This window comes from Phaethon aethereus (assembly GCF_964289735.1).
Source record: "Phaethon aethereus genome assembly, chromosome: 3".
Classification (NCBI taxonomy): domain Eukaryota; kingdom Metazoa; phylum Chordata; class Aves; order Phaethontiformes; family Phaethontidae; genus Phaethon; species Phaethon aethereus.
Genome location: NC_138576.1, coordinates 66,440,536 through 66,512,624, shown reverse-complemented (window position 1 = coordinate 66,512,624; position 72,089 = coordinate 66,440,536). Strand labels below are relative to the sequence as shown.

The window sequence follows — 72,089 nt, the reverse complement described above, 5'->3', positions numbered from 1 at the left end:
CTCAGTCTTTAATAGCCAGTCCAGGTATCCACAGGGTATTCAGCCCCCTGAGCTGGAAGATGGGGATGGAGGGCACAATAACCCGCCCATAATCCAGGAGGAAGCAGTTAAGGACCTGTTAAGCCACCTGGACACCCACAAGTCTATGGGGCCTGATGCGATCCACTCGAGAGTACTGAGAGAGCTGGTGGAGGAGCTTGCCAAGCCACTCTCCATCATTTATCAGCAGTGCTGGTTAACAGGGGAGGTCCCAGAAGACTGGAGGCTTGCCAATGTGACACCCATCTACAAGAAAGGCCGGAAGGAGGATCCTGGGAACTACAGGCCTGTCAGCCTGACCTCCGTACCGGGGAAGATCATGGAGCGGCTCGTCTTGAGAGTGCTCACAGGGCACGTGCAGGACAACCAAGGGATCAGGCCCAGCCAGCATGGGTTCATGAAAGGCAGGTCCTGCTTGACCAACCTGATCTCCTTCTATGACCAGGTGACCCGCCTAGTGAATGAGGGAAAGACTGTGGACGTTGTCTACCTGGACTTTAGTAAAGCCTTTGACAACTGTCTCCCTTTGACAGCATTCTCCTGGAGAAACTGGCGGCTCGTGGCTTAGACAGGTTTACTCTTCGCTGGGTGAGGAACTGGCTGGATGGCCGAGCCCAGAGAGTTGTGGTGAACGACGTTAAATCCGGCTGGCGGTCGGTCACAACCGGTGTTCCCCAGGGCTCAGTTCTGGGGCCGGTCTTATTCAATATCTTTATTGATGATCTGGATGAGGGGATTGAGTGCTCCCTCAGTAAGTTTGCAGATGACGCCAAGTTGGGTGGGAGTGTTGATCTGCTGGAGGGCAGGAGGGCTCTGCAGAGGGATCTGGACAGGCTGGATTAATGGGCAGAGGTCAACTGTATGAGGTTTAACAAGGCCAAGTGCTGGGTCTTGCAGTTAGGCCACAACAACCCCATGCAACGCTACAGGCTTGGGGAGGAGTGGCTGGAGAGCAGCCCAGCAGAAAGGGACCTGGACGTGCTGGTTGACGGCCAGCTGAATATGAGCCGGCAATGTGCCCAGGTGGCCAAGAAGGCCAACAGCGTCCTGGCCTGTATCAGAACTAGTGTGGCCAGCAGGAGTAGGGAAGTGATCGTGCCCCTGTACTCGGCACTGGTGAGGCCGCACCTTGAATCCTGTGTTCAGTTTTGGGCCCCTCACTACAAGAAGGATGCTGAGGTGCTGAAGCGTGTCCAAAGAAGGGCAACAAAGCTGGTGAGGGGTCTGGAGCACAAGTCTTATGAGGAGCGGCTGAGGGAACTGGGGTTGTTTAGTCTGAAGAAAAGGAGGCTGAGAGGAGACCTTATCGCTACAACTACCTGAAAGGGAGTTGTGGCAACAAGGGTGTTGGTCTCTTCTCCCAACTAACTAGCGATAGGACGAGAGGAAATGGCCTCAAGTTGCGCCATGAGAGGTTTACACTGGATATTAGGAAAAATTTCTTCACCAAGAGGGTGGTCAGGCATTGGAACAGGCTGTCCAGGGAGGTGGTGGAGTCGCCATCTCTGGAAGTGTTCAAAAATCATGTGGATGTGGCGCTTCAGGACATGGTTTAGGGATCATGGTGGTGCTGGATTAATGGTCGGACTTGATGATCTTGAAGGTCCTTTCCAACCTTAGTGATTCGGTGATTCTGTGAGATTTTGCATGCATGAACCGATCTGCAACATTTTACACACTAAGGTGGAGGGGAGCAATGTAATTCCTGCTTCATGGGTCATACAGCACAAAGCAATAGCCAGAAAAGATGTTCTAGCAGTGCCACAATGGTGTTGGCCTCCTCAGGACACATCCACCTTCTCCTGAATTCAAGACACGCTTGCTCCTCCAAGTCCCACAGTGGTGCTCCAGGCTGTGGGATCCACGTCAAGAGGCCATGTTGGACAGCTGCTGGCCCCTGCGCTTGCTCCAGGGTCAGGTCTCCTCTCCCGGTGGCAATGCTTAGCAGGCCAGAAGCCGTTGGGGAGGACAAGCAGGAGCCCATGGTATATCTCCATGAGCACCCACAGACCTGCCCTTTCTTGAGGCCTGCTGGTCTGTGTCCAGCTGGTCCACTCTCAAACAGCCGTGAAAAGTCCAAAGCAGGGTCCCTACACTTTTGGGACACTTCCCAATTCTTAATTAATTAATCCTCCTTCTGCTTCTAGCGCGGGGTCACCTGAAGTGCTCTTCTCCTTGCAGAGTGGAGGGAGCAGCCCCATGACCGCAGAGCAGCTCAGTGATAACCCTAGAGATGCCCTGGCGGAACATCCTAGGTGGGTGTTGCTATTTATTTAGCTTCAAAAACTCCTGAAAGTTTCTGCTAGGGAGTGTAACATAAGGAATTGGTTGCCCTTTATTAAATTATTAACACCTCAAATGTCCCCTAAAATCTAATAACAGTTTTCAGGTCAAATTAATGTCAGTGGTTTAACCCAGTAAGTATCACAGAGACAAGAGCAAAATAGAATTACCTGGGATTTGGAACAGTTTCATTGTCAGGTACTAGACTCCAGGCTTTGTGCTGAAGATGGCTTCATGGAGCAATAGGTATCGGCAGCATACAGTAAAATTTACTTGAGCTAGCTCTTTGCCCTTCCAGGCCAGAGAGCACCTCTGATGATGTTAAAGGGAAGTTTTTATGTATTTAGAGTAGTCACCAACTCATTAATTCCTTAAAGTTGTGTTTTATTGAACATCAAGTACTTTCTCTGAAGCAAATAAAAAAATTAGTGCAACAATTACCTTAAAAATGCTGTGATACAGTTCATTTGGATAATTTTAAGCTGTCACCACATGCTAAAGAGAGCCAAATGACCACGTTTATAGTATAAATAATCCTAAATTACAGTTAATATAGTTTCTGCAGCAGCACTTCTCAGAAAAGTGACTGAACATTTATGGAATTTTATTAAAGGGTTTATCTACACTTTAAAAATGCTCAAATTGAAAATGTCCGCATTTGCTTGGAACTGTATTTCTTGGGAATATTTCAGATTCTTCAACTGCTCTGCATTCAGGCTTTTTATGAAATCTGCAAAAGTCTAAAGCAAGTCACAAATACTATATACCACTTCCATATATGTAGTATATCAGAAGACGGTTTGCTGTAGAAATACACAGCATGTAAACTGGGGCTGGATTGAGCAGATAGAATCAAGGTAAATAAACCAAATTAAATCTGTCATTTGCCACAGTGGACACTCTAAGTGTACATTTGTTCATTTTTAATTATACAGATAGTGGAAATTATGCCATTCAGCAGAGACAAATTAAGCATCAGATGGAAAACAATTCAGCTATAAGTGGCTGAAGGAAAAAATTTATATAATTAAATATTGCCATTTGCCTTCTTAAGACTTAGGTCTATGGGAGCGGGATTGAGATCCTACCCAGGCAGGAGCAAAACATAGCATTTTTCCTGAATAGTTATGTGGGAAAGGTTCTCCAGTTCCTCCAGAAGCTGTGGAAGTCTCCATTTTTATGCTCTCCTAAACAGCACCGCAGGCTGTTTTACACTTGGAACACTGCAAAAAACTGATCTCCTAGTCTGTGCTAAGTAAGCACATTTATAGAAATATTCAAGATAGAATCCTCTGGTTTCTTTCAGCACATTCCACTGACAAGATCAGTGTTATGACAATCATTAAAACTTCAGTGTTGAAAACAATTTTAAACAAATTAATCACTCCTAAACATAAAATAATGTTTATCCAAAAAGTAAATATATGTGAGGATATAATTATGTGATTATTATTGTTAAAAAATATTTTGGTTTTTGGTGAGTAAAATGATTCTTTTATTACTTTTCATCATCAGTCTTACGCAGAAATACAATATATTGTAAATTCAGAATGAGCAGGGCTGATGTGTATTTTTTAAATTACTTTCAAAATATGCCCTGCTGTTAATAAGCTAACGGCAGTAGCTTCCTTCCTATTCAGCATGTTACACCACATCCACCCTTCTGACAAATACTATTAAATACCAATTGTCACAGCCTCTCTGGAGCTGCCCAGAGAATTGCAGCCTGAAGCCGCAGCCTGCTCAGCAACAGTTCTGCATTCTGTTTTGGTCCTTTGCTAAACAAACTCAACGTGCATTTGCCTGGTGGCTTAGGATATTGTTCGGCAGCAAATACATCACCCTTGGAAAAAGAATGCTTCAGACAAAAAGAGACAGGGCAACTAGAGCAACAGTGATACCGTAAACGTCTCATTTGATACTTCGGCACGGTCTAAATATCTGGATTGTAAATGATAACGTGGAGAAGGGACAGGGGATAGCAGAATATTTCATGACAGACATGACTATGCTGTTCCCACCCAGGCAAAACCATCCCTTCTCTGAAATACATACCAGATTTCTTTACAAAGCTGAAATGGATTCATGTCCATTTGAGTCACTATTAGCCACTGAAACTGTAAGGTAATAATTTAATAGAATTTTAATACTCTTACTTACAGCTAGAATGCTTTTTTACCTCTCCACCAACTGCACCATTGTAAATTACTTATTTTAATGTTGGCTTGTTAGCATGTCGTCTCGTTATATAGCAAAATAGCATGCTAAAAATACTTTGTATCAGTTGAAACCGGCATATAAAATGCTTTGTGTTTTAATCTCTCTTAACCATTGCAGCACCTCTGAGACTTTCTGTATAACAGCAGCGGGAAAAAAGATGGAAGTTTTAAAAAAAAATCCTTCAAATAAAATACACCATTTGCTGTTTATAGCTTACAACCCGAGGCCGAGACTTTTCTCAATGGCTGTGCTCTGTCAATCTCCGTCCATTTTTGCAATCTTCTGCAATCACTGAGAGAGTTGCTTTTATTCCCAGTTGCGTTCCCTTGTCTCTCACAGCTTCCAGCCCTGCAGAAGGACATGTCTGCAGATACGTGTGAGCGCAGGAGCAACCCCATCCCTTCAACAGGACCGCGCACCTCACGTAAGCACGTACCTAAGTCCACAAGCAGGTATGAATTTCCCCCCCCCCCAACAAAATAGCACTTTGCTTTTACACCACTTCGTAAAGATACTCCTCAAACATCTGGTAAAATATGCCCTGTTAATATTCCGCTTTCGTATTTAAACTCGGGCACATCACCTAAGGTACACGTAAAAAGGTCTGTTATTTAGTAGTCACTCGGACAAGGCAGTCCTGGGCTGTCAGTCCCACCGCGCACAAAAAGCGCCCGTGATGCAGGGGATGAAACCGGGGGTCGGGCAGCCACTGCCGGGCTGTGCCCGCCGCCCTCCGAGCCCCGGCCCCGGGACAAGGCCCCGGCCCAGGCCCAGGCCTCGGCCCCGGGGCTGGGCCGGGGCCTGGGCCTGGGCCGGGGCGACGCCAAGCGGATTTGTAGCGTTATTGCCGTGCTTGAGAAAGGAGGCTTTATTTTGGGGTGGGAGGTGTTTGATTTAACCTGAGGGAAACTTCTCCCTCCTTAGGCTCAGGCACAAGTCTACCCGGTCTCTATAAGACTGCTTTTATTGACCTTACTTAGAACAAAAGCAAGATGTTTATGCGCATGCCTGCGTCAAAATCTTTAGATACAGGGGAGACAGAGATAGAAATACAGGCATAAAAGGTCCAAAATCTTGTCTCCCAAACTTTTAAGCACCTTTCTCTGTTGCTGGGTTGCCCTACTGGCCAAGGGAGGAGGTAGGCACTGGTATGCCCAGCTGCGCGACGAGTGAAAGCCCCAAAATACTCTGTGGCCTCTGCAGCAACTAACTGCAAATTGTGTAAGAACTTGCCTCTGTAATTCATCTAGGTATTTTGTTCCTGAGATTTTCTGAAAGGAATGGCCCATGCATCATCCCTGTAGATGATACTGTGGTATATCAGCCGCTGTTCCCGGATAATTTTTAATCCAGGATTTTACACAAATGATGGCTTTATAGAAGATGCCCACATTTAAAAGCCGGAAGGAATACCTCTCACAGACGCCTTCAGGTACTTCTCCATATCACTCATTGAGTAAGTTTGTTGTTGTAAACAAGCAGTGAGCCACCTACAGAACTTCAAAAGATTTGCTGTGCTTAAAAAGGCTTCTTTGGGCACTGCCAATAAAGTATTTATAGACAGACTGAATTTTTGGAAGCACTTACTACCATTTATGCAGCATGTTGGGATTTGCATATGTTCCTAGCCCTGGGGAAAAGCGTGTTACTCACCTAGCAAGCACTGCCTCCATCAACATTCATTACTGAAACTGCACGTTTGCATTAGGCAGCTGCCTGCTGCCCTTTCGTAGCCCAGCACCCACCTCCAGAGCAGCAGAACAGAGTTTTCTAAGGGGATGGTACATCTGGCAGCAGGACATCTCACGGGGGCTGCAGGCAGCTCAGCCAGCGGTGAGCTGCTCCTGCCCAGCCTGGGGAGCTGAGGAAGCTCTGGAGGCAGAGGCAATGCTTCCCTGGGGGTCCCTGCCCACCTGCTGCTGCCATCAGGGCGGCAGTGCCAGCCACCAGAAGTCCCTCTGAGGTGCTGGGGTCATGGCTTAAGCAGAACTTGAGTGGTGCATCTGCTTGCTCTGTCTTTTGCCCTTGTGTGAAACAGGTGTGAATGATTTCAAATGCCTGGAAAATTCTGATGTGGTAGCACTTTACCTGCCCTCTGCACAGGTGCAAACTACACCCCATATAAGCACGCTGTCAGGCCCAGAATAGCAGCTGTGCTACGCAGTCTGGGTTTCTTCAGGTTTTTCCTTACAAACGTGTCCCAGGAAGAACTTCAGGCACAGCCAACATCTACCTCCAGATCTCCGGAGGTAAGAGCCAGGCTGTGTCTCCAGTAAATTGTCAGCACCTAATAAAAAGGCTAAATCATTCTGCGGAGCCCAGCTTGAGTCATTTAAAAAAGAAAACAACTCACAGAGCCACTACCACTCCACAGTGAGAAGCCATTATTAGATGAATCCTCAGGGGCAAACTCGGTTGCGGTTGGTCAGTCATTTAAATATTCCTATTCGGCTGCCTCCATGCTGTCCAGGACATGAAGCAAATGAAGCCTGGCTGTTACCCAGATGATCCACGATGTTGTGACCAGATGGAACTTTGCTTACAACATGTGTAGGTGCCTGCTGGACAATAAACAGGCTTTCGCTGTCTTTTGCTCTGATGAACTCAGGGGGGTTACTGGCAGGTTAAAACAATCACAGCCCCCAAAAGATTTATTTATTTTTTAAATTCATGCCAGATGAGCAGAACAACAGCAACAACAAAGGTTAAATGGATGTTTGTTTTCTGTATTAGTGCTGATTTCTGATTTTGCCACTCAACTTGGGATCAGCAAAGAAAAATGGCTGTATTTTTGCCCATATGCTTGTGTTTATTTTTTCTCCTGAAATTGTTGTAATAACTGCAAACACAGTTTACAGATAAAACCAAAATTATTTATAGCCTTATTTCCATTCAGGGATGTGTGGGGTGAGTATGTATGTGCATACATGAGACGCCCCCCCATGTGTGCTTCTGCATGACCAGCCAACCTCCCTTCCAATAACTTTCAAATTAATTGGACAATTTCAATTAAATACCATCTGAATTCTTAGAAATATCACGAAAATAAAAAGCCAGAGGTAGAAGAAAGAGAGAGATTCTAGCTCCTGCTGAAAGGAAAGCTGCAGTGCAGGCTCCAACCTTGCTACCCATCAGAAATTGGAGCAAAGGGAGAGATGTGCATGAGCGCGCGCACACACACATATTTTGACTGATCCAGTTGCAGGAAAAGCCTTATTAGACACCAGAGAAGATGCAGATCCATGGCCAGCCAGGCTACAATGGCCCTACTATTCTGTTTCTCAAAACATGAACATGTGAAAGCTGGGTGTAGAATAGAAAAGGGCCAGGCAGAGGCCAAAGCTTATGCAGAAATCTCAGTTGTTCTCTGCACCCTCGGTTTTTGCATTTGTGTGCTGGTTTTGCCCGGGATAGAGTTAATTTTCTTCATAGTAGCTAGTATGGGCCTATATTTTGGATTTGTGCTGGAAACAGTGTATATAATACAGGCATGTTTTCATTATTGCTGTGCAGTGCTTAGACAGAGTCAAGATCTTCTCTGCTCCTCGACCCACCCCACCAGCAAGTAGGCTGGGGGTGCATGGGAAGCTGGGAGGAGACACAGCTGGGACAGCTGACCCCAACTGACCAAGGGGATATCCCATACCATATGACATCATGCTCAGCATATAAAGCTGACGGAAGAAGAAGGAAGGGGTGGGGGGACATTTGGAGTGATGGTGTCTGTCTTCCCAAGTAACCGTTACGTGTGATGGAGCCTTGCTTTCCTGGGGATGGCTGAACACCTGCCTGCCCATGGGGAGTGGTGAATGGATTCCTTGTTTTGCTTTGCTTGTGCACACAGCTTTTGCTTTACCTATTAAAATGCCTTTATCTCAGCCCACAAGTTTCCTCACTTTTATTCTTCTGATTCTCTCCCCTGTCCCACCATGGGGGAGTGAGCGAGCTGCTGCATGGTGTTCAGTTGCCAGCTGGCGCTAAACCACAACACTGTTTGTGCAGAGCTAGCACAGAACTGCTGCATGAGGACAAGGTCTCCCAAGCTACCTTCCCACAGTCCTGGGCAATGAGGCACAGCTCCCACAGCAGAAAAAGAGTACAAAAGGTACACTTACACAGCATGAAATCAGGTTGTATCATGGCAGTAAGCTAAACTACTCAAGGCTATTTGAGTAGCATCATCAGGCATCTGTCCATTGCCACAGAGTGCCTCCTTATCTCAAGAAGCAACTGCAATTTCTCTAAGAACAAATGGAAAAGAAAACACACACAACCCCAACAACAACAAGGAAGATTATCTCCAGCTCTTTAAATCCTAAGTTCAAAACAAAAAAACAAAACAAAACAAACAAGCTGTATGCATTATTGTAAATAAACATGATTTTGTCAGGAAAATAACTTGTTCTGTCATCAGTTTTCCTTCCTACTAGAAGCCACTGACATTCAAAGTTCATCAGATTGGGTCAAAAAGCAGCAGTACAACATGGTCAGCACTACCAGAGGCAAGAAATGTTTTTTATGAAATCTCTGAAGGTTCTTTTGTCTTTTGCATGTCCTGTAGCGTGTAATAACAGCTTATTTAGGAAGAGAGGTTCTCTTCTTTTTTTACAGTTCCGCAGATAACAGAAAAAGGATTTCAAAACTCTTTCAGGGAAGTGGTGGTTCAAACATCTGTATCATGTAGCACTCTTGCACAACATGAGCCTTTTGCATTCTCTTACAAATCACAGTTGGTAATTTTTGCAGTCTCTTATGTACTCTTGTACAATTCAATATGCAAAGAGACCATCATGATCACCTGGTCCACCTTTACGCACAAGTGTAAGCACTTACTGATTTCTGCATTACACTTCTTAGTTTCTACATTAATCCTAGAACTTCTGTTAAGCTATGGCATATTTTCTAGAAAGATGCTTTCTCTTGATTTAATATCAACTGCTAAAAATCCCATTAGTTCCCTGCATAGTTTGTTCTGATCATAGAATCATAGAATCATAGAATAGTTTGGGTTGGAAGGGACCTTTAAAGGTCATCTAGTCCAAACCCCCTGCAATAAGCAGGATCATCTTCAACTAGATCAGGTTGCTCAGAGCCCCGTCCAACCTGATCTGGAATGTCTCCAGGGATGGGGCATCTACCACCTCTCTGGGCAACCTGAGCCAGGTTTTCACCACCCTCATTGTGAAAAATTTCTTCCTTCTACCTAGTCTAAATCTGCCCTCTTTTAGTTTAAAACCATTACCCCTTGTCCTATTGCAACAGGCCCTGCTAAAAAGTTTGTCCCCATCTTTCTTATAAGACCCCATCTTTCTTATAAGACCCCTTTAAGTACTTGAAGGCTGCAAGAAGGTCTCCCTGGAGCCTTCTCTTCTCCAGGCTGAACAACCCCAGCTCTCGCAGCCTGTCCTCAGAGGAGAGGTGCTCCATCCCTCTGATCATTTTTGTGGCCCTCCTCTGGACCCACAGAGGTCCATGTCTTTCCTGTGCTGAGGGCTCCAGAGCTGGACACAGGACTCCAGGTGGGGTCTCAGCAAAGCGGAGTAGAGGGGCAGAATCACCTCCCTCAACCTGCTGGCCACGCTGCTTTGGATCCATCCCAGGATACGGTTGGCCTTCTGGGCTGTGAGTGCACATTGCCAGCTCATGTCCAGCTTTTCATCCACCAGTACCCCCAAGTCCTTCTTGGCAGGGCTGCTCTCAATCCCTTCATGCCCCAGCCTGTATTGATACCAGGGGTTGTCCTGACCCAGGTGCAGGACCTTGCACTTGGCCTTGTTGAACCTCATAAGGTTCACAAGGGTCCATTCCTCGAGCTTGTCCAGGTCCCTCTGGATGGCATCCTGTCTCTCAGGCAAGTCAACCACACTACTCAGCTTGGTGTCATCTGCAAACTTGCTGAGGGTGCACTCAATTCCACTGTCTATGTCATTGATAAAGATATTGAACAGTACTGGTCCTAATATGGACCCCTGAGGGACACCACTTGTCACCAATCTCCAGCTGGACATTGAGCCGTTGACCACTTACCCTCTGGATGTGACCATCCAACCAGTTCCTCATCCACTGAACAGTCCACCCATCAAATCCATTTCTTTCCAATTTAGAGAGAAGGATGTTGTGGGGGACAGTGTCAAAGGCCTTACAGAAGTCCAGATAGATGACATCGGTAGCTCTTCCCTTGTCCACTGATGCGGCCACTCCATCATAGAAGGCCACTAGGTTGGTCAGGCAGGACTGATGGGACATACTGCTAAAAAATATATAGATGGCTTTTTGCATTGCATCTGTTTACAGCTTTTTCCCTTCAGTGAAGATATATTTTCTATTAGAAATTGCTTCCACATCTACGGAGACCCCAATCTGCCTTCTGTCCGATAAACTGTACTAACTGACCTGGTTTGGTTTCTCTTTATCAGAACTTCCAGATCTTAAATTATTCTCTTCTGGATGATCTGCAATTTTTCAGCAATCCAGGCACCATAAAGAGTCACTACATTGAAGTATGTGTCCTAATTATTTTATCTATAGTTATAGTAGTTATATGGTTATAGTATCTCTTCTATGCTTATCTGATGTTCTTCTGCTTATGCATTCCAGAGTTCTATTAGCTCTGACATACAGCTTCCTATTGGGAGCTCCTACAGAGGGACATCCTAAGTAAAACCAAATGTCCATCCAATCCTTATCCTCACAGTGGCACTCAGGATAGGGTTCATAGATGCTCAGAATAAGGTATGTGCGCTCATTTAGATACAGGGCACATACAGAGAGATCTTCTCCTTGATAACACAACCTAGTATCTGGTGAAGTACCTCACCAGCAAACTCAACAAACCTCTCCACATCGATTCTTTACCAGCACCATGTGATGCTAAATAGGTTAGAATGTGTGACATCAGCGCTTTTTTTTGCTCCACAAACAACTTGATATACACATTGCCAACTGCACCTGATTTGAAGGAAAAGCAAGAAAATATTTGATACTGTTACTTTAAACAGCATACTGGACCTCTTCTTCGCAAACATGCTGTCCTTCTGAAGACAGGGTCTGACAGAGAAGTGCTTTTTCGATAATTTTTCTCCTAAATTTGAAAACTGGTTTTTTATTTTTCCCTATAAAATAAAGGTATAAAGACATTTGGGTACAATTTTGCTAGAACTTTCCCATACAAAGTTTCATTTTGACTTTGGATAGAGCAGATGTAACTAAATTTAAAGAGAAGCTAGCAAGGCAAAAAGTCAGACCTGCAAAGCTCATTTTGATCTGTTAGTACTCACTGCTAGGATGGAAGACTTGTGGATTTAGCCATTGACTGTTTACTGCTCTCCGATAGAATTATCTTTATGTATGTTAATAATATTCTGACGTACACAAAACAGAAAGCAAGCAATATGAAAAAAAAACCCAACAGGCTTGCTGTAATCTCAGCCAAACAGACATTTACCTTCAGAAGACCGTATAGATGGGATCTTACTAGTTTTCCAGTCCCTGTTTTGAGAACAGAAACTATTTCTTGAGAATGTTTGTATGCCATTAAAGTAATGACACTGTACTCGGTCAACTTAAATGTTACGTAAAGCCCTTTGTGTTAGATTTAGCAGGCCTTCAGTGCTCAACTTGCAAATTTTACAATGTTAAAAATGCACGTTACTGAAGTAGCTACATCCATTTATCCCTGCATGTGTGCTTTTAATGCAAACTTCAAGGGCACCTAGCTGTAGACAGAAATGTAATTCAGTGTTTTTTTCACTGCCTTTCAAACACAGGTGCGCTTTCTTCCATAGTTATTGTATGACATACGTGCTAACAATAGGACCTATCAGTTCCTTTCATTAAAAAGAGGGAAAACTGAGGAAGTGCTAGAAGTTGTCACTTGTAAAAAGTCATTTGAGAAGGCCAGCAGCAGGACCAGAAATGGATGCCTGGCTCCTAAGTCTTAAGCAAGTGCTTTCCCTTTTTTCCCTCTTTTTGCTACCTCCTTTCCTGTCTAAGTCAAGCTATTTCTTTTCTACTCAGATGTATTATCAGTGCTACTAGAACTCCAGCTTTTAATACTCCCTCAATCCCACGTGAAGTATCGTATCCGATACAAACAGCTCTCCAGTTCAATTTGACAGATGCCTCTGGGGGCACAAGGATGATGATGGGGAAAACCACGTAACGATGCACTCAGCACACAGTCCCTCTCAGCAGCAGCAGATTTCACAGCAGGGCTTACGAGTCCTTGGGACTAAAGGGAACAGACTGCTGTAACACTCATCGTCTTTCATGGTGTGAAAGGAGGACAGGGGGTTAATTCGTGGGGTCTGAGCGCTGAGAAGGGAGAGTTTCCACCTCCCTGTGCTCTTGTATCTAGTTCTCACACCTTGCATGTGGCTGGTTAGGAGAACGATCTTGAATAAATGGCTGTGGCAGCAAAGCAGCCCCAGAGAAAAATTCACGGGTGGAGAAAAGATGCTTCAGCTGTACAGCGTCACACAGCAGCTGTATCTCCCCAACCCTGACATTCCTTAGCACAAGTACATCTAAACAATTACAAGAGAAGATTAAAAACAAACATGCTCCAGATGTCACCACCCGAGTCCCTTGGATGTGAGGAAATACAAATGGGAGTACCGTGTTTGTCATGACTGCTGGGCTAGCTGCCCCAGTCTCGCTCCTGAAGGCCTTCCCAAGTGTGCCTTCACAGGAGTCAGGCCTTGGGCAACCCCCACAGTCTTACTGTAGCCACTAATGAATTATAAAAGAGGGGCTTAAATTCCCCTTTCCTTTCCTGCAAGACACACCATGCCAAAGCAATAAGCTTTAGGAGCAGAAGGGGAAAAACATGGGGACTGGATGTGGCAGAAGCTGCTGTGCAGGCTGGTAGCTGTGGAGGAGCTGGAGAGAAGCTGGAGGGGCTGCAGAGCAGGGGTGTGCGGATGAGTTGTCTGTACCACAATGGGAAGGAGGAGATCAAGTCAGATGACATGACAGCTAAGGAGCAAAAGCCCTTGTAATCCTTGATAAACCTGTGCCTGTCCTGAGACATGATCCCAAAGTCTCTGACTTTGAAGATCCCAGAGTCACCAGCCACTCCTTCACTTTGCACAGACTCACCTAGGGATTTCTACATAAACCTTTGACACAGCTGTTCAGAGGTGCTTGCTATCCATTTCTCCAGCTTAAACCACTATTTATTCTTTCACCTAAAGTTACAAGGCATGCAAGACTAAAGCATGAAACCAACAAACAGATCCATAGGTCTTTTCCTTTAAATTTTCTTACCACACTGACATTCCTCATCTCTGGGGAAAAAAAAACCACAAAGACACACAAAAAAACAACCAACCCACCAAAAACCCCTTTACTGCCTGCAACATTACCTCTCGTTTCACAGGACATACCAGCAAGTTAGCTTTTTCACTGACATGCTTGGGCAGCTCTTGAAATCCCATAGAAATTTGTATTCTGCACTTTTGCCTCCAGAAGGGTGAAGCGTTTTGGTCAATACACAGCCAGCTGGTTTTATCTTAATTCTTCTGAAACTGTGCACCTGAGGCTGGCTTGGGCGTCATTGTGTTAATACTCCTTGTTGGTTCTCTAGCATGCTCTTTACAGTTTCCTCTGATTTAATTCTATTCATCCTGAAGCTTGTACATAAGCCTGGCAAACACCAATTTGAAAATTAACAGGAAGTCTGACTCATTTGTGAAGCTTATAAGGAAAAGAATGCAGACACTTTGCCCAGTCATCACAACAGCCATGCAGAGAGACATACATGAAAATGCAGCAGCCCCCTTTTCCCACCTGCCCAGCTCTGTTTATCCCCCAAGATGCGTTCATGTATGAAAGTGTTGTGGGCAGGTTGTGAGGAGCATTTTGGCTGCAAAACAGCTCACTCAGTGATGTGTTCAAACAGAAAAAGAAAAGCAGTTAGTATGTTTATGTTTGTTTTCCTCTGCAAATACATGCTAGTCTGTATGCTGGTTTTAATCATTCCTACCTCTTGCATCCCTTTTCCAACAACAGCAACTGTCAAGACCACAGCTCTTGAGGCATTAGTCACAACCACTCATTTAAATACAGCAGCAATTTAATCATCTACTTTATGATAGATTATTAAATCTAATCGTCTACTTTTTATGCTTTGAAACATAACAGTAGCTAACATTTGTTTTTCAGCAGAAAGCGTAGTATCTTGAACTGTCTGCACAAAGAGTAACTATTCATCTTCCTGATTCCATTTTGCCAGCCAGTCACTGATCTTTCAGAATAGCAGCAAACTGGGTAGGCAAGTGCTTATCTGTCATTTCTATCTCTTGAGGAAAAGACTCCCACTTCCTTTTTGGTCAAAATCGTTCAAAGACTTGGCAATGAACATGATCCTCTGGGGGCTACATCCCTGGTGTTAAAAACTAAGTATTTCTGGCTCCCTTTAAGCCCCACTCCACATTTCTGTAACCTACAGCTTTATTCATGTGTTATCAGCCAAGGACAATCCCCTCCCAGCCACAGCAGGCACAACACAAATGCCTCGCACTCCCCTCTTCAACACTCTGGTGCCCATAGTGCATTGACAGTATGTCGAGGCTGGGCTTGCAGCACATGGTGAAACAGCTCAGCACATGGCAGGCTGCCAAAACCCAAAATCAACAGAGACAGACACATTTTTGGCCTGCAGCCAGAAGCAAAACATGTTAAGGCCAAGTACAGGAGCGATTTTTCAGTGCAAAACTGCTGATAAACTTCATCCTTGGCCCAATGTATCTGCATTGACAATGAAAATTCCTTGAAAGGGAGTCTCTTCTGGGGCACTTCTATGTCGTGATTTAACATCTGAGTAGGTTTTCATTACATGTCTTAACTTTTATTAAATTTTGCAGTAGAAGAAAAAGGAAGAAAATGAAAAATGAGCATCTTTTCTTCTTACTGTATTATTGGTGTTTTGACACCAATATGAAAATAGACTTCATCTGTGATCTCGAAAGTAAAAGCAAGTTCACAGTTACTTTACATTAACAAGATCCACTGCGTATGAAGGGCTATCTCAGGTCTCCATTGTTTATCTCATATCTGCTGTTACTTACTGAACATGCTATTATTCCTTTTGATTCTAACTTGTGGAACTTTACAGTGATTTTGGTTTCCTTTATGAGGAAAAATTGGGACTGAGTCACAGTTTCTTTTCTAACAGGACTTGAACATTGTAAGAAACAAACAATAAGCAGAAATGTCTTTTCTAATATCTTCAAGATCTTTCCAAAGCGGTTTTTTTCCTAAAAAGTTCCTGTTCCTTGTTTTATTCCCTATTAATTCTTTCTTCTGTTCATAGTTTGAGTTTTTTCTACTTTTCCTCCCTGTTCTGCATAAGCTTCCGAGTATTGTTGCTGCAGGGGTTATCTGCTCATAGCCACATGTCCCTTGCTACCACGTTCAGAAAGCTCAGCTTCTGACTTGCATAGTGGCCTGGGTTTGAGCACTAGCTCCTGCTGTTTCAGCTGTAAAAAGTGTGCATGCCCTCAATGCAGGACTGCAGTCGTGCCCACCTGCCGCAGTGAAGTTTCACAGTCTCAGTAATTAAAATACCTTCTCTCCCAGTTCTGCCCATCTTCCTGCTGAAGTACAAAAGTGTGACATTCTGTACAGCCCAAAAAAGGGAAGGGAAAAGAAATAACGACAGATTGCAAATAGGACAAATGCCGATATGTAGAGAGGCCAAAGCCCAAAAAAGCATTCAAGCATGGAGATCCTGCCACACCTAGCCTTTCGTTGCACATTTTCCTGAGCAAAACTTCACTTCTTGACCAAGGGGCTCCAATCCAGACGAAAACAGAGCATCTGTGGAGAAGAATTTGTGGGGGTGGTACTGCCCATTCCCCGTTCCCCACACTGAAGCTGCATCTGGCTGGGGGGAGAGGCAGCCTGGCTGTGAAGGCCAGTGATAAGGCTTCTTCAGGAAAAGAGGAGTCCTGGGCTCTGGTTCTTGCTGGTAGCAGGGTTACACTTATTACCCAGTTATTCGCAGACCAGGTGGCAGTGTGACAGTGTGGTAGGAAACTAGTCAGCCACCCCTTTAGGCCAATGATGATCAATGCTATGCCTTGTGTCTTTTAAATATCTGGAAACAGCATAAGCCCAAGGATGCCCTCCAAACTTTCCTGTTCTCCACTCTGTTTGCAGAGCCTGCCCAAACATCATCAGTCTCCTTCAGCAGACCAAAATGCACTTGTCCAAAGGTAGCCATGTGCCTATATACCTTCATTTATTGTCAGTCCCATCTGGATAGATTCATTCGTATATGGTATCTCAGAAAAGCAAAATTCTCCACAGATCAACCACATTTCCAGGTTATGGCTCTTAATTTTCTCATCTCAGATTAATTTCTGGTTCCTATAAGCCAGATACCTCTCTGAGGTTAAACTCTCCTGGATCTCTCCAGCTGACAGTGTGAATCTTCTTCTTCGTTTTCACTGCTGTTTATCTGCACCATGAAGTTGAATTGAGCTGAACAAACCTCACAGAGGAATCAGAGGACTTTTCTCTGTGCTAAAAAACTTCTGTATTAATTAAGCGTGGGGAAACTGTTTCCCTACCTTTGCTGGGAAACAGGGTGTTCACAGGCAAGACTTAGTGAGAATATGATCAAATTTTCTGCTGGATGGTCTTAACTGATGTCTGGCTGGCCCAATTTCCTGTAAATTCAGGTGGCATGATTTTTTCATTCTCTGATCTTCTTCTCCACTTGCCCCCTCTGTAAATCCTTGCTACAGCAAGCAGTCACCAACCCAAGTTCTTAAAAAGATGCAAGGGCATTGCCTTTCCCGTGTAAGCTTGGCACATGTAGAATTACCCTAAAGAGTGGGTCAAAGTTATAACACAAAGAATATACATTTCTACCACATATTTGCAATATAAGACAATTGGTGGGAAAAAAAGCAAACCGGGTCATTGTTCCCTTTCACCCAGCTGGACCTGAAGCTTTTCTATGACAGTACTTGATTCCACAGGCCACACTGGTTCTCCTCCAGTTTGTAGTAAAAAAATAGTAATTGTGAAGATCACTCCAGAATAACTACAACAAATTTTAGTTTGGAAATGGAAAATATAATTATTTCCTGTCTCATGGAGATCTGCCAATGTATTCTGTGTAAGAGTAAGTGGGAGCAGACACTTCTGCTCCTTTAAGTGCATCTGGTCAAGGACCTTCCTCAGTGAAGAAAAGGGAAAATAAGAGAAAGATGAAGCCAAAACCAAAACATACAGGGACACAAACCTGACCACCAAAAGGTAAGGGAAGCAGTGATGGGAACCAAACTTGGTCAGTCACACCAATTGATGAGGGCGTGTGAGAGTATGGGAAGGTTTATTCTAGTGAGGTTATCCGGCTGGGGACCTTGTCAGTTGGGAAACTAAGGGGAAAAGATGGGAACCAGAAATACATAGGCAGAGACACAGACCAGGCAAAACAATGGCAAAACCCAACCACGCTACTTGATGGGCTATCAAGAAACTACTGGCACCACTTCCAGGAAGATCAACCAGGACTTTGCAAGGGCTAGGACTGCAAGCCGGGGGACACCCGGACAGGGAGGGGTGTGGGAATGGGAAGAGTTGTACAAACAACTGGGGGATGTGCAGAGGACGGGCACAGGGAGGAACAAAGGGGGGCATAGGCAAAAAAGGCTACAAAGGGGGCTGGTCAGATGTAAAGCGGGTCTGGTCACTGTGTTTGTCTGGCTAAGCCCTGCACATGATCACCACAGTCCGACCTCTACAGGGGTGAGGGAGGCGAGCGAGGGGCCCTGCACTGGTGGCTGGAGGAGGGATGTGGGTCACAGCGTGGGTGCCTGATGCCAGCTTCTGGGGGCAAGGGTCTGTATCTCCCCCAAGCCAGGTGTGCATGGGGTGTGTGTATGTGCCACCAGCAAACTTGAAGCTGGACCAGCTGTCAAGTAAGGGGGCCCCAGGTCTGGGTTATCAGGCAGGCAGTGGGTCAATGCTGCTATGCCTGGGGGGCTTGTGAACAAGGGGTGTCTGTGGGATGAGAGTGTGAGCGTGTGGGTGTTTGCAGTGAGCCTCAAGCTGGACCTACCGGCGAGTGGGACACCCGTGGGGCAGGTAAGGGGGGCTTCATCTTCCCTTTTTATTCAGCAGGTGCCTATAGAGAGAGTAGAAAATAACTACCCTAATTAAGATCATCAGGCCAAGAATGATTGCTTTTCTACAACCCATTCTGTATGCTTGTAAGCCTGCACGTGTTTTTATGGTTGCCCGTACCCATATATTGAATACTTGTACTGAAAAAAAAAGCTTAAAGGTGCATTTCATTTCTAAGATATCCAAAGGATTTTTTTTTCTTCCTGGTTGACTTCCATAAAAATAAATGCCTTGGATGAGAACAAAGAGAACAAAACCACATGATTTTCTGATGTGATTGTGGGTAGTTTTGTCTCTAACACATTCACAGTGTAGGTTCAAAGATTTGCCCAAACAACAGCATTCTGTTTTGCTTTGGGAACATGGTGGTTAGGGAACCAAATTGTGAAATAGTCCATGTGTATGGTCAGCTGCTCTCCAACATGGTTTTCAAGTCCACTGTTCTATCTATAGAAGTTTGTTCTACCAAATAAAACACACTGGAATGCAAACGTCGCAGTTTTGCCTATCATGTTCTGGTGTTCTTAAATCTGCAGTACACATACAGCCCTCTGTGATCTCTGTGTCCCACTGTCTTTCCTGGAAAACAGATTATTAGCTCTGCAACTGAACATCAGTAGTTTAGAGAAAAAGCATTAAAAAACTATACCTGTATAGTCTGAACAAACTGTACTTGTATGTTCCCGAGAGTTTTACACTTCTGAGCAGAGTGATTTTATCTGATTTTATCTTTACACATAATTTCAGAGATCCTCCCTGCTTCCTGGCATATGGATGATTTTTAAATCCTTGGCTATATATGGCCCTCCTCCCATTAACAGAAAACCACCACACGTTAAGTTTCATGCTGCTTTTCAGGAAAAACATAAAGAACTGTAGAAAGGTTTATTTTCAGAAAGAAATCAGGAAAACAGAATCACACAAACTACTAACTGGTTGCTTAGCTGCCTGTTTGTTGCATATCATTACGTTATACTTATGTTCTACAGTATGCTGTGTAAATTTGTTATGGATCAGTCTCAATGTACTGTGAAAGTGAATTAATTTTGTCTTACAAAATCTAAAATGTTCTTGACATTTTTGTTTTTAACAACTAAATTATTAGACTGAAGTTGATACAGTGAATGTATGCATTCATTCATTAACCTTATTATGGTCAGTATTGTGCCAGATCTTTGAACTGCCTAGTCAGCGTGTAGCTCTGTTGGGCATTTTGTTTCTGTATGATTACAAATGAAACCCATGGCCAATGGAAATCAGAAAGATTTCTTATTAAATCAAGTGCTTTTTTCTTCTTTCACCAGGTTTTATTCCCTTTTTGGCAGCACTATTTCAAAGTATTGTCAGAAGATTTTTTCTCTTATGAGGGCATGTTTTGATTTTTGTCCTAGAAAACCTTAAGAAAAAGGTTTATAGGGTGTCAGTAATATACTTTACCAGAAAACTATTCTCTAAAATAGAATATTCTCAGCAGCTAATATTTTTATACATTCTTAGTTCACTAGTAATCCAGATAGATAGATTACCAGGGTACTTTTCACTGGTATAGCAGATAGTCTTGTTAAGTCATTTCTTTCTTAAATGATCACATCCTTTATTAAAACTAACCACATTTTTATTCCCATTAATCTTACCAGGAAACTGTTCCAAGCTCTAACCTTGTGAAAATTAGAAACCTTCTTCTAATTTTCTGCCTTAATTCAGGCAGGAACATCTTCTACTTTGTGACTTGGTGTAAACTTTATCTTTTGGTTTAAAAACCTGAGAATGTTTAAACCGTGAACATATTTAAAGAGATTAGTAGTTCCCCTTTCAGCCTTTGCTTTTACCAGACTAGACAAGACAAGCATTTTCAGCCTTTCCTCAGAAGAGATGATACCCACTTTCAACTGTTAATCGAAATAGCTCCTTTCAGCACCTGTTCCTGGCTGTATTTGTCCTCTTGGTGAGGAGCTGAGCAGTCCAGTGCAGTGCCACAGAAGGCATCTATCCCCTTCCTCAAATGATGGCATTGATACTTCCCTCCCTCCACTGGATTCAACACACTTCCAACTGATCAGCCTGATGACTGATTAAAAAAAATCCGATACCAGTGCCCACAGTCTTGTTAATTAGCATGCAGCTCAATAACACCACATGTCCCAACACATTATTGTACAGAATCAAGACCAAGTGTTTGTTCTGACTTCAGCTCATGTGCCAGTTTCTTGACCCACCACTAATTTATCAAATGTGCTGTAGTTCTTTTTGAACAGCAGAACCACAAACCCAACAAATTATATCTAACAAATGGCTAGGGTAACAAAGTATTGTTGATAAATTTGGCAAGATGGGTACAAATGTAAAACATTAAAAAAAAAATAATTGAAAACTAGTCTCTGTCATCTGAGATTTCTTGGAGACATCTCTCAGCACCACATGTCCATGGACAAGCCCAACAGTACCCTGGCTCAGGAATACTCTCTTTCCCTGTGGGATCCCGAACTGAGCCCTACCCCATCTCAATCCTCTCTAAGGGTGTCGTGGTTTAGCCCCAGCCGGCAACTAAGCACCACGCAGCCGCTCGCTCACTCTCCCTCCCACAGCGGGACCAGGGGAGAGAATTAGGAAAAACCTCGTGGGTTGAGATAAACACGGTTTAATAGGACAGAAAGAAAGAAGGGAACAATAATGATAATACCAACAAAGGAATGTATAAGAACAAGTGATGCCCAATACAGAAATTGCTCACCACCCCGTGATCGACAGCCCGTCCCCGAGCAGCGATTTCTGCCCCCCCGGCCAACTCCAGTTTATGTACTGGGCATGACGTTGTATGGTAGGGAATATCTCTTTGGCCAGTCTGGGTCAGCTGTCCCGGCTGTGTCCCCTCCCAGCTCCCCGTGCACCCCCAGCCTGCTCGCTGGCAGGCCAGCACAAGAAGCTGGACTGTCCTTGACGGCTCAGCAACAACCCAAAACATCAGCACATTATCAACAGTTCCTCATCCCAAATCCAAAACACAGTCTCACACTAGCTTCTGTGAGGAAAACCAGCTCTATCCTGGCTGAAACCAGGACAGTATCCACCCCTTATTCCATACCATTTACGTCATGCTCAGGTCCTATACTTTTCAATACATTCCAATTATTCATTATTACTCTTCCTGTCCTTTAATATATACACACAGATATCACTCTCTTAGTCCATGGGCCATCACTTAAAATGTCTATGGAGTTCAGTCAGTCCATGACTCTGGGCTTCATCCATCATAGCAGTCTCTCAGGGCAGGGGAGATGGTATGTGGTGTTGGATTGTCATCTGGCACGGTCCATGTCCATGATCTGCAGGTCGAAGATGTCGATCTCGAGGGATTTGTTGGGCGCAAGCTGCTGAAGCCAGTTCTGGTTTCATCACTGCTGCACGTTGCTTGGTTTCAGTGAAGCTCATTCTTCATCAGTCTGGGTGATTCTTACTATAATACCATTGATATGGTAGATAGCAGCCATAGTAGTAATGTCATTCTGAACAATTAACATAATACAATTCAAATCATTGACTGTTTTCACCCAAAATCAAGTCTCCTTGAGGTACACATCGGACTTCCCCATCCTTCCGCATTACCCACCAAGTGCACCCAGGTCCCTGGGCAAAGGCAATCCCACGAATGGGTTTGCCTTTTCCTAATGCAGGAGTAACCCAGACTGTCTTCCCCAGCATGTTTCTCACATGCACCACAGGGACTTTATCCCCTTCTACAGTACGTAGAAGTTTTGATTGGGCAGGGCCGGCTCTATTAGTAGATCCCCTAGTATTGACTAACCAGGTGGCTTTGGCTAAATGTTTATCCCAATTTTTGAATGTCCCATCACCCATTGCTCTCAGTGTAGTCTTTAACAGTCCGTTGTATCGTTCAATTTTTCCGGAAGCTGGTGAATGATAGGGGATATGATACACCCACTCAATGCCGTGCTCTTTGGCCCAGGTGTCTATGAGGTTGTTTCGGAAATGAGTCCCATTGTCTGACTCAATTCTTTCGGGGGTGCCATGTCGCCATAAGACTTGCTTTTCAAGGCCCAGGATAGTGTTCCGGGCGGTGGCATGGGGCACAGGGTATGTTTCCAGCCATCCGGTGGTTGCTTCCACCATGGTAAGCACATAGCGCTTGCCTTGGCGAGTTTGTGGAAGTGTGATATAGTCAATCTGCCAGGCCTCCCCATATTTATATTTCAACCATCGTCCTTCATACCAGAGAGGCTTTAACCGCTTGGCTTGTTTGATCGCAGCACACGTTTCACATTCATGGATAACCTGTGCAATAGCATCCATGGTCAGGTCCACCCCTCGATCCCGAGCCCATCTATATGTTGCATCTCTTCCCTGATGGCCTGAGGTGTCATGGGCCCACCGAGCTATAAATAATTCACCCTTATGTTGCCAGTCCAGATCCACCTGAGCCACTTCAATCTTAGCAGCCTGATCCACCTGATGGTTGTTTTGATGTTCTTCGGTGGCCCGACTCTTGGGTACGTGAGCATCTACGTGACGTACTTTTATGACGAGATTCTCTAGTCGGGCAGCAATATCTTGCCACAATTCAGCAGCCCAGATGGGCTTGCCTCTGCGTTGCCAGTTGCTCTGCTTCCATTGCTGCAGCCACCCCCATAGAGCATTTGCCACCATCCATGAGTCAGTATAAAGATAGAGTACTGGCCATTTTTCTCGTTCAGCAATATCTAAAGCCAGCTGGATGGCTTTCACCTCCACAAACTGACTTGATTCACCTTGTCCTTCAGCCACTTCTGCAACTCGTCGTATAGGGCTCCATACAGCAGCTTTCCACCTTCGATGTTTGCCTACAATACGACAGGACCCATCAGTAAACAGGGCATATTGCCTTTCGTTCTCTGGCAGTTCATTATATGGTGGAGCCTCTTCAGCACGCGCCACCTCCTCTTCCGGTGATATTCCAAAATCTTTGCCTTCTGGCCAGTCCATGATCACTTCCAAGATTCCCGGGCGATTAAGATTTCCTATTCGAGCCCGCTGTGTAATAAGCGCGACCCACTTACTCCACGTAGCATCAGTCGCATGATGCGTAGAGGGGACCCTCCCTTTGAACATCCAGCCCAGCACCGGCAGTCGGGGTGCCAGGAGGAGCTGTGCTTCAGTACCAACCACTTCTGAGGCAGCTCGAACTCCTTCATATGCCGCCAATATCTCCTTTTCAGTTGGAGTATAGCGGGACTCAGATGCCCTATATCCTCGACTCCAAAACCCTAGAGGTCGACCTCGAGTCTCTCCTGGTGCCTTCTGCCAGAGACTCCAGGTAGGGCCATTCTCCCCGGCTGCCGTGTAGAGCACATTTTTAAGATCTTGTCCTGCCCGGACTGGCCCGAGGGCTACGGCATGAACTATCTCCTGTTTGATTTGTTCGAAGGCTTGTCGTTGCTCAGGGCCCCATTTAAAATCGTTCTTCTTCCGGGTCACTTGATAAAGAGGGCTTACAATCAGACTGTAATTTGGAATATGCATTCTCCAGAAACCCACAACACCCAGAAATGCTTGTGTTTCTTTTTTGCTAGTTGGTGGAGACATAGCTGTTATTTTGTTGATCACATCCGTTGGGATCTGTCGACGTCCATCTTGCCATTTTATTCCTAAAAACTGGATCTCTTGTGCAGGTCCCTTGACTTTACTTTGCTTTATAGCAAAACCAGCTTTCAGAAGGACTTGAATTATTTTCTTCCCTTTCTCGAAAACTTCTTCTGCTGTGTTGCCCCATACGATGATGTCATCAATGTATTGCAGATGCTCTGGAGCTTCACCCTGTTCCAGTGCAGTTTGTATCAGCCCATGGCAAATGGTAGGGCTGTGTTTCCACCCCTGGGGAAGTCGATTCCAGGTGTATTGGACACCTCTCCAAGTGAAAGCAAACTGTGGCCTGCACTCTGCCGCCAAAGGGATCGAGAAAAACGCGTTAGCAATATCAATGGTGGCGTACCACTTGGCTGCCTTTGACTCCAGTTCATATTGAAGTTCTAGCATGTCCGGCACAGCAGCGCTCAGTGGCGGCGTGACTTCATTCAGGCCACGATAGTCTACTGTCAGTCTCCACTCTCCATTAGACTTTCGCACTGGCCATATGGGGCTGTTGAAGGGTGAGTGAGTCTTGCTGATCACTCCTTGGCTCTCCAGCCGACGAATCAGCTCATGGATGGGGATCAGGGAGTCTCTGTTGGTGCGATATTGCCGCCGGTGCACTGTTGTGGTAGCGATCGGCACCTGTTGTTCTTTGACCCTGAGCAACCCCACCACAGAAGGGTCCTCTGAGAGACCAGGCAAGGTGGACAGCTGTTTAATTTCTTCCGTCTCCAAGGCAGCTATACCAAAAGCCCACCGGTACCCTTTTGGGTCCTTGAAATACCCTCTGCTGAGGTAGTCTATGCCCAGGATGCACGGAGCCTCTGGGCCAGTCACAATGGGGTGCTTCTGCCACTCATTCCCAGTTAGGCTCACTTCAGCCTCCAGTACAGTCAGCTGTTGGGATCCCCCTGTCACTCCAGAAATACAGATGGGTTCTGCCCCTATATGGCTTGATGGCATCAGGGTACATTGTGCACCGGTGTCCACTAAAGCCTTATATTCCTGTGGGTCTGACGTGCCAGGCCATCTAATCCACACAGTCCAATAAACTCGGTTGTCCCTCTCCTCCGCCTGGCTGGAGGCAGGGCCCCTCTAATCCTGCTCATAGTACTCGTTACCCACTTCTTGTAAATAGGAATCAGAAGTCCCTTCAAGAGGATCAGAGGTGAGATCAGCTCTTCTATTCTTTCTGGGAAGCTGCCCACTGGAAAGTGGAGCGACGATTTTCCTCGAGGAACCTGAACCCCCTTTTGTAATTGTTTTTCCTTGCAGCTCGCGTACTCGTGCCTCTAGGGTCGAGGTAGGTTTTCCATCCCACCTCCTCATGTCCTCTCCGTAGTCACGCAATTGAAACCACAGGGTGGCTCGTGGTGTGTATCCTCTATATCTTCTCTCTTGAACAGAAGAGCGCTTACTCCTAATGGCTGAGACACTGGTCCGTATGGGTGGAGGGTAGGGCATATCCTCTTTGAATTGCCGGAACTCTCGGGACAGTTTCTCTATAGCAGAGACGCAGGCCCGTAGGGAGGAAGAGAGACTTTCTTCGTATTGCCGGAGTTGGCCAGCCAATTCATCCACCGTTGGTCTCTCTCCGTCCTTCCAGGCCATTACTGCTAATGAGTTGGCATATGATGATGGTGCACTCCGTACAAACTTCCGCCACATAGGTTGCGTGCAATTGACTTCATCTGGATCTTTGGATGATTGTCCATTGTCCAAGTCACCATAAATCACTTCCAGCACCGCTAGCTCCCTCAGGTACTGGATACCTTTCTCCATGGTGGTCCACTTGCCTGGGTGACATAGAACATCTTCCTTGAAGGGATACCTTTCCTTCACACCCGACAGGAGTCGTCTCCAGAGGCTGAGGACTTGTGCACCTTTTCCAATTGCTTTGTCAATGCCCCCTTCCCTAGAAAGGGATCCCAGCTGCTTGGCTTCCCTACCCTCTAATTCCAGGCTACTGGCCCCATTATCCCAGCATCGGAGCAGCCAGGTGACAATGTGCTCACCTGGACGACGGCTGAAATCCTTTCGCATATCTCGCAATTCACTCAGGGATAGAGATCGGGTAGTTACCGTCTCTTTTATAAGTTCTTCCTCTTCCTCCTCTTCAAGTGATGACTCGCTCTCTTCCCTCTTCCGTGCTTGTGATGGCCCTGCTTCAGAGCACTCTGCCTCCTCACTCTCTTCCTCTGGCTCCTTCTTAGCAGAATCTTCCTCCTCCCTTACTAAACGAGCTGACTTCCGCTTCCAAGATTTCTTCTTTTGTACAGGGGCAACTGATACCGGGATGGGCTGGTCCTCTGGTTCAGCTGCAACAGTCTGAGTAGCTACAGTGCCCGCCGTGGGGGTTGGAGTAGTGACAGTGCCTGCTACAGATGTTGGAGTAGTCACAGTGCCTGCCACATTGCCATCAGACCCAGAGAGCCCCTCTCCCCTTTGCATAGTGTTAAATAGGGTTCGGTAGGCATGGGCCAGGCCCCAGCACATGGCAATGATTTGTGTCTCCTTGGAGTGCCAGGCTGACAGCATACTTCTTCCAGATATTCTGCTAGTTTATCAGGATTCTGCACTTGTTCGGGAGTGAAGCTCCAAAACACCGGAGGTGCCCACCGCCCCAGGCATTTGCCCATGCTGTTCCACACACCCTGCCATTCATAACTATCCAGCCTTGGGGCAGATCTCCGGGTGATATTCTTAAATTGCTTGCCAACCTTAGACAAAACTGAAACCATGTTCCCCAGAAGTAGCAATAGAGGTATTTTAACCAGCCAAGGGTGTTCAAAATACTGAAAAATTATTGTGATGAAGGAGGAAATGTTATGATAGAGGGTATCAAAGGTACCATTCTGCATTTCCTCCATAAAAAACCTTTCAGAGGCAGAAGTATAATTGCTAATCGTCTCCACAAGACTGTAGCCAAAATACAGTAACGGCTTTAGTACAGAGCTCAGATGATACCACATTAAGCTCAAGGTCAGTGCTCTAAAAACAAAATTCACAGGCGAGACATTACTAATCATTGCAGAGTACAGCAGCCCGCAGAAACCAACACCGATCCTTAACATGTACAGCAAAGACGAGAGCATGATGCAAATCAAATAAACTGATATTGTGACCTGCAACCGTTATTATCTCAAGCCTCGTGCCCCACGTTGGGCGCCAAAAAGGACTGTCGTGGTTTAGCCCCAGCCGGCAACTAAGCACCACGCAGCCGCTCGCTCACTCTCCCTCCCACAGCGGGACCAGGGGAGAGAATTAGGAAAAACCTCGTGGGTTGAGATAAACACGGTTTAATAGGACAGAAAGAAAGAAGGGAACAATAATGATAATACCAACAAAGGAATGTATAAGAACAAGTGATGCCCAATACAGAAATTGCTCACCACCCCGTGATCGACAGCCCGTCCCCGAGCAGCGATTTCCGCCCCCCCGGCCAACTCCAGTTTATGTACTGGGCATGACGTTGTATGGTAGGGAATATCTCTTTGGCCAGTCTGGGTCAGCTGTCCCGGCTGTGTCCCCTCCCAGCTCCCCGTGCACCCCCAGCCTGCTCGCTGGCAGGCCAGCACAAGAAGCTGGACTGTCCTTGACGGCTCAGCAACAACCCAAAACATCAGCACATTATCAACAGTTCCTCATCCCAAATCCAAAACACAGTCTCACACTAGCTTCTGTGAGGAAAACCAGCTCTATCCTGGCTGAAACCAGGACAAAGGGTAATAGCATAACATTGTGTACAAACAAGAATCTGGAAATCCTTAGCTTCCTCTTCCTGTTGCTAATCAACTCTAGGAGATCTATTGCAATGGCTGTTTAATTCTCTTCAGATGTTTGTGAAAAAGAAACAAAAGCTGGGTTGGTATCAGTACACACACTGGCTTTTCAGTATGTTGATTTTTCTATTTGACTCCACCTTCTTTTTCTGGCACTCATTTCAATTACAGTTTCTTTGGTCACCTCCCTTTCCAGATAATAGAACTTGCTTCAGGAAACACATATTCACGTAACAAAATTTTCTGTGAGCAGCAGAATTAACGAAGCCTGGTTTCCTATGGATTTTGCTGATTCCCAAGTCCCTTCCTCACATCATGTTCCCTACAATACCTTCACTAGGCAGAACCAGCACTTCGATGGCCAATATGAGTTATACACATGCTGCTTGGCTCAGCAGTCCACATACATTGCACAATCTGTCAGATACCATGTTCTTGTGGTGGTTGTCAAAGAGAATATATTGCATATCTTTCTCTCACTGGGAAATGTTTCTTAGATTACTTTAAAATTAAAATAAAAGGGCCTCCAATGAAGTAAGAGTATCAGTATAATCACAACAAATATTATGAACATACACAAATTTCAGTTAGTATCCACCCAATCATGAGGATTAAAAAATACCTTAGGTTCTAAATTTTTTTCCATAAAATATCTTATTCTGTATTATGTGCGTTGTTGAAAGTATCTATGCCTATTGTCAGACCTCCTTGTTATTTAAAATTCTGCTTTTGAATAGTCCCTACATAGATTCACAAGAAAAGGTAATTAATTTGGATTGAATTGATTAATGCTTATCCTGACTATACATGATGGTTCTGCTATGAATTTTTAATCACTGGGTACCTTGCAGAATTGCAGTATCTCCCATTGTGATACTTTGTTCATGCTATGAAAATGCTTTTTAGAAATTCTTAACATTCAACAAAACAGGCAATTTCCATTCTTTAATTTGTCCCCAGCAGTCTGGTCAAACACTAGGCCGGCCTGTATAAGATTGGTTTGCATAATAGAATAATTCTGTGTCTTTAAAGACACTATATGCAGTAGCTCTAAAATATAGCTAATATTTGGCAGTTACTTTGCATGGGACCTTCCACATCAGACAGAGACATTGGATTATTGAAAGAGAACAAAGGAGCCAACATTTTTTCTTCTGAGACTGATTATAGTGCTAGCCTGTTTTATGAGGTGGGACTCTTTATCAGAAGACATTTTTGCACCTAGATTAATGGCTCTTTTTTCCAGAAAGTTATAGAAGATATGACCTTTCAGGTCTACACTTGAATTCTTACGAGGTCTAGACCAGATGTAAATATACAGACGTTCGCAATGGCATTGAACAGAGCTTTTGACTGCACGATGATTTTGTTTATCATGCTTGTCGTTCCCATGCTCAGGGAAGGACACGCTTTGGTATCCCCTCCTTACCTCTTAACCAAAAGAGGAGATTCGTCTCACTTCTGTAACAGTGGTGTGACTGCAGTGACTGTCATGCTGAATCAGAGGAGTAGGCATTTCAGACTAAGTGAGGTGAAGATCCTGTGCCTACTTCTGCAAGGACAGCAAAACCCCACTTCTTTTAAATCCCTCTAGGGATGGTGACTCAACCACTTCCCTGGGCAGCCTGCCAATGCTTGACAACCCTTTTGGTGAAGAAATTTTTCCTAATATCCAGTCTAAACCTCCCCTGGCACAGTTTGAGGCCATTTCCTCTCATCCTGTTATGTGCTATAAAAGTATCATGCAAGCATACCACCATACAGGAAGCTAAAATCTACATGCCAATAAGTGGCCAATATTTCAATCAAGACAGTTAAGCACTTGTTGGTTGTGAAGCTCGTTACTGCACTCGCATTAAGCACAAAGGTCAGTCTGTGTGCGTAGTGTTGCTACACAACATGAGCGTAGTTTCACAATCCATTTTCTTCAGCCTTGGTGTGACTGGGAGGAGATGTTGGCTCTCTAACCCACGCTGACCCTACACCCCACAACACCACCTCATCACCTATGGGGACACCATCATTTCTGAGGCCGTACCAGTGACGTGTTTTCTTCAGCAACCAGTGCTGGCTTGCGACCTCCCCTCGTCTCACTACTTACTCCCTCCCAAGCAGCAAATTGTGCTGTCTCCTCAGTTTTGCAAATGCAGATGGCGAGAAAAGGGATTCCTCCACACCTTCCTGCAGGAAGAGGGACAAAGTTTGGGATAGGAAATAAAGATGGGGGAGCAGCTGAAGTTACTTTTTCCAAGAGAGCCTTGAGAAAGGGGAAGCGTAATGACTCTGGCAAGTAGCTCTGTTTCCTCCTTTCTGTCTCTTTGCAAGCCTGGGAAGAAGCGTGGGTGTCAAGGATCCCTCAAGCTGTCTCCATTTTAGGTCTAGAAAAAGTCCTATTTGCAGAATCTCTGACAGGAACTTAAAAAGCTGCTACATCCTCCTTACAGCCAGGGAGGGATGTATCAGAAGAGTTTTCTTCTGTGTCCTCCTCATCTGGCCCAGGGTGGCCGAGGTTGGATGGTTAAGGTGCAGAATTGTCTGGCACTGGGACACTGGGTGGGAGACATAGAAACAGGAGGGCGGAAAAAGCTGCAATCTCCATCTTGCTTGGCAGCGCTTCAGTTAATTTTTTGAAGTGCATATAGATTTAGGTTATTTGCAAGAAAGAATAAAATCTCTCAGCATAAATTAGGATTCCTCTACGTGTTTGAATTCAAAGCACTGTTTCTGAAAAACTCCACAGGATGAACGCTTTGTGTTTTTTAGGAAATGGGGAGGGAGAAGTCCCAACATGACGGAGGACGAGGATGCCTTCTCAGCGGCGGGGGCTGACAGGCATGACACAGTATCGGCACTCACAACAAAAACAAACCACAAAATTAACAAAGACAGGGCACCGCGGAGGCCGACATCCCCCATCATTATCAACAGGGTTTAACGGCGGCCGCCAGGCCGCAACCCAACTGCGGCCCCGTGGGTCAGGCCCTCCCCCTACCCGAGCTGCGCTCCCCCTGTCCGCGGCGCCCCTCAGGCCGCCCCGCCCGGCCCCGGGCGCGACAGGCCGGCCAGAAAGCCTGCCCACGCCCGATAGTGACCCGCTGCGCCGCCGCCCGGCTTCTCGCCGTGGGCGGGGCCGCTCGCCCGCCCCTTCCCGACCGTGCTCGTGGGGAGCGCAGGGCGCAGGCGCGTGAGCGGAGCCGAGGTGAACGGGGAGCGGCGGTGCAGCACGAGCCGGGGCGGCCGCTGCGCGGGCCCCCCCCAACCGCCGCCGCCGGGTGCCATGCGGGTGCCGCTGGCCCTCCTGGCGCTCGCGGCGCTGCTGGCAGCCCGACGGAGCGTGGCCTTCCGCGGGGAGCAGCCGCCCGCAGGTAACGGGCGAGGCCGGGCCGGGCCGGCGGGCGGGGACCATGTGGGCAGCAGGAATCCCCTCAGCGGCGGGGAGGCGGGTGGCGGGCGGCGGACCCGGAAGCCCCACGCTGTCCCGGAGTCGTTCGTGACCGAGCGCCGCCGGGGGCGCGGTGGGGCCCCCCGGGCCCGCGTCCCTGCCGCCGCCCTCCGCGGACGCAAGGAGCCGGAGGGGAAGCGGCGGGGCCCGCATTGCCACCTGGAGAGCCAGCGGCCGGGCGGCAGCGGGGGAACAGAGTCCCGCTTTGTGCAGCTTCACCCCCTCGGGGGCTGTGCCATGCTGTCCCGCCGAGGTGACCCGGTACCGGTGGAGCTCTGTCTCGGGTTGCAAGGTTAAGAAGACATACTCAATCAGGTTTACAAGTCTTACTTTAATCTGGAACAGCTTCTTAAAACCAGCTCTAATAGCTCAAGTCAATAGAGAATATGTATTCAGTTTGCATTTAATTTATAACAATACTGAGCACTGTATACAGGGTGTTGCATGTTACGCCCTTCATGAACGGGCCTGAAATAGGAAGCATGTCCACACATTAGATAAATGCAGCAGTACTCTCCTGAGCTTCACCCACAAAGCAAGATCCATTTACTTAAAATGCTGCTTCTAGTCAGTCACAGAAACGGTGATTATGTGCCCAGGCTCCTTGGATTCTGCAAATGCATAATGCAGATTCACTGGGACTTCATGCAGCTTAGGTCCTTGTGGAGCGACTGAACTCGGTTGCCCCTGGGGATAGGCCACACTGTATGGGACTTTGGAAGACTGCTTAGGTTTACGTGACGTGGACTGGGAGCAGTGAAAATGGTAATCTGCCTTGCCAGTTCACATCTTGAGTATCGAGTTTGTTCCAATTGTTAACCAGTAAACCTTTCAGGGAAACTCCTTTTTTTCATATTTTAGCAGGAAGGAGGCTTGATCTGTTAAATACTGCCTTTTGAAATCTCCCTTCACCTCTTTTAAGGGCATGCTTTTATTGCTAATAGAATATGCTGGTTTTACATTGCATTAAGCAATTTTAAAATAAGAACACCAATACCAGTAAATTGCTGGTTGTAGAACAAACCTGGCATAATCCCGTTTGTTTAAGCCTAGTCCAGCACAGAAGACTAAGAACAGTGCTGTGGTGTAGTTGATGTGGCAACCTACCTAGATGCAAAAGCTCATTTTTCTGTGTGTGAGTGCAGCAAACCCTCAGATGAAAGGAGCAGAATGTACTTCTGAGTTAGGTTTTGAGAACACAAGCAGAGTTTTCCTGGTGACTTGCAGTCAGGTTGGCCACAGCCTCTATAAGCATACCTTCCAGAGACTTCATCATTTAAGTAAAAACTTAGGTTTCTACTGAACAAAAACATGATGAAGGGAATTCGAATTCTAATACCGTGTCCTTACTTAATTATTACACTGATGCAAGCAGATGTGCTGGCTTACAGTGGGAGGATGAAAGCAGAAGGGGAATTCTGAAGCATGTTTATGATGCTTTCCTTTGCAATGATACAGTGATTTTTTTTTTTTTCTTAAGTCTTGGTAGGGCTTTCAGTGTGCCAGTAATGTATTGCGTATCTCAAGGCTGAGTGTGTAATGGGAACATGCCCAGTCATCTTCCGTCGTAAGCCACAGTTTTCCTTAGAAAAGCCAGACCACCTAACAGCAGTTGCCTGAATAGCTGAACACCCCCTGCATTTCCTACAGCTGGGTGCGTGCTTAACGTGTCTGCATAGATAGGCCTGTGACTCATGAGTGGAGCTGAGTGCTTGTTGATGGGAACTCTCAGTCTGCATTTAAGTATCCTGGAAGAGGATGTCCCTGGTCAAGATTATAGTAGTAGAAGAAAATTTGGAGACTGTGGTAGCAGTTTCAGGTGCTTTCTTGCACATTGAAAGCCAGATTTCCAAGGAGATCTATGTGCTTCGTTTTTGTGGCTGACTTCCTGTTGTGTTTGATGATCTTGGTGGTCTTGATTTGTTCGTTTATGATTCAGATTATTGGCAGTCATAGCAGTTGTCTGTCCAGCTGCAAGCAAAAACAAAGTAGATGACAGAAGTGCTGTATTTAGATATTACCTATTATAATGACCTCCCAGCTATAATAAAAGGGAGGAGTAGTTATAAAATAGCTAAAACATTAGCTCCTGCTGTTACAGCAGTTTTTAAAATGTCCATCTTCTGCAACTTACTGTGGGTTTTTTAAGATGGTGATCTAGGGCTGCCTCTCCTCTCAGTACAGCATACCACCTTGTGGAGATTTTTGCCTTAATCAATGATTTTAAAAGCTCTGTGGAACTGTGTCAAACCTCTGAGAAAATAAAAACCTGTTGTAAAAAGAAGCTGTAAAAATGCACTGAAGACTGTATATAGTGTTTATTCCTGGTGCCTGTAAAATCATTTAAGTTCATGTCACTAGGTATTTAAAAAATTAATAGCTTTGTATATTACTCCGATCTTCATACTCCCTTCGTTTGTAAATTGAATGTGGTTTCCTTTTTGAATTTAAGACCTTTTGAAAACTTCTGGTAGAACCTTCTGCATAGAACTGCTGTTACATGCACTAATTTAAGCTTGTTTTTAATAACTTTGTTAAGGAAGTACCATCAAGGTATAGGAGCAGCATTACAAGAGAAGTGTATGTCATGAGTTTCTTCTGGAGGGATAAACAAAAACGGGTGAAGGCAAGCACATGCAAACCTTTCCACACTGTGTGGCTGCTGCCACTTAGAAGAAGGCCCGGCAGGTAGCAGGAACAAAATTCTTCAGCACCTTGGCTGGTCTGTCAAGCTCCCCGCCAAAGCCAGCCTACAGGTAGTCCCCCCTCCAGCAGTCTGACAAAGGCAGGAACTGGGCTTTTTATCTTTAGTGCCTGGCCTGCCAGAAGTGCATAGTAGAGACAGATGCATGCTAACCTAGGTGTGCTGCCCTGAACGCGGCAGTGGACAGAGCCCCCCTCTCTGACAGTCATTTCCCATTTCTCTCCATGGCACATACTTGGTGCTTTTGTAGCCTGTGCTGAGCACTGACCTCTTCCTGCTGAAATTCTGTCCTGCAGTTCTGGGCCGTGGTCCTAGCTTTCTTCTAGCCCCCAGATGGCTGTACTCTGCTTTAATACAGGCTAATTTTGTTTGATTCGGAACAGACTGAAGTGAGGCCATAAATGGTTAGAGGACCATGCTAGAAGGAAATGCAGCTTTCAGAAACAGCCTAAGTTCTTTTTATGTGCTGTTTTTCACCCTTAGCACAGACTTGCTATGCTCTGAATCCATTTTTCAGGGTATTGGCTGCCTTTTTGCCACCTTTTTTTTTTTTTTTCCTATTCTGCAGAGTCCTGCAGAAGCATTCTCAGGTAGTGCAGATTTATCTGATCTTTTTTTCCCTTGTCTTCTCTTTCAGTGGTGGTGAAAGCTAAGGAGAATAATTTTTTTACATTTGTGAAGTCCCCAAAACTGCTACCCTTTCTGGGTGCAGCTAAAGTGGATAGATGAGCTCAGATGGAGCACAGGGCTGGCATAAGGAAGGCACACTGTTTTCCCAGTCAGGGGACCAGAAGTGACTGATTTATTAGCATTGTTTCAGGCTGTCTTTTAAGAGGCTAAATGAGGAGTTACCTACTTGGCATGAATCCACAGCAAAGTTCAAACAGTTGTCCCTCTTGGCCTACTGACATGGGTTAAAACTGTTTTCCTATGAAGTATTGCTTTGGGATTGTAAGGATTTGTTTGTTTTTTCATGGAAATCCAGAAAAGGAGCAGACTTTCAAGATCAAAAGATGTTTTTACTTGTTTTTTCACAGTTTGTGTTTTTAAGCTTTCAATTTGTGCTTTCAATCTGTATTTCAGTGCCTAAATGATGTTTAATAGGCACATGCAACCTGAATGAACTCTGTGGTTCTGTAAGTCACTGTTGTCTCAGATAGCTGTACCACAGTCTGCATTGTGGACTCATCAGGCCCTGTTCTTTTATATGCATTATTGCACTTCCCATTAAATTCTGCTTCGGTGGGCAGTAGTGACAAATAATGCCTCTGTGTATACAGTAATGCTTTGTGACCTGTGCCAGAATGAGAGAAGGAACTTCGGTGTTGCACAAGATATAAACATCAGTTCAAAGGCTGTCTCGTTTTTACAGCTCTGAAATATTCCATTCTCCAGTTCATTGATTTAATTTTTGCTGTTGGGCTATGCGTTGCTGAGGCTCAATGAACAGATGGGACATCTAAATATAAAAAAAAGTCCTTCTGTATATGCTTTAAAAATAGATTTTATTGAATATATGGCTGCTTCAAACTTGTATTTCATGAGTACTTTCCATAGGTAGTAGTGTTCAGGATAATTTATACAGTGAACAAGATAGTCTAGTTTCAAGCTAGTACAGAAAGCTTTCTCGGTTTGCACATGTCTGACCCTGCTGAGATTTGTGAAAGATGCACAGTGTGGTGTTTTTAATTTGAGGAAGTGAATGTGCAAAACAAGACAAGTTAGACTTGTCCCGTAGATATAAGCAAGCATTTTATGGTTTGATGGATGCTTTTGAAGCAGAACTATATAATCTGTTGTGTGCAACTAGTGGATTAGGTCTATGAGTTATCTTCCTTAGTCTTAGAAGATGCAACTAGGTACACCTGTTCCTGTTACTTTGAAAAAAACCCCTCTTATTTCTTAGCAGCCTGAAACCAAGCAGCAGATATTTGCAGTAAAACAAAAGTCTTTTGGTGGCATTTGGTTTTTAATTTCCTCCCACATGTATTTCCTTCCTGTTCACTATGCAAGTGTGTCCAAAACTTAAATACATTGTTAAGATAATTGCACATTGAGAAGATGTTTGATTATATATATACACACAGAGACACTGCAGTAGTCACACCTGCTGAGGTCTTTGCCACCGATATGGCAATAGGTAGTCTGGATTGTTTGTATATGAAAATAAAATTAATGTTTTTCTCTGAGTTATGTATGTTGGTTACAGAAGTGGTGCAGGTGTGAGTTTGCTGAGATAAACTATGCGGTTCCGTTCCCATGTCTGTTCTCTATTAAATACTCAACTTCTAGGTCATCCTGTGATCATGATTGTGTTTGGTTTTACTCCTCCCTTACTCCTCCCTTTGCTTTCCAACATTCCAGTTCTTTATCCTCAAAATCCAGGGATGTTCAGTTTCTTTCAGTGCACTTTAAAAATGTAGCGCTCTCTGGCCACCTTTGCCATTTATTCCTTTATCCTCTGGACACAGAGCTGCTCTCTGAAGTTCCTCGTGTGTTCCACAATGCACAATTCCATTTCTATATTTCTGTGAAACATCTCTGTTGCCTTTCTGTCAGACAGTATTGCTGTCTTACAAGGCAAGGTGAACGGAGCTAACTGTGGATGGAAATCGCTGCATTTGAACTGGAGGCAAACTAGAACTTGCGTGTTCTGTATCATGCATCACGACATGATTTGCTGATCAATTTTCTTCTCACTTTTTCCACACTTAGTTTCTCACTGTTTTAACTTGCATCTTGAGTGTTGCTGCATATATGTTTATTATAAATTACAAGTTTTATGTTTAAAGATTACCATTGTGGCACTAGCCACTATCATCTTCCTCTAGTTGTGCCTGCTGAACAACATAGAACAGAGTGCAACATGTTCAAAAAATTAATGCTTCATTATGGATTAAGTAAAACAGTGTTGACATAAAGGATTATGGCATTTTAACTGGCAGTATGCAGAAGTAGCATCTATGAAGGGTAGGCGTTAGCACTTTGAAAATCTGCGATGTTCTCTGTAGTCTGTAGTCTTGTTGCTGGAGTGCGATGAGGCTGGGGTGTTCCAAGGCCCTGCCTGTGCTGTCTGGAGGAGAAACCATTAGAAGTCCTGTAGCCTGAGTGAAGGGGCTGTACGCTGGACAATGAAGACCATTTGATTGGTTGGAGAGGGGCATGCAGGGGAGATTACAAACCTGAAGAAAGGGGCTAGAATTGTCTGACAAAGGTGTTAAAAGTAGGCTTTCCATCGGTGATCACAAGCTGATCCATTTTCCATGCCCGTTTTGAGATCCTTTGGTCTGAACTGTTGCAGTGCTGAACACTCACTTCTGCATCTCAAGCTGCTGTCATGTGCGCTAAGTTTCTGTGTATTATTGCTAAAAGACCTGAAGCATTAAGGTCCTTGGTCACTCAGATTGGTTAGGTGAGGTTTGCAGGTAGGGATGGTCTTCCATGAAAATAACCAGTGCAATTAGGGAAGGGAGATGAGCTTTCTGGCTTTCTCTGGCTTTAAAGTAAAACCAGCAAACCTCAAAAATAAATACAAGCTGAGAACAATTTACATTTGACTTTACTACATATCCATTAGACCACTTGAGAGACGAGATGGCTGGTGCCTATAGAGAACAAGGGCAGTGGTAGAAGGAGTAATAAGGTGTCATCCCTTAGAAAAAGAAAGGGAGATAGTTCTTGGCATGTGAAACAGAGAATAATGATGTGAGATGAGATGTGCTATAAACCTATTTTATGACTGGTGTTTGTTTTTAAGTGTAATTATGACTTTCAGCTTCTCAGCTCATGCTGAAAGATGTCCTTTAGGCCTGCTTGAGGATATGGAGTGAAAGATGAAAGAGAGAGATAATGCTTCACTAACTTGATCACTGAAAGCAAAGTTGTTAAAACTGACAATGCAAAGGGTGAACTGATAGTGTTCCTGTAAGTGATCAAGGCCAACTTGTAGCACCATCAGAGATCTTGATATGTTGGTGGTGACGTTCCTGGTGGCTGGTAAGATGGTATAGCTTGTGAAGAAAGTTGTCTTTTCACAAGGAAAACTTGTTTTCTGCTAGTTCCTTTGTAGTCTCAAAGCTGGAGCATGTTAAAAATCATCTCTGGGTGGAGGAGCGGACAATTAGGTTGAATAGTCTTTCATGGAGCTGTGGAGGAGTGACTTGGTAGATTCTTTTTAGTTCTAGTTGGTCACATTCACAAGTACTTTAGACTATCACATCCCCGTGCTACCCCTCTCCCAATTTATACTTGTGCCCAGTGTTGTTCCATCCCAGGTGCAGAATCCAGCATTTGGACTTGGTAAATTTCATCCCATTAATCATGCTCCAATCTATCTACATCCCTCTGCAAGGCCTCTTGTGTCCACAGCACCTCCCAGTAGCTTCTACTAGCAGTTCAAGTACGTTCTGGGATTTCATTTGCTACTCTTCTGTTAAGTGTAGTTTTATTAGTATAATAGTACACAAAAGTACAATTTTGTAAGACTTGCTACACTGTGTCTTAAAAGTACGTTTCTGAAGTAATATATGTGTGCTTTGACACCTTTTCTGTCAACTTGTCACCTTTTTTTTTTTCTTGTGGTTGAGAATTTGATGATTGTGTTCCTTTTTTCCAGTAACTGAAATACCACTTTTGTACATATTAAAACATAACTAAACCACAGCACCATTTGCAGTGACGTATGTTACATGTATCAAATCTTCGTGGTTAATAGCGTATCTCAGCCTCTGTGTATTGCTTTCTGTAGAGTGTTACCTTTGTGGTCTTGGTCTCAAGATGTGAAAATTGTTTACTTTCCCTCAATATATCACAGAGTGAAGCTGGAGCACTTGCTATGTGAACAAGCAGCAGTCTAGAGCAGGTCAAATATGAGTTACCTGTCAACATTTCACAAAAGCTATATTAAGAGAATATTAAGGATGCCAAACCAGACATTGAGAAGCTAAGAAGTAACAATTAAAATCAGTTGTGACCTTAATTTTTTTTCCTCCTTCTGAATGCCATGTGACAGCCTTCAGTAGTTACAGGATCATGTAATTTTCCTTCACCTGCAGCAGTTCCCCCCATACCCCTGTCGCTGTTGGTGCTTAGAACAGAAGCTTGCTATATGAGGAAGCTATCAATGCTGCTTTTTATTTTCGTGTTGCCTACTACGTTACCTCTGATGTTGTTTACTGAATGTACTTCAAATGCTTTCCTGTATATGGAACTACATGACAGCATCAGTGTTCAAATTCCTTACAAAAGTTCGTTGTTTATTATTATCATCACAGCTTTCTAAAAATACTGCTGGAGTGGTAAAAATGGCATTATCAGAAATTCATGTTGAATCCAGACTTTCCCCAGGAGGCCTGCTGTATTTTGGCAAGACTGAGTCAGGAGACAGTAGGGTTCAGTAGGGCTCCCCTGGAGCACAGACCCTGATACTGCAGCTTTGGTATCCTCTTCCCCCCTATACCCTGATTCAGTTTCTGAAAAGCAAAAGAAATCTTAGCCAAGAACTGGGCTAATCTCCTCTAACTTCAGTAAATTCATACTATCTGTCTTGCTGGTATATCTATATAATATCAACATAGGGGTATAATCATCACAGCTTATGAACCTGATATGGGCTATCTGATGGACTTGCTTTAAATGGGCATTGGTTATCTGAGGTTCTGGGTTGCAAACAGGAAGAAAGTTGTCTCTGTTGGAGAGAAGAATAATAAATCAGCTTGCAGGGCTCATACGTACTGGTGACAGACTGGTCCATTTCAGGGGAAGTGTTTGCAGTTTTTATGTCCAATTTTTCCGGTTATTTCTAGCATGTTGTCTTTTCTAAATAACTCAAATATCTTTGGCTGTTCTTATGTTTTACTTGGTCTGTTTATCAAAGTGCAACTGTTCTATTTCTCCTAGTGCCTTCACCGACGCAGATTGTAGTAACATCTGAAAATTTCAAAACTGTCTTGCATTGGCAGTACCCACCTATGTCTGAAACTCCTCATTTTATTGTGGAAATCAAACCTTACAAGTAAGTTCTTATTCTTTTGTCATTTCCTATACCTGATAGTCTCTAGAAGCATATAAAAGCAATCAGTCCATGGCAGATTCTTTTGTTTCTATGTGGTGAAGTCATGTAGGGTGAAGGTTGCTTAAGTGTAAATTAAGGCAAAATTTGTCAAATAACAGGATGATTGAGGCTGGCAGGGACCTCTGGAAGTCATCTGGTCCAACCCCCCTGCTCAAGCAGGATCACCTAGAGCTGGTTGCCCAGGGCTATGTCCAGATGGCTTTTGAATATCTCCAGGGAGACTCCACAACCTCCCTGGGCAACCTGTGCCAGTTCTTGGTCACCGTCACAGTATATTGTACAATATTGTGCAATTGCAATCGTACTAATTATTACTTGATCTGTTTTGCAGTTTAGGTTACTATAAGATCGTCTCAACTTGTGTGAACATTTCAGCTCATTTTTGTGATCTCTCAAGGGAAATACGTGACCTTTTTGCCTCTCACTGGCTTCGAGTTAAGGCTGTTGTTGGGTCACAACAGTCTGAGTACGTAGAGACAAATGAGTTTATTTTTCGAAAGCATGGTAAGTTCCATTGTAAACTAAACCTTGTAATTTTTTCCTAAAATTTAAAAAGTTAGTAATTATCCGTTTCCCTGTATTATTGTGCCTCGTTTGGGAATGTCATAAAGTCAGGAGTCCAGGGTGAAGTGAAGCATGATGGTAGTTCAGTAGGAACTTCTGTAATTCTGCCTCTATAAGGACTTACTAGCTCTGTCACTGTGGTATCTGAATTTTTTTTTTTTTTCCAAAACTTCTAAAGGCAAGAAAGTGATGCTTATGGTGTACTCTGTGCATCCTTCCCATGTTCCTGCCTGTTGTCCCAGACACCAGTTGAGGGTGGGAAACTGTCACTGGAAGCTGTGGACCTTTAGGCATCAGTGAAATAGTATTCAGGTGGTTGGTGATGCCTTGCTTGACACTATAATCTCAGGTACTGACAGCTTTGGGTGTCTGGACACTATCTAGAAGCTATGGGAGTTCCCTGTAGCTGTGTAAGTAATAATTACTCATTCTTCATGTAAATCCTTTGGGAGAAATGACAGTTTTCCACATAAATATTGTAAATGTAAACTGTGTGTCTAGACTCCAGGTCAACCTGCCCAAAACAGTGGGGCAGGCCCCAGCATTGCATGGGCAGTGCAAAGCAGACAAAACAGGGTGAGGAAAGACTGAGAGACTCCTCTTGCACTTGCTCCATTCCCAACGTATAGCTTTCAGGCAGAACATTGCCCATGAGATTCTCCCTGACTTGAGCTATGCTGTAGATAGAGCTGGATTTCTGCATTGCTGGAGCTGAGGAAGTGGAGTCCCTCTTTGTTTTCTGCTGTGATTCCCTCCCCACGCAATACTCCATTGACTTGGAATCGGTGGCTGGTTTCTAGTGTTTGACAAAGGGACAGAAGTCATGGTAATAATGCAGAGTTTGACAGTTTGCAGAAAATTGGTAGCCATGTATGGAAGAGAGACAAAATCGTTTTCCCATTGAACAAGAAACTTGTATGTTCAGTCATATCATTAGACACCAAAAGTTCATGGAGGCGATTGCCATGGGAAATCAGGCCTCCTAAGTACTGTTGCTCAAGATGAGATTTGTTTAGATTTTTCAGATAGCCTTTGTTTCAGTACAATATTGTTTTTAGCTGAGTGTGATTTATGGTGGGATCTAGTCAGGAGTATTTTGTGTTTTGTTCTCATTCACATATATACTTTTAATTGCTTTGTCAGGTTTTTTCCCTGTTGTCAGTGAGCTGAATCTTTATGGCCTTACGTGTATAGGAAAGTTGGATTGCTTAACAGTGAAATTCTGCAGGGACAACCTCTGTTTCCATTTTAGAAGCAGATTCATGAATCTATCCAAATGCCTCTTACTTCTAAGTGTCACAGCTGTGTGATATTAACAGCATTGAAATAAACATGTAATTCTTCTCAAATCCCTGACAAATTTTGGAAATCTAACTATAAATACTGTATTTTCTGTTAAAAGCTTTGGCTTAATAGCAAAGGTGTAATGTGTTGCAGGAAAAATAGGACCACCAAAACTGAATCTGTCAAGGCAGAGTGATAAAATCATCGTTGATATTTACCATCCTGCATTCCAATCTGTGGAGCATCTTCCTTGGATCAGAGACATTTATTCGGAGCTCACGTACTTGGTGACTTTTTGGGATAGTAAAAATCAGGTAAGTTCCAAAATGAAAGCCTCAAATTAAAAATACTTGTTTGCCTTAAATGCATAAACAAGGGGTTCACTCCGATGACACACAGAGCCAACAGATACCAAGAAAACAGTTGAACACAGCATAGGACTACTGAAGTCCTAAAATATCAAGTGCTTTACAGTGAGATACGTAACTGGAAGGTCTGGATTTTAGTTATCCAAATGGATGTCTTATAACAAAAATGAGATTATTGCATTAGCTGTACACAAGACTGAGTTACTTGATCGCATACTATTGTTTCTGCATACATGCTAAAACATTGGTAACTTTATTTGTGCCCTGTTGATGTGTCTAGGTAGACCTTTCATTTAAGAAGATTGCCTTTTAAAGATATTGTTACCACTTTATTTAGCAATTGTGGATGGTGAACTTGCATAAAATGGTAGTAGCTATGTTTATTCACAGTTACCATTTCATATGCATTCAGGTAAAAGTTTTGTAAGTGAATTGGGAATGCGACTCTAGACTATGAACAGCACAAATTTTGATCAGACCATGGTGCTTCCAGATAAATATAACATCTCATAAGCTGATAACCAAAGTTCGGAGCTTTTACAAGGCATATAGATGATGTAGGAGCCACACCTAATAGTGTTTTAACATTTTTTAAAGTGTTGGAAGGTACTGTAATATTTATATTGTTGCATTGAGTCAAATGTTGTGTGACTCTTATTTTTTGCAGAGTAAAGAAGAGTTCCCTGAAGATGACTGTACAATGTATAAATGCAGCCTTAATATCCCAGTTCCTGCTGAAGGTTCCACTTACTGTGTTTCAGCAAAGGGACATCTATATGACAATGTGATAGTTGGTGCCCCATCAGAAGAAACCTGCATTCATGTTCCTCTCAAACAGACATTGAGTAAGAGGATTCTAAAACTTTAGTAAGAACATACTGAGTCTGACCAGAGATCTGTTCTAGCTAAGTATTCAAGCTCTCATATAGTCATGGGATGACTTTGATGCCTATTAGAGAATATGAAAAGGGGAAAGCATGGTCATTATTTTCCAAATGCACTTTCCCAGTTCTAAAGACCTTTAAAGATCATGTATTATTTTCAAGTAACCCTGACTACTTCTTGAGTGCTTTTCCTGCTTCATTGGTATTTACAAAACCTGTTTCCATTGCACCTGATCATTCGTGTAATTAACAAATGACAAATGGATCATTCACTGAGTTACATGGTTTTAGAAGCATTGTCTCTCCTAGTAAATAGCTTTTTTGCTCAGTCTCATCACTGAGGAAAATGTATATAGACTTTCTTGAGTTTGGAGAAACTATGAACTTGTCATACAATTGAGGTATTGACATTTTGATTAAAAAGAACAAAGGCAGCTAGTGACCCAACTTTATGTCTCAACCTCTTACAAGCTTTTTCATGTTACAAAACTTCACTAGAGAAAAGAGATAAAATTGATAATGTCGGTTGTGTGCGTTCTTTTATGCACAAGAGCAGTGGTATGATTGAGGGCAAAGATATTAAGGAGAGTCAGACTAATGGAATCTTACTAGTAATAGTTAACAATTCTATGTTTTGGAATATTTCACATTTTTATTTTATTGTACATAGACTATGTGTAATTATTATGCCAGTTAATATTCTATCGCATGGAAAATGTACAAATCTGTTCATCGCCATCTGTCATGTCTATTTTTTTTGTTCCTTATAAAATTACTTTACCTCTATAAAAACATGACTGTGTTTATATAAATAGAAAATATTCTGTCATTCTAATTTTTATTTACTTGATGTAATGCTTTATAAATTAAGTTTTCTTGAGTGAAAAAAGGTAAATTGACGTATTCACACAGTACAGCTAAGCCTTCTGAGCTATTACAGTTTCTGAAGTTACTCTAAATGATATGGCAGTGGTTTATTTTTCCAAACTTCCTAACAGATATTCCTCTAACCTTTTAGGCACACATTATATCATCATTCTGTGTGTTGTTATTCTGTGCGTGAGTGTAATGTTGACAGTATGCTGTGGCTGCAAGAAATTAAGGAAGAAGAACATAAAGCTGCCCAAGTCTTTGGTAAGTTCACAGCTTCTTATCTGTGTCAGATTTTTAATATCCATGTAGGTAACTTATAACTATAACATCTTTATGCCTGCCTTTTTTTTTTTTTTTTACCATGGTCTCACAGATTCTAAATGTTTAGGATTTATACCAGTCTAATATTCTGACAGCCTCTGCAACCAAATGCTTTGTATTTGTTTTAGGGCTAGACTTCAATCTCTTTTTAACTGATGTAGCAGTAGTTGGTCTAGTTTGAGAACTTAGTTCTTAAGAACTCAGTGTGTGTGTACATAGACAGGTTTGTATTCATTCTAGTAGCAGAGATGTAGAACCACAGAATCACTGAGGTTAGAAGAGACTTTTTGAGATCGTTTAGTCCAACCTTTTTGCTCCAGTGGGGTCAGCGAGAGCAGGTTGTCCAGGACTCTGTCCAGTTGGGTTTTGAATACCTTCAAGGAAGGAGACTCCACAACTGCTCTGGGCAACCTATTCCAGTGTTTGACCACCCTCACAGTAAAAATTGTTTTCTTACACCCAGGTAAAATTCCATGTGTTTCAGTTTGTGCCCATTTCCTCTTGTGCTGTCACTAGCCACCTGTGAAATTTCATTATTGCATGGTAATATTGTGATACTGCTAAATGCTACAATAATCTTAGTGATGTGCAGAGTAAGGGGAGAGGGGAGTAATAGCGCTGTAGCATGAGGGAGGAACCAGGGGAAATCTGTTCTCATACTGAGCAGTCACAGGGAAGAGAGGTCACCAGCTGCTCTACCTTAAAAGCTTCCTGTAGCCATCCTTAGGAAACAGTGGATGTTTCTTAAAGAGCAGCAGCATTCCTTGCTTTCCCATCAGGCAAGAGCAGAGTATGTGACAAGTACTATTTTAATGTCCTCTTGGTGCCTGGTTAGTCTCAGCAACTGAACAATCAGCAGCAGCTGAAACAGCTTTCAAGAGCTGCCATGTGAGGTAGTAGTAAATGGTAATCCTATCAAGAGTGTATCTCCTTGGCAGATGCAGGAAGTCTCATAAGACTTCTAGGGAGAAGAGGCAATGATCTTCAATTCAGTGTTCTTCAACTTCAGGACCCTTTAAACTGACTCCTTCATAGTGCAGGGGTAGCTCAATGCTTAAGATCCCCCCCTCAAGCCTGCTTTCTTTGGAGTAGAATGTTAGGAGGTGAGACTGGAGAAGTCCAAGCTAGGTCCCTTTGTAGTAAGCAGTAATCTAGTCCATCAACTTGTGCAGCACAAGATGATTCAGCTCATTCTAAAATAATATGCACTTCTGGTCAGACAAAACACTCTAAAATGCTTGTTTCTTTCCATGAACTGTGACAGAGCCATTGAGACTAGTTAAGAGATAGCCGTAGATTTAAAAAATAACATGAGAGAAACCTGTGTGACGGAATCTGCAGCTGGACCCAAATATCGAAACACACAGGCCTGTAGAAAAAATGAGGTGCTGGAGATTTTTTTTTTTATCTTCACACCGTCATGTAGCTGTCAGAATATATAACATGATGTCCTACATATACACGCAGTAATTTTTGTGAAGACTGTTTGTTATAGCAAAAGACAGCTCATCCAGAATGACAGTGTTATGCTCAATGGATCCGTAGTTACTCTGGCTTCCCAGTACCACTGTGGTATCGCATCTCGGGGATCAGGAGAAAGAATATCACACAAATAGAATGTGTGCTTCTTAACTCCTGCGAGCTTCCTGATGTGTGCTTGGAGTTCACACTTTAGCTCACCTTGTAGCAAGTCACTGGTGTGCCCATATTCTCAGTTTACTGGGCTATATGTTATCTTGTGATTCATAGGTCCCAGTGTACCACAATCTGGTTCACTTTTCACATCATGCTTTGTTGCACATAAGGAGCTGAATGAAACTTATAACTATGAAGATCTGGGTGGTCAAGCACTGAGACAAGTTTCCCAGGGAAGTGGTCATGGCCCTGAGCCTGTCAGTGTTCAAGAAGCATTTGGACCATGATATTAGATGTATGGTTTAACTTCTAGGTTGCCCTGATTGGAGTCAGGAGTTGGACTCTGTGACCCTCATGGATGTTTTCCAACTCTGGATATTCTGTGATTCTGTCCCTTTCCATTGAAGTGTCTAGTGACAAATATAAATTGCATAGCTCATAAGGGTAGCTTCAGTACAGGTGTTATGAATAATATGGGAATGTAAAATGAATAATTAACCTACAATTATTTATTTTTATAATTAATCATGTAAAGTAATGAATAAATAATGTAAATAGTATGAATAATAAATTTAATGATATGAAGTTATCTCTGTAGAGTTCTTGGAGCTGAGAGCCTGTCACTGACCTTTGAATGTGTACTAGACATTTCTTTCTGTACAGGTTATGACCATTGTGTTTTACCTGAGCTTGTCTGAAAATGAAACATCTAGGGAGTTTTTCCATCTGTTAAAAGGTTAGGCAAGGTGTGCTACCTTAGGACTGCTGCCTTCCAGTGATATGCTTCCTGGCGCCTTTAAGTAGATGCTTGTTGTGGTTTAACCCCAGCTGGTAGCTAAGCACCACACAGCTGCTCATGGGCTACCCCACAGTGGCATGGGAGAGAGCATCAGAAGAGTAAAAGTGACAAAACTCGTGGGTTGAGATAAAGTCAGTTTTATAGGTAAAGCAAAAGCTGCACACACAAGCAGGGCAAAACAGGGGGTTCATTCACTGCTCCCCACGGGCAGGCAGGTGTTCAGCCATCCCCAGGGAAGCAGGGCTGCATCACATGTAACGATTACTTGGGAAGACAAACACCATCATTCCAAATGTCCCCCCACCCTTTCCTTCTTCTTCCGCCAGCTTTATATACTGAGCATGACATCATATGGTATGGAATATCCCTTTGACCAGTTTGGGTCAGCTGTCCTGGCTGTATCCCCTCCCAGCTTCCCATGTACCTCCAGCCTTCTCACTGGCAGTCCAGCATAAAAAGCCAGACAGTCCTTGACTGCTTGGCAACAACTGAAAACATCAGCATGTTAGCAACATTTTCTCATGCCAAATCCAAAACATAGCCTCATACTAGCCCCGCTGAAGAAAATTAACTTTATCCCAGCTGAAACTAGGACAACATGGCACTAATTTGTTGTGGAACCATGCAAAGGCCATGGAGATTTTGTCAAGGTCCTAATAAGATTTGGAAACGGACTTCTCAGACTGTCCTTTGGAAAATGTGCACCTGAAAATTACTGTTACTGGGAATCTGTAGGTGGGAAAACCCTTAGAAGAAAGGAACTGTTGATTTACTTAGCTGTTATGGATTCCTTGGGACATGTTATTTATGTGTCTCCTTGAGCCTGGCTTCCCCCGGTGTATCTCCCTAGTCTGTCGAGACAGTGAAAGACTTGAAGGCTCAGGTGCTGTCACTAGAGACAGGAAGACACATATGATTGCCTGCACATGCCAGGATATGCTGCTGACATTCAGTTTAAGGTCACTGGCTGTCAGTTTGCTTGTACTAGATAGTGCTCACAAAAGAAAAATATTAACTTAACTATGGTAAATACTTTTCTTCAAATAGCAACCATATCTTAATTACCCTTGTTACTTCAGATGCTTTGAATGGCATTCCAGTTAGTGTAGTAAGCTGTGATTCTTCTCTTTGAAGCTAGAAATAACTGCATTAATTGCTAAATTGTCTTGTAGTCATGACTCAGTGACTCTTCAAGAACCTTTGGTACCAGGAAACCCATGAGAGTTTTTTCTTCTGATGGTTTCCTTCTTTCATGATTGGGAATAGGAGTGTCTTTGCACCATCTTGCTTGGTGAGTTGAAAACTTGCCAAAGAGAAAAGTGGGTTTCCTTTTTGAGAACAAAAGACTTGGATGTAGTTGTATAGAAAGTACTTATTTTATCCTCAGGGTCTATCTCTAAGCATTGCCAGCTGGCACTGTGAAATGCAGAACCTGTGCAGAGTACAAGGGGTTCCCTTAACACATTGTAGGACTGATTTTGAGCGCCATGTGAAAATCCTAACAGAACAGAAACAAGAACTCATTGGTTTTTTATTTTAACTTTTAGTATAGCCTATACTGGTATGGGGAGAGATGGGAAGTTGTAAATACAGCTTTTAGTCATAGTTTCTGTAGAATTTTTCTTGATTCACATTCCTCAAGTATTCAAGGTTACACAGAGAATTGTCTTCTCTTGTGACTGTGAGACTACTGGAGTCAGATTTTTCTACCCACCAAAAAAATACAGATGCTGATCCCTTCAAGGCCAGTGTCAGTATAGCATAAGTATCCAATACTCTTTCATACATCTGTATAAGCAGGTTTTCAAAAGATACATTAATCCTACCAGTTGTTCATAATGTCTTCAGTATCTATGCAGTATTGATTGTATTCTGGTTTCTGCAACTATCTTTTAAGCATCTGCTTCTCATGAACAGGTGGTTTCCGGACATAGTCATGGAAATCACTGTGAATATTCTTTATAGAATCATAGAATAGTTTGGGTTTTAAGGGACCTTTAAGGTCATCTAGTCCAACCCCTGAAATGAGCAGGGACATTTTCAACTAGGTCAGATTGCTCAGAGCCCCATCCAACCTGATCTTGAACGTTTCCAGTGTATTATACAGTATTCTGACTGTTTCTGCATAACAGAAAATGAACATCCAGAGAGAATGATGGCTGAATGGCAGCGAGGTTCTACTGTGATATATTTTCAGTGTTAGGAGCCACTTGAATGCTGTTTTTACTAGTTTTCCAGTGGCAGCCCTTGATTCCCAAGGGGGTCACCTCACCTTAGTAGTGCTAACACAGCTGTTTGTAAAACTCAGATTACAAATAACTGCTTTCCAGGGAGTGTTTGCTTTGTCATGGTGTTTGTTGTTGTGGTTTATTTTTTTTTTTAAAACTCCAATAGTTTCATTATCTAGCATAAACCACAGTACCATCAACAGATATCAGGGCAACAGCGGGGAAAGAATGGGGCTGACAGTGAGAGGTGAAGGCAAGTTCTAATGAAGTCAACAGCACACTGTGAAGGTTATAAATGTAAAGATAAGGCCTCACAACCTTCTGATCAAGGAAGATTCTTGAAAAGCGCAGCCAGATTTGATCGTCTGGTTTTGATGGCGCTCAGTTCTTGCACTAATATAGAGATGTTCTTTTTGCAACTTTGTAACTTTTCTTAAACAATGTTATTTTTTTCTCCCTTTTCTCCTCATACCTATGTCCCTTTCTTCCAAATTTGCATCAACCTGTATTTTCAGTCAGATTTTTTTTTATGAAGGATCTCAAAAAACAATGCCTGTCTACATTTTATTAAAAAATTAGCTTATCTATAGTACTTGATAGTCTGTGATACACATATATAGTGCATTATGAAATTTGGAAAAGGACACTATTGAGTAAACCTTTTCCCCCCTATGGTTTCTGTTAGCTTTAGGGAACACCATCATACAGCTGAAAATTTACCCTACTTTGTTTTTCATATGTGTTCTTAAAAACACCTTTAAAAAAACCCCAAACTGCCTGAAGGCATATCATAATTGTTTAAAGCAAGCTGGAGCCTGGTCATTGAAGGAATTAATATGCTCTTCCTGTGGAGGGGTTTCTAAGTGGAACATTAAAGTTTGGCGCAGCGTTGAGGGGGTGCATAGTGACACAGGAGAAATAACTAGGAAGACTTCAGCATAGATATGACTGCTGGATATGCATAAAGCTTCTCGTATCACTTTAAAGGTCCCTTTCCAAAGTTCACTTCCCTCCCAGTTGAGACAGTTGCCACAAAATATTACAGTCATTGCAAGTTACACTTATTACCTCTAGGGTATGAAAGGTCTCCCCAGCTAGTTGAAGAGATTACAGCTTTTTCTTACTTCTCTGTTTTCCTCTACATTGCAAACTTCAAATGACTTAAAATACAGTGGATTACATGAAATGGATTTGGTCCTTGCAAATGTATTCGCACATAAAAAGCATTTTTGAGTGCTTGTGTAAAAGTGTTAATGAAACAGCTGAAGTCATAGATACAGGCTAATGACTTTGCCAGATTCTAATTTTGCTTATTTCTGTTGCGATTGGTTGTAATGACATTAAATTTGTATTAAGAACTTCTACCTTTTTTTTAACCTCTAAACTTTGACAGAAGAAAAAGCCAATAAATTAGTAGATTATGTGGAACTAAAAGTGATTCTTTCTTTTTTTTTTCCCCCCCATTTAAGGTCAGCGTGATAAGAAACCTGAACACAGACAGCGTTCTAGAATCAAAATCGGAGGCAAAATACGTATCTGTAATAAACTTCATGCCAGGCCAGTCAGCGTTGCCAGTGAATGAAGAAGTAACCTCGCTGGAGGTAGAGCCAAAAGAAGAAACTGTTAGTCCTGAGAATTCCAGTGAAGGAGCATTTTCTGTTCCTGCTGTAGAGGCACCAGCCAAAGCAGAAAAGGTGTCTCTGCAGGAAAGCACAGAGGAGGTATCTTCTGATGATGAACAGAATCACAAAGTAAAAGAGAGTTATTTCATTTCTGACAATAGCCAAATGGATATATGCAGTAACTCTTCAGGTCCAGAGGTTTCTGCCACAGAAATAAAACAAACTGTCATTCCAAGCAGCTGTCTCAAGTTTTCTGGCTACGACAAGCCTCATGTTCCATTAGATATGTTGATAGATGTTGGTGAAGAACAGCCTGTGATTGCCTACAGGCCAACTGAATAACCGGGATAGCTGAAGCGTTTAACCAGAACTCAGGAAGAACAGCATTACTGAAGATTATGAGAAGTCTGCGTTATATTATGAACATCTACAAGTTGTACTTGTTCTGATCCAACTAGAGTAACCAGTACACAACTAAGTACAGTGGGATCGTGAAATGGGACTGAAAGTAGTACCTGAGGACAGCATGAAAAGTGGGGGGAAATTTCATAATAACCACTTTTAGAACTGTTTGTGTATATGACAAAATACGTATTTGTTTATATGACAAAAACTCACTATTTCCTATTTGAAATAGCACTCTCTTTTTTTAACAGTACTCTATGGAGAACAGACTTCATGAAGGAATATAAAACAGCAGCAGCATCATTATTCCCTTCTGTTTCAAATCCTTTTCAAAATTAATTCAATGAACATAATGCTTAAGAAGGCCTTTGCTTGGTTGCTATAGAGATGTGCAAGAAATATTTGAGAGTTTTTGCCTTTGGAGTATTCTCTTGCTTGTCTTTTTCTCTTGAAGGGTATTTTTGTATTAAATTAAATGCTACTGTTTCTTTGAAGTGGGAATATGCCTATAACCTTTTCCTGTATATCTTAAGAATTTGATTCCATGGCCAAGAACCAGTTATTTCTAGTCTTTTCTGCAACTAGAAGTATGTACTTCCAGGACTGTTACTTCGTACATTTCAGTGAGTAAACAATAGATTCTTTCCTTTGTAAAATAACTCCTGTGACTAAAAAAAGATTATTTTTAAAAGTGCTCTTATTTGTGTATAGCTGCATCTGTTTGGATCACCTAGGTATGTTGTGTAACCATGTCACATTCTGGATAACTCCTGTATTAGCATGCTGGTTGATTGTCATGGGGGGGGGAGGGGGCCAGTCGAGGGGAAGTGTGTAATGGGTGGTTGCACAAATTCTTTAGAAGATGTTTTCAAAATTCAAAAGCCTACTTTCCCCCAGAGCATTTTTATCCTAATTCTTAGAACAGTGTGATTCTTTTAATAGGAATCAACAAGATTTGTTCCAAACATGTTTTCCTGCAGATTGAAAATTACTACCGTTTTTCCTCTTTTATGACATAACTCAGGAACTGCACCAAATTACCTCCCTCTAAAAATACATCTCAAGACAATAGAAAAATAGTGTGGTAAGTTGTAGTTTGTAAGTTATTGTCATCTGACAACCCTGTGAATTTTTGTAGCATGAGATTGCAGTTTTGTAAACTGAAGGATGAGGATTTTATTTTTATATTTAAAAACTTCTGAGTCTAATGCCTGCAATCCACTTATTTTCCTTTAGTCAAGATTTGATGGGTGTTTTCTGGTTGTAGGAAATGTTTATGATAGTTCTTAATGAAGTTCAGAAAAAAAGGATGATTTACAGACACAAGGTGGTGCACTTATACAAAATTATGTCTTTGTTTTAAAATATATATTTGTAGGATTATCAGAAATGTTTGCATGTTATAGCAGGTGTTTAAAGGAAAACCAGTATCATAGTACTTCTGTCCTTACATTTCTCAGGCACATGAGTGTTCCTAAGATAAAGTTAGTTTATACAGCAGTTTCTGGACTGCTTCTGTTCCTGCAGATATCGAAAATTAACCGCAATGGTACATACTCAGTTCCCAAAGATTTAAAGACAACAGCTATTTTTCCCTTCTCTACTCATGGGAAGATAACAGATCTGTTAGTAGGGTTTTGATAATTTTAGGAAAAGCCAAATTGAACAGGTGAATTTTGTAGTTATGGTGTAATGGAAAGCCCAGCTAGAAAGATTTGAGTATGAGTTAGCTGGGTTTGATTTGTTTCTGCATTATTTTTCAAATGTAGTGAGACCCCCTAGTAACTTTTTCAATGTCATTTTCTGGGTTGAGTTCCTAGAAGGCAATGCTGGTGGCATATTGCTTAGGATCCACTGGTGTGTAGATATCTCCATTGCAGAAGTGCAGAAAATAACTCTCTTGGTGTTACAAGAAGGCTTTGAAAATCAGAATTAACTTGCAGTTGAAACTTCAACTAAATTCACTTTTCAGTTAATAATATGGTTCACTATTGAAGCATGCTTTTAGCAGTCTTGTCTGCCAAGGAGAGGAGAGGTTGCATCTTGTGCAGAGTGTGAAGTTGGTGTTGCTTCTTTCAGGTGTTGTAGGTTTGTTGATAAATACTAACTGCAGTAAGTGTTTAAGTTAAACTTGGCTCAGAAGGAATAGGGCATTAGAAACTGTGAGGTTAGCTTGTTTTTTGGGAAGACGTTTCTGATCAGGCAATTTGCCGAGTATCTCCTTTGCTACTGCTCAGAGTATTTCATCTTCTTGCAGTTGGTAGCTTGTTTCCCTTTTGTCAGTTTTGTCCAGAAAAAAAGGTTGCTGTTTTTCAAGAAGATCAGGAATTAGCCATAGTAGCCATTCCATTCAGTATATCTGCCTCAAAACTATTCTGTCAGAAGTATGTAATTTCTTGGAAATGTTAGATTTACATTCTTAACAGTGTGTGGTGAAACCCTGGTGCTGTTAGGAAAATTAACTGAGACTCAGCCTTTTAGATTTGTGTGAACCTAAGAGATCACTAAGTGTTTTTTGTTCTGGAAGGTTTTCCTTTGCAGCCACACTGGAAGAGGAATGGTATTTTTTGCCTGTGTGAGGGCAGATGCTTTGCGTCCTGGATTGTTTTCTCTTCCCCCTGCAATACTGCTACATTGTACGTTGTCCTGAATCTTTCCAGTCACATGGAAATAACAGGGACCAGCCAGGTGCTAGGATATAATTAAGGGCAAAGATGTTAAGATCGATCAGAAATGACACCGAAATATATCATGAGCATATGGGAAGAATTGGCATGGTGGATAGTTACATATAATGGAAGAACACTGTTAACCGTAATCTGAAAATCAAGCACGGGAGTGTGAGTGCTTTGCGCAATACAACACACGCACTCTCCTGGTTTCAGCCAGGGTAGAGTTAATTTTCTTCACAGAAGCTAGTGTGAGGCTGTGTTTTGGATTTGAGATGAGAAAATGTTGATAACGTGCTGATGTTTTGGGTTGTTGCTGAGCAGTCAAGGGCAGTCCAGCTTCTCGTGCTGGGCTGCCAGCGAGCAGGCTGGGGGTGCACGGGGAGCTGGGAGGGGACACAGCCGGGACAGCTGACCCAGGCTGGCCAAAGAGATATTCCATACCATATGACGTCATGCTCAGTATATAAAGCTGGGACGAAGAAGAAGGAAGGGGTGGAGGGATGTTCGGAGTTATGGCATCTGTCTTCCCAAGAAACCATTACATGTGATGCAGCCCTGCTTCCCTGGGGATGGCTGAACTCCTGCCTGCCTGCGGGGAGTGGTGAATGAATTCCTTGTTTTGCTCTGCTTGTGTGCGTGGGTTTTGCTTTACCTGTTAAACTGTCTTTATCTCAAACCATGAATTTCCTCACTTTTACTCTTGTGATTCTCTCCCTCATCCCACCATGGGGGAGTGAGCAAGTGGCTACATGGTGCTTAGTTACCAGCTGGGGCTAAACCATGACACACACATATAAATATATATGTATACAACTAACCTCTTCTTGTAACTATCACAAGGTTAAATGTAGTATTTTAAGGAAAATTTCGGAACTGTAATTACAGAAGCCACTGAATTACCACCTTCCCTGCAGGTATGTCTTCTGTGTGCTGTGTACTTAACACGTAGCCAGTAGCACAGGTATAGCTTAGATGTTTAAATTGCTTGGGCCAGCTTGCAGGTTTTATAATTGTAAGAGAAGGAAGTTCAAGGGTGTGCAAAGTACCAGATTCTTTTATTAGCTGTGACTAGCTGAAAACATGAGGCCACAGTGGGACAAGAATGTGTTCCTCTTATGAGGAGCGGCTGAGGGAACTGGCGTTGTTTAGTCTGGAGAAGAGGAGGCTGAGGGGAGACCTTATCGTGCTCTACAACTACCTGAAAGGGGGTTGTGGCGACGAGGGCGCTGGTCTCTTCTCCCACGTAACCAGCGATAGGACGAGAGGAAATGGCCTCCAGTTGCACCAGGGGAGGTTTAGATTGGATATTAGGAAAAATTTCTTCACTGAGAGGGTGGTCAGGCATTGGAACAGGCTGCCCAGGGAGGTGGTGGAGTCGCCATCTCTGGAAGTGTTCAAAAAAATGAGTGGATGTGGCGCTTCAAGACATTGTTTAGGGAACATGGTGGCGCTGGATTAATGGTTGGACTTGATGATCTTGAAGGTCCTTTCCAACCTTGTGATTCTGTGAATAAGCAAGATTTCCCCCAGTCTTGTTTCCAGCAGTTGAGAGAGCGCCTAAAACCAGGACAACTGCATGATGGCATTTCTACTGGGATACAATCCACCAGCTGCAGTGTGACGACTTCTTGGGGTGGGGAACATGGAAATGCCTTTCCAGCTACAGCTACTTAGCCTTGCTTTGCGGTTCTGTAGTACCAAATACCTGAGCCATGTGATTTGGAAGCTGTCAGGTAGTATTTATCTATGCATTTTCACTTAAATACTAAATGAGTTTAATAAATTAATATTCCTGTGATGAAGTAGTTTGCTTAAGCTTCTGGATATTCATGCATAGCACCTTGACACAGGATATCAAAGTGCGTAACATTTACAGGTTCAAAATCATGTGATATTCACGCCTTTTACAGACATGTCAGCTATCTACTATGACACATGTAGAGGGTTTCACCATTTCAAGCTATTTCAGGAGATTTTTAGTCTTGTCATGGCTGCTCAGCATTCCTCCCTGTCTCCTAAAGATGATTTGGGAGATGATGGAATATAAGACTCATAAAACATTATAGCCTGTGTGAGAGAAATTGCATCACAGAATTTTGGCCTAATACCTGACAACATTTATAAGAACTTCTTTAGTTCTGTCTTTTGCATGGACATTGTAACTTTTTATTATCAGATCTGCAATTAACAGTGAAATATTGTGGTAATACTGCATGCTGGCACAGAAGCATCAAATGTTCTGCTTTTATGTTTTTTGCACTTCAAACAATAATGTAGTTTTCAAAAATCATTCTTACCAAATCTACTGACACCTGTGGAAACAAGACATCTTGTAGTGTCCTAGCTGTTTAGAACCGACATGCATATTTGTATGTAGTCCTTCGCTAGTTAAGGATGCAGGAGAAGAAACTTGCATGAGAAGAGCTGTTTTTCTCAGGGCTAGAAGTAACTGGTTGCTCTGAAGTGGTGCCGCATAAACAGTTCAGTATTAATAAATAAGAGCTGTTGCACTTGGTTCAAATCAATAGTTTCAGCATGTCTTTTAAAAAAACCCAAAACATCATATCAAACACAAAGCACCTTTCATCTTATAAAATGTGACCTGCATAGATATCTTTAGTGAGATTTTAAAAATTCAGTCCCCTAACCATGAAGACCTTGTTTGTTAATACTCGTCTGTAGTCTCTAAATGGATGCAATCATTGGGCTAGGTGGGACTTCCAGTGGTCTAGGGTTCATTCTTCTCCCCAGAACTGCATCATTCCTCCTACGCATTTGTTGCAAGACTCCATGACCCCATCAGACAATTTATTCTAGGACTTCTTTACCCCTACAAAGTATTGTATAATGTTTAATGCAAATCTTCCTGACTTTAGAAACTTAATTATCCACAATAGGACTGATGAACATACTTTGTCTCTTGTCTGAAATTTGTAACTAAACTACTTGTAAAAACATTTATAGTATTTACATTGAATTAAAAAAAAATCTCAGAAGACAAATGTGTGTGCTGACCTTTTTCTTACTGTTAGCTTTTGTACGGAAGACTAAATCTGCTTTTGAAGCTTGCTCAGTTCATTTTACGTAGTGTATGCATTATTGAAAATGAAGAGAAAACTCTGTGGGAGATCTGTATAGTGTGTGTAATTATGTGTAGCCAGTTAACTGTGTTCTATTTACCAGATGTATTAGCATGTAGAATTAGTTTTAAACTAAGCACATTTCTCATTTGTTGAGGTATCCTGTGGGTGAAATACCATAAAATTCACAAAAGTCTTATTTATGTGATGTTTACTTTTTCACAGAGAGCATGTGCATTCTTACATGTGTGTTGGAAATCAACTATGTCTTTAAATGTCATGCTGATTTACCCCAAAGAATGTAGGTTGCTGTTAAGAAGAATTTTGGTTTTACCTGTCTGTCAAATCTAGAATGTGCTATTTAAAAACCTTTTTTACTCCTGATCAACACGTTTACAGTTTCCAAGTAACTTAAGATGAGTCCTGCTGTTCCGGGGCTGGTTCCAGTAAGAACTTGAGAATTCAGATTCTCTTGGAAGTGGATGTGCAGATTGACCAGAGTCAGGACAAATGGAGAAACTTGAATTTATAACATCTGCATTAATTACTACACTTATATTTATAACACAGACTCTGAGTTTTAGTAATGGATTAGGTTTTTTATTAACCCATTATGAATTACTGACAATCAAAACTGTTTTCATTCCTGAGGTTTTGGGGGTTTTTATCTCATTTGAACACACCTCTCACCCTCATGTTTTCTAACTTGCCCATTATGTGTAATTGGACAATGACAGGACAGCTGATCTGGCAGAAAATTAATTTTTCATTTATTTTGGGGCAAAGAAGTTTTATTTTCTACTGCCCAGCCACAGCCTCAAAGAGGAAATGCATTACACGCAGAGCAAATGATGAGTAGGCAAACCAGGTGGTTCTGCCAGCCAGCTCACTCTGTTCTGCAAAATCAATCCTGCAGTTGTCAAATAATCTGCAATGTGTGTGGTAGAGCAGTAAGCGATGTCAAGTCTGATCCAGCTTTTCCTGTGCCGACATCTCTCGAGTAGCGCAGACTCAGGAAGGTTGCTGAAACAACTTGAGCCCCTTCAAAAATACCCTTCCACAAAGAGTGTACTGAATCATTTCAAATTGAAAGTACAGAGTGAAAAGAATAAAAACCTAATACACTGTATTTTCTTTCTGGGTACGACTGTTTTGTGTGCTTTGGGGTTTTGAGTGTTTTGGGGTTTGTTTTTTTTTTTTTTTGCAAGTTGATAGCAGCTCAGTTAATTATAGGAAGGATGGAGGGCATGTGCAGTCCCATCCCAGAAGATGGGAACCCTATATGTAGTGGTGTATGCTTTCCGCTACCGGACTTGGTGGAGTTGAGGCCTGTGACAACAACAGCCACGACTGCAACCTGCTGCAAATGTGATTAAATATGAGAGAAATAACAACAGGTAGGGAAGGGTTGCAAAAGCTTGCCTGAATGGCTGGAGGGTGGTGCTGGCACCTGGGCGGAGGCAATGAGGCAGAAAGCACCATTGCCGTTCCTCGGCCCCTTCTTCCAGCTGGGTTCATCCCAGGGATCAGTCTGGCCTTATATTGGGCATTAATATAGTACCTGCTCCCCCCCCACAAGTTTGAATAGAAATTGGAAAAAAACACTGTGAATGTGGGTGATCAATTACTAAGAATTACTTTGTCAACTGACTTCAGGGTGTGCAGCAAAACTAGCAATTTTATTTGAGATACACCAATTTTCATTTCCTGTAAGAGAAAGAACATGGAACAAAGCTTTTTGGCAAATAAGTATCAGAGGGAGATCTAAATTTTCTGGTTAAATGGTCATGTCATAGTAAACTCAAAACTAGCACCTCTGAGAAGTGTGAAAAGGAGTTACGCTGAGTGCGGAGGATTCTGGCCTGAAAAAGCTCAGCATGCTGATTCCTGAATGCCAGGAGACTCTATCCACACAAGATCTGGGACATTGCACTTAAAAAAAAAAAAAAAAAAAAAAAAAAAAAAAAAAAAGCTTGTTAAAATTACAGCACGTTTACAAATTCACTAGTAATTTGGAGAAGGTGGTGGTGCAGAATAGAATCCTGTTGTTAGAATAAAGTCCTGTTCTAGATTTCGCACTTCTTGGGTGATACAGAGATAACCGAGAATTCGCAAGACAATCATAGAACTGAGCCACAGGCTGGAAAAGTGTGATGCTTGCAAACTTCCACTTGCAGAAGAGATGAGTGAAAGGCAGTTTCTTTTTTGTGGTTGGTTGGGGTTTTTTTTTCCTGCTTGGGCAGGGAAACCCCTGGAGCTTGCATCTTTCCAGGTTTTATTGCCCAAAGTAGCTACCAGAGGCGTCTGCTCTTTCCGCAGCCCAAGCCTGGATTGCAGATGTGGAGGCAGGCATCCCAGTTCCTTCCGCCTCTTCCCCTGCCGCACGCCTGCCAACCCCTCGCCCTCCTCGTGCTGCGTGGTGAGTCAGCCCGGCGCGGTCTGCGGTCTGGACAGGGCTTCGGTGGCCGGGCACCGAGACTTCCAACCACCACCTACGAAAAAAATGAACGTGTGGGTCATGTCCTACCCACACTGGTAATATTTCAGGCGTTGCCTCAGCTGCTTCTGGGGGCCGTGTGTCGGAGAGCGCGAGCGTCGATCGGCACTACCAAGCTCTGAGCCTTCCTTTCTCTACTTTAGTAGGTGGACCAAGAAAGCATGAGTAATGTTGTTGTTGTACTTTTCCAGGCTTATCTGGGGATTCTGCCGGCTAGGTGATCACCTGGCACCTTTCCTAGACTATTGAGATTACCTAAGCAAAACCAACAAACTCTGGAATACTTATTCCACGGGTCTCTCAGCTGGTGGGTTTTTGTCTGTAGATGATTTGGTGAGGGAGCCGCAATCCAAAGGAACTTGGGTCTTTTCTCACTGGGCTTAAACAAGATGCAGCACTCCTTAACAGTAGAAAAAAAAATAAGGCTTTGCAAAATGAGAAAACCCGACAATTTTAAAGAAACTTGTCTTTTAAATAAAAGGCTTTGAGCTATTTTGGGGTTTGGTATTATTTACAGTTCCTAATGAATGTTAGTTACTAATTCAGTAGGTACAATTCAGCATCTTGCACATTGTTAAATAAATATTGTATGTGCAAATTGCTACACAGTGAGCCTTCAGCAGATCTTAATCTTTAATAAGCTCAAATGTTTCACTATCGAGGTGCAGCTAAGGCATTGGGAATTTCTAACCGTAATCTTTAAAATGTTTACCCAAGCCCTTTTAACAGTGAGAGCTGAACAGTTCGTACCTGTGGGCAGGAAGCAGTGAAGGCACGCACTGTGCAGTGAAAGTCAGCTGTGCTTCCTCAGAAACTTCTCTGCAAGAACCCCGGTGATGCAATGCCTCTTCCCTGAAGGCCAGGGGAAAAAAATCCAGAAAGTCCCTCCTGCCTGACTGGGGCGGGTTTCTGTTTTCCTTCTTTGTTGTGGTTTTTTTGTTGGTGGTTTTTGGGGTTTTTGTGTGTGTGTGTATAATAATTTTCCCAGCCGTCCCTGAGCTGAAGGGCCATCCTGCCGCACAAGGCGCATCAGAAGAGGCTGAGGAAGCTGGGTGCCTTCAGCTGGGAGAGGCGATGGCTGGGGAGGGGTCTAATTGCAGTTGCCAACTATGTAAAAGTTTGCAGAAAAGACAGACTTTTCTCCGAGGCCTCCAATCGAAACACAAAAAGCAGCTGTCATACGTTGCAGTGAGATAATCCCACTTAGGTATATGTGGGAAAAACTCACGCTGGAAGTGGTTGAGCGTGGGATAACACTGCCATTAGCCCTGCTCTGAGCATTAGGCTGGACTGGGTGACCTCCAGAGTCCCCTCCCAAAACAGGTGAGTCCATGCTGGCTGCTTAGAAGGGTAAAAGACTGAAAACTACGGCTCCAACTGAGAATAATCTTTGGGTCCAGAATAATCTGAACCACACATTTTTTTATTGTCAGTGTGAAATGTCACACGAGAGACACTTGTCTGCCAGGTACTAGAAGTACCTTCTGTATGCTCCGGGAGTTTCTCCCCTTCCTTCATCTTCCCACACCCTCATCTAGGCATTTAAGCAAAACCCAAAAGCCAAAGGTGGTGCTACAGAAGCAGTTCCAGGGTTAAATTTTTTCCTCTCATGGATGGGAAACAACTTATTCAAGAGAAAAAGAAAAAAAGCCAAAACCAATGAGATGGTGCTCTCAGATCGGATGAGTCAGGCAGCTTCCAGCAAGAATGTACTTGACTTTTACCTCTGTGTAGCAATATCCAATCCTCAAGAGAAAGAAATCTGTTTACCCAGCATTCAGATAGGTTTTTATTCCAGGAATGGAAAAAGTTCTTATGCCCATGGTTCTATGTTTGTTCACAGAAACATCAGTAGTGCTGTTTCGTAAAGGTTTGGATCAAAAAGATGCTTCAGTGTAAGATGTGGACTCTGCTGGGGAAAGTAATAAATGTTCATTTTGCATTTCCTCATTAAGTACTGTTCAGAGCATTCTTAAACAGTATTGTTTTTTAAAAGTTCTCATTCATATTTTAAGTAGCGTTTCAGCGCACGTCATCCTATAGTGTTCCTCAATTGTTTGCATTTTTAAAAGTACTATACATCTATTCTATGAAACTCAAGATGTGTACGTATGTACATGTCTGTATACGTGTGTGTGTGTGTAGCTGGTACTTGTTTGACTGTAGCTGATTTTTGTCACACAAAGCAGTGGAGTGGCATGACTGAAGTTGATGAGTAGGACAATGTTACGGATGCTAATAACCTGGGGATTATCACGGGCTCTTTCAATAATCACAAAAATTATGTGAAGAGTTGCTGATTAATTCGGAGTGCCAAGCCCAATCGCAGATAAAGCACTGCCGGAGCGCAGCGCCAAGGAAAACCTCGAGTTTTTCCACAAGATAGGCATTTCTTTCCCCGTTTCACTCAGAGCAGCCTTTTCTGAGCAAAACCCGCCAGCGCCGGGCGGGCTGGCCCTCAGCTCCGTGTTCACAGGAGGAACCGCCATTACGAGCCCTTGTGGCAAAGCTCCAGGCTTCGGCTCCTGGCAATGGGCTGTTACGCGGGGTACGGGAAGGTGTGTTGGTACAACTCAAGTAAGCAAATACACGACCTGTGCCAAGGGTGACTAAGCTTTGATGACACTTCAGTCTGGTGATTGGTTTATAAAAGTTCCCTGTTCCCACACTTGAGCTCGTCTAACGTGATGAAATACCAACTGCACTTGGTGTGGGGAACTACTTAAAGGTCATTGGATTTTGAAAACGTGTTTGGGAAATGGATAGATAAAAAATTCCCAGCTGGTGACGGCAGGGCAGCCTTTCTGCCTTCTACCCCCATTTTGGGTTTTTTCTGCAATTCTTCTCATTTCTTTAATTCCCTTAATTGGGTTAACCAGTTAATTATTCAAAGCTACACATCTAGTGTTTTAATATATCTGTTGCAGGGTTGGTGCTTGGACAATGAGATGTAGGTGATCAGCTGAACTGAGAACCTGTGCCCATGAATCTGACCCAGGCCAGCTTCTTGATTAGGTGTTGTCCAATTTGCTGAGTAGAACCAGTTGCCTTTAAATAAAAAAAATACTTTCATTTGAACCAGAACTTGCACCTTTTTGACCTGACGGGTGTTTTGCTTCCACCTTTTCCCAAAGTAAAGATGATTGCTAGGCAAATTTTTGTTTCTGCAGACAGGTAGCCTTCACGTCCATTATTTCTTCGGTGGGCGTCGTTACATCGTGCTGCGCTCTACGGCATACAAAACTTGGGGTTTCTCTTCCTGCTTGTCAACGTGAGCTGGCAAAAGGAGAATGCACCCCAACTTTTGCCCAGACGCGCTGGCGCGTCAGCGGCAAAGTACATGTGGATGTCAGCACCCGGGAGCTTTCGGGGAGGGAAGAGCGAGGGGCAAGGCTCCCAGCTGCCTCCAGCAGCACCACGTTCACCACCAGCTTTCCATACATCCCAGGAGCACAGAACCTGCCTCCCACCGGGCCGGCGCGCACGTGGCATTAAAGCACTTATTTACAAACAGAAAGCGAGACCGCTTCCGCCGGCGAGCCCCGGAATCCCCGCCCTGGGGTCAGGCTCGCAGGGATGCGCAGATTGGAAAGGCGGGGTTCAGGGGAGAGCGGCGACAAATGCCAAAACCTGCGCAGGCAGCGTCGCGGCACACCCGCAGCCGTCGGGATGTACAACTCCCGGCCGTCTGAAAGTCCAACGCGGAGTGGCACTTTGGCCCGATGGCCCGGGCTCGCCTCCCCCTCCCCTGCCCGGAGGCTGGCAGCGCTGCGGCCGCCCCGGCACCTCTCCAGCAGCCAGCGTGGCGTGGACGCGCTGCCCGGCAGCACGGCTGGCAGCAGTTTCACGGCCCCTCGTTCCTCCGATGACGCGTTCCTAGACGTCGTCCTGCCGCGAACGCACCTGCAGGCTCCGTCCGCTCGCATTCGACCCAACGACAGGCCACCAAATCAGATGACAACCCTATGGGTAGGTCTTTTACATGTTTGCAGCAAAGTTTCCTGTGTCCTTCAGCTCTGAGCAACTAGTGAGCTGAAAAGTAACTAACTAACTAACTAACTAAATAAATAAATTTTCATAAGCCCAATCTTAGCATGGCAAGCAAGCAAGCTTGTGTGACAAGTTTATGGGATAAAGAAACATTGCCAGACATCATTTGGGAATTAGTGCCTAAAAAAAGGGATCTTTTTCATGCTGGTTTGCTTCATAATTGGTTCCAAACTTCGGAGTGACCACAGCTGCCAAGGAAGAATATGCTTGTGCTTAGCGTAGAGCAACTCATATGTTTTTCAGCTCAACTAAACCAAAGCCAAACCGGGGATTTTGGAAACCGCTGAAAATAAGGGGAACTCTGGAGTGTTTAACAATTACTTCCTCATAAGACATGCTGAAGAGGAAGCGAGATGTTCTTCAGTCATGGAGCTGCTCTCCCAAGCATGAGGGGGATCACGCTTTCCTCCCTCTGCTTACTGATGCACCTGCTTCAGGATGAGATAAGTAGTAAGCAAAGGCTTTCTGCTCTTTTCCTATGTGGGGAGGGGGGTGCTGGTCGGTTATTGAATCTCTGGATGAGTCAAGAAGTCTCTGGATCTTTTGGTGCGTTTCAAAAATCCAGTCACTTCCAAATTAGTCTGTTATTTTGCCTTTCAAGCTTCTGAAATGCAGATAAAATGAGTATCTTGCCCCTTAAATTCATGCATGGCTGTATTACCGGTTTCAGTTCAGCTAGTCCTGCCTGATTCTGTGATATGCTAAGGAAAAAGCTGCAGTCATCCGAGTCACAAAACCCAGAAAAATGTTAGGATTTGGATAGTTCAGAGAGGTTGTTAACTGATTCTGTCATCAATAACCATCGCGGTTTGAAAACAGCTTATCCGGAAAACTGTCAGGTAGCTTTTTCCAGTAGCACAGACTGGAAAAGCAATGAATCTCGGGTTATTTTTTATTAAGCAAGAGTTGATAAACACAGCTGTGGCAACAGTTAAAATAGCTATAATCCCTGCAGGTTAAAGCTGAGATGTGGAGGAAAGAGCACTTGAGTTTAACTACTGATGGTGCTGCTTACTGCAGGCTCTGTGAATTGATCCGAAGGGTTTGTTCCCTGGGATGCCCATCAGGCATCTTTCACAGCAGTAAACTCACTAAGGAAAAATGAAAATAAAACCCCAAAACCAAACCACATAAAAGTGTTCCTTTCATAATGCTAAATGTGTTCTGTAACTGCTAGATCTGGTCACTGTGACTTGGAAAGTTTTGAATGTGACATCCAGGAGATGTAATTTCCCTGCAGTCTGCTAGTCATGAAACCAAACAAGCTGTTTGGATGAGTCAAGAAATCTCTGGATCTTTTGGTGGGTTTCAAAAATCCAGTCAATTCCAAATTAAACTGTTATTTTGTCTTTCAAGGTTCTGAAACACAGATAAAACAAGCATGTTGCCCATTAAATTTATTCATGGCTTTCCAGACAGAGGAGCGTGTCAGTGGCAAACACGTTATGTTACCGTTCCTTATTATTTGCAGCAATTTTAGTTTTGGAAAACCAAGACCTGCAAGATTTGATTAAGCCGCAGAAGGTAGAGTTTCGTTCCTTAAACTTCAACAGCACGTTGCATTGGCAGCCTGGGAGGGCCAGAGAGGCAAGAGACACGGTCTACTTTGTGCAATATAAAGTGTAAGTACCAGGGGAACTCCAGCCTCCCACCAGGCTGGGGCCCATCCCTGCTTGGCACGTCAAGGGGATTTCTCAGGTGGCATGGGATGTTCTCCCCATACCTAGGCAACAGCCACGTCCTGCTCGGGCTGCCAGCTCTCGGTAGTTGCTTATCGATAGCCCATAAAGCGCAGATGAACAGCCCAAGGCGGGCAAGGAAACAAGCACCTCCAGCAATACGCTCTGCACCCTCATTGCATCATAGGCTTGCAGCAAAATGTAGCTTGCAGGGGACCTCTGGAGGTCGCCGGGTCCCACTGCCTGCCTGAAGCAGGCCTAGCTACGTCAGGTACTTCTGCAACAGGACATGCAAGGTATTTTGGTGGCCCACCTCGCCCACGACAGTGCTGCAGGGTGCTTCGCACAGCAAACTTGAGGCAGCGCTAGGGGCTGGTCCTCAGAGGAGGTACATTCCTGTTCCTGGCACGCCTGGTGAGGATCTGCAATCACCTTTGAGAAACCGGTTGGCGGAAACCGGCATTCTGCCCGTCATTAAACACGCTGGCTAAGGCAAAGCTCGCCTGCCTCTCCCCAGGGTCAGGCTTGCAGCAGCTTCCTACAGGGCTGGTGACCCACGTCTCCGCTTTAGGTTTCTTTCAGAAAAGACAGAAACCTGTAGCTCCCAAATGCCCATGAAATCAATCTTCTCTGCCATCAAGTTGAAGAAGAGAGTTAATTTCCACGGCAAAACGCTTGTCAGTCCCGCCGATTTAAACCTGGTTAAAAATCTGTACAGACCCCGCCGGAGATAGCTAATGCTTGCATCCTCCCTCCTCCACAGGTATGGGCAGAGCACGTGGCAAAACAAAGACAACTGCTGGGGGATTCAAAACCATGTCTGCGACCTAACGAATGAGACCTCCGACATCCAGGAGCCTTACTACGGCAGAGTGAAAGCCGCGTCGGCTGGCATCTATTCCGACTGGAGCCTCAGCTGCAGATTCACTCCCTGGCGAGAAAGTAAGTACCAACATATGGGTCTCTCTGAGAAAGGAATTGGATTTTCTGTGGCGTGGAATACATCATTTTTGCTCACAATTTGCAAACATGAGTAAATCTTTTCTAACTACACAGCTGTACCAGAAGAAGTTGCGAGTCAATAGCTCTCAGGTGAAGGGTTGCGATAAGATAATCTCCCCCACACTTGGATGCCAACCAGTGGTGGATAAGTAGCCACTTATCTGTAATCAGGGGATCAGAAATGCAACAATGCTCCCTTTAACGCAACCCCTTCCTCAAAGCATGGAACTAGCAAAATCCTTTTCGGCTGTTTTCGGGGCTGCTGGAAGGACTGGGCACAAGGAGAAAAAGAAGGAAGTGGTCCCTGCCTGGGGGGAAAGGGAGAAAAGAGCTGGGCGCTCTGTGGCCACCATTCTTCTCACATTCATGTGTTTTCCCGACGGCAGTGTATCGGGAAAGGACATGCGCAAAGCTTTAGTCAGTGCAGTCGTTGTAACGCCATAGAAATTGGAGGACTGTCAAAACACGGAACGGTACCAGCGTACCTACCAGTAAGTTCCCCGTGAATTAACCAGTTTTCCCTCACATTGGGCAATGCAAAATCGAATTGTGAATGTCGGTGCAGGTCACTTCACAGCCCCGAAGCACAAACTACCTTGAGCCTCCTGTACAGATGAAACCACAAGCTCCGACATAAAGCAGTACCTTGCGGCAGCAGCCGCCCATCTTGCCCCATGCCACCTCCTCCTCCTGGAGAGACGCATGGGGCAGCTGCTGTCCTGTCTCCCCACATCTCTGGGGCTGCACAGGTAAGCAGGCACTAGTTTGAACCCATAGCTGTGTTTAACCAAGCAGATTGCAAAAGTTTTGACAGTAATGATTGAAGCTGCATCCTTGACATAACTGAAATGGTTCCAATAGCTGTTTTATGCAGTCCAAGCACACAGATAAATATGGGGGGAAAAAATAGCAAGGCAAAGAATCCAAAGCATTTCGCTTGACCAGCCTGCAGTCAGCAACGTGCAGACCTGAGAGATTTAAAAAAAGTTTGGCTCAAAAATACATTTACAAACATGGGAAACGTCACCTCCAAAATGTCCCAAGCAATAACCACCAAGAAATAAGAGTTTACAAAGTGGCATTTCAACGGTAAATACAGCATAATATAATGTTGGTAATAAGAACAATAAATCATTGAATGAATTAAAATTGTGGTCTGTGAAACATTATTAATAAACTATAATTGTGTTCATCGCTTTGGTGTTTTTCCTTAGCTATGATAGGACCTCCGATGGTAACTGTGGTTCATAGCAACAAATCCATAACACTAAAGCTCCAGGCTCCACGTTCTCCTTATAAAAGGAAGAGAGGCAGCAAGATACCGATGACAAATTACTATGATCTGCTATATCAAGTCTTCATAATTAACAACTTGCTAGACGAGGTAAGTGCATATTCAAGTCTAAACCCTTTCTGGTTGAAAAGACAGGAAAGTATGGGCACACCGTTCTTGTTTTACAGTTGAAATAGTCTTCTGGGATTGTGAGGGCATCGATGACTGGGTAAGTATTTGAGAACAAAGTAGGCTTATTTTTCAGGAGTTGAATTTGATTGAATTGAGTTGTAATTCCTCCCTTTATTCTTTCCCATCAACTTAGTATCTCGTACTCTCAGGCCCAGATTAAAAAGTAACTGGGACAGGAGAGGAGTTTCAGGGGGGATTCTCTTTAAAAATAATAAATAAATTATTAATGTTGTTAATTTCGTGCAAGTCCACGTGCTGCTCTGTATCCTCTGGCCTTATCAAACTTGAGTCACAGACACACTTGCAAGGCCAACGTGCATGACTGGCTGTTTTTACTCCACTCTGAAGCAACACAGAGCCCTGGTGTACGAAGGAAAGGACAAGGTTATTAAAATAGAAGATTTGAGGCCCGGCGTCAGCTACTGCATGGTGGCTAAAACGTATGTGCCCGCGCTGGACCGCAGCAGTGCCTACAGCAGCAGGCAATGCACCGTCCTGCAGTGACAGGGCTGGCACCTCTGCAGCAGGTAGGTCCCCCGCTGAAACTGGACATGACTCTGGAAATCAAGAGCTACCCCCTCACCAAAGGCAGATCGTCTCCAAAAGGAGGGAAAAAAAGGTGTGGCATAAAAACTGCCATCCCATATGATGGTATTAGCCAGAGTTCTTACATCATCTCAGCTAGTTTCACACCAGGTAAGAACGATAGGGCTAAGGAGGTTAGAGTAATGGCGTGGACAATTATTGCATACTGGCACGGTCCTCAGAAACACCTCCCTCTTCCCTTTCTTTAAACAGTTATACATAGTATTGCTTTCATCAGGTTTTATTGCTGTCAGGTAATAACTAGGAAAACAAGTGACCTCCAACTTTATTAACTGCAATTCTGTTCAGGGATTTAGCTGATTAATTTAATTCAAATGAGCCTGTCCTCTTTTCATGGCCATTCATCAGGTGTAATGTGTTTAAAAATAAATCAGTTATCAAATTTCATGAGTTACCATGGGCCAAAATGCAAGAGTTAGCTCAGGTAGCTTACCTCAGTCACTAGACTATCTTCACATATCGTACGCTCAGCAGATTTACTTGTGCCAAGGCACAGAGTGTATATAGACCCAAGCCAAAGCTAACTTCAGTGTCATCAGCGTTAGCAAGCTCAGGTTTGGGTCCTTTGTACGGGTAATGGGGGAAAACTGGAAAAGCATCGAAGTTTGAACCTGTGCTTCTGTTCTTGGTTCAGTACCCTAACTAGAAAAGATTTTCTTTCTTCTGCTTCATAACAGGATGCATGACCTTGGTGTCTCTTGAGACTTGGTCAGTGGGTTTAGCCTAAGGAGGGAGCCAGTTTCTAGGTGATTTTCCTGCATTTTTGCTTGCTTTCCCAGTACTGCAAAAGGCTGGAAGCTCTGGTTAGAGCTGGACCGCTGAACAACCTGCAGAGGTACAGGAGGGCTGCAGGCAAATGGCATTTCTTGCATTTTCAGTTAAATTGAATACTATCCAGCTTAAATGTGCACTCTGGCAGCAATTCTCTTTCTCTTCTCAGTTACAGGCATAATGGTAGAAGATGCCTCCCATCACAGATCCAGCTGTAAATCAACATCTGTGGTCTATGTCTGGAATACATACTTGGATGCTTTTTAAATTTATGTTTGGTGCATTAAATGATTTGATTCATCACAATCATTTTATGCTACGCAAAGGCCAAGGATCCTTTGTATGTCCTATATTACAATTTACGATGGTACATATTTGCATTTACAAAGGAAACAGTCTTGTAATACATTAAAAAAACCCAAAAACATGCAAAAAGCACTCGTGAAAATATCCTTAAGATTATTTCTAGGGTTTTTCTATTTTAAGCCTTGGAATTAAAATACAATTTATAAATTAGACGTTTCAGGTATTTTATTTCTTCTAGAACAAAGGTTGCAACAGAAGATGAAAAAAACTGTAAAAATATATGTTTAAAATAACAACTGTGCAGTACAGGAGCATACCCCATGCTCACAATGTCTTCATAGTGCCCTCAACATAACATTTGTGAGAGTGAAACCAGTACGTGATTAGGCAGGAGCTCATTTAAACTGAAACAGAAGAGATCTACGTTTTTGGTCCATAACAGACAGTCAAAGGGGACAGACCTTTATTTCAACTACTTCACAGTAAATGATGAACAAATGCTGACCATCACTTGTGATTTCCAATGATTTTACTCCTACTAGTCTTCATCTCACAAGGGAAAAGATTTCTTGGGCAAGGTCTGGGTAGATATGCACTAAGCCACCCCGGGATGGAGAGGTCAAGTGGCTTTTCCACATCTGCAAGGTCTGTAACTAATGAGAATCTTAACACTTACTTAAGTGCATTCGGTTATTGCAAATTAAATTGTGTCTGGGGCCAGACACAAGCGGGCAAAGCAAGCCCTGGGGAAAATGGAGCTCCCTGCTGCGTAATCACTAGCCACTTTTCCCTTAATTCACCCACACAAAGGTGGGTCGGGTAAGTTTAAATGACAGACTTTGAGTTCACCTAAGCCCCATTCAAAGCATTTTTCATGGCCTGTCACTAACGCCTCACCGGGAGTCAGCACGGCCGCGCGCTGCACCAGGACGCTGGCCGTGGGCGTGGGAGAGGAGGCTGTGCTGAAGTAAGTGGATGCTGGTCACTCTTGCCTTTACCAAAACAAGAAAAGGGCATTACGTATGAAATATTTCCACCACCTGATTCTAACACATGGTAATTTGAATGTCTGGGTTTGCAGGCATCTAGCTATAGCCACTTATCTAGTGGGTTTCTTACACCTCGCTTCCCTTTTTGCTCCTTTCCCATTTCTTTCAATTGTTTTACCCCACCCATATCCCACAGTTTCTTTATTTAGGTAAGTTTTTGGGGGAAGGGAGGCTTATTAAATCTCCGTATAGTACCCACCGCCAGGACAAGTCTCAGATCCAGCACTGCCCTGCCAGCCCTCTTGTGCTGGGCAGAACAACAAATAAAACCGTCCAGACAAACTTTTAAGAAACAGCCTGTCTTACATTTCAGCAGTGGTGACTTCATCCACTCGTGGGCTATCACAGCCTGAAAACAGTATCTGTAGTAATTCAAGTTCTTTCTCAAATTCACTTCTTTCCTTAGGGCAGCTCATGTTGCCATTGTTACACAAAGACAAAGCTTTGTTAAGGTAACATCTACTAAGCCTAGACAAGGAACAGGCTCCGACAATGCCAGACACTGTACCTATGTCAGATGCAGAGGATGAAACTGTTTAGAGCTCTCAAATCGTAAGAAGACATTAAAAAAAAAAGTAGAAGAAGAGCCATAGGGGTGTCTGAAGCATTCAGACCTGGCTAGAAATATAGCAGCTGCCATGCTATGGATCTATGGAGACGTTGGAAACCTGAAAGCTTTCCAGTTTGATAAAGTAATACCAAATGTGCAGCACTTATACTGCAAAAAGCAATAAAAGGTCTGAAGATGTCTTGCGCTCCTATGTTTGCTAGTTTTGCTAGCCAGATTTCACTTCCTCGGCAACAATGCAGGCTTACAGAAAGCCGCGTGAGTTGCCGGAACAACCCACTTCCATTCTGACGGTACCAGGATTTATTACTGCCAACCCCATGATGTTCTGCAAAAGCAAATTTTCTCTTTCCATTTGAAATGCAAATTTCCTTTCAGCTCTGCTCTGACATGAAATTTTACTGGGGAAGGATTCGGTAAAATGCCTGGTAGCTGTATTTTTTTCTCCACAATCGGTGGTAGTGGCATGTTCCCAAGACATGCTCCACCGGGCTCACAGGATGGGGCTCCTGCAGGGAGAAATACTTTGCTGTAGCGTATACCAGTTGGGTTGTAGTTTTTAAAAACAACTCCGTTGGTGCCTTAGCCTGTATGCTGCATGGCTGTTTATGCCTCCATGATGGGGGAACGGAGGAAGAGCTCTCCCAGGCTCTAAACTACATCTGGGGCTTTCTTGCAGGTTGGAAATACCTGGAAAAGTGAGCTCCGTCCCTCCTTCCCCTTCCTCCTTGTGGACACAAAGAGACCATCGGTTGTGGGTCCACCTCTCCAGAGCTGCCTGGGGTGGCACATGGCTCTACGGTGGTTAGTGCACATGCACACCGCTCAGCGCAGGACGCCTTTACGTTGTCAGCTTGACTCATCCTGACCATAAGTTTGAAGGCCCATCTGAAAACACCTTTCTCTTGGTTTTTCAGTCACTTACAGAGCATTTTCTAACGTGCCAAATGCCAGCTTCTGTTTCAGGAAAGAGAGAAATAAATGCCAGCTTCTAGGGCTATGGCATAGGGTGGGGAAGACTAAGCAGTCTTACAAAAGCAGGACTTGCACAACCTGT

At 43.6% G+C, this 72,089-nt stretch overlaps 2 protein-coding genes across 2 annotated transcripts; both read left to right on the top strand.

Moving 5' to 3' along the window:
- Positions 1 to 31,101: 31,101 nt before the first annotated feature.
- On the top strand, positions 31,102 to 51,224 carry IFNGR1 (interferon gamma receptor 1; the record flags this gene model as incomplete). The annotated part of the gene is given in 7 exon segments (XM_081997118.1): positions 31,102 to 31,450; positions 40,130 to 40,244; positions 40,636 to 40,808; positions 42,306 to 42,466; positions 43,188 to 43,385; positions 44,404 to 44,538; positions 50,730 to 51,224. Coding segments are annotated over 7 exon segments (1,365 nt in total). The 5' UTR covers positions 31,102 to 31,362.
- Positions 51,225 to 63,924: 12,700 nt separating this feature from the next.
- On the top strand, positions 63,925 to 68,236 carry IL22RA2 (interleukin 22 receptor subunit alpha 2; the record flags this gene model as incomplete). The annotated part of the gene is made up of 5 exons (XM_081997117.1): positions 63,925 to 64,036; positions 65,058 to 65,208; positions 66,029 to 66,207; positions 67,482 to 67,651; positions 68,081 to 68,236. The coding sequence occupies exons 1-5, from the start codon at positions 63,940 to 63,942 to the stop codon at positions 68,234 to 68,236; spliced, it is 753 nt and encodes a 250-aa protein (XP_081853243.1). The 5' UTR covers positions 63,925 to 63,939.
- Between the last annotated feature and the right edge of the window lie 3,853 nt (positions 68,237 to 72,089).